General features: G+C 39.5%; 1 protein-coding gene across 1 annotated transcript; it reads right to left on the bottom strand.

The window, feature by feature from the left end:
- Positions 1–17,377: 17,377 nt before the first annotated feature.
- On the bottom strand, positions 17,378–56,273 carry LOC118789630 (transcription elongation regulator 1-like protein). The gene is made up of 13 exons (XM_036546111.1): positions 56,071–56,273; positions 52,347–52,493; positions 51,650–51,830; positions 47,101–47,277; positions 28,799–28,915; positions 27,410–27,498; positions 26,349–26,440; positions 25,893–26,044; positions 20,525–20,597; positions 19,617–19,740; positions 18,861–18,950; positions 18,352–18,470; positions 17,378–17,534 (listed from the first exon to the last, which is right to left on the bottom strand). The coding sequence occupies exons 1-13, from the start codon at positions 56,239–56,241 to the stop codon at positions 17,378–17,380; spliced, it is 1,689 nt and encodes a 562-aa protein (XP_036402004.1). The 5' UTR covers positions 56,242–56,273.
- Between the last annotated feature and the right edge of the window lie 15,816 nt (positions 56,274–72,089).

Here is a 72,089-nt window from a genome sequence, read left to right as displayed (position 1 = left end):
AGCGGAGAAGGAGCAAGGTCATGGGGGACTTGTTTCACAGTCACACAGGCAGAGGAGGTCTGCGCAACTGGAAAAGGCCTCCCCCTCTGCCGCTTCTGAGTGCATGACATGAAGCGTATCACTCTGAGGCGTTTCATGTTGAGGCAGCTGTATGTTCCCTGTTCCACAGCAGTGAGTGTGAAGATGACACCATGTTCAATAACATGGACATTCCCTCAATGTGTATTTTTTACCTAATTTACACCCTGTATTTTTGCAAACTATGTGACATGTGGACTTTGTAACTTGGTTTTGCCTTTGTCGTTTGTGCATTTGTGCTTTTGTTATGTGTCTGCACAGGAATTGGATTTTTTTTTTTAATGACTGGCCAGGCCTCCCATTTAAGACAATGTACAAATGACAGTGGGGTATTTTGAGAGGGGAGAGTGTGAGAATAGTGGGTTTTTTAGAAAGTTTGTACTTTGCTTTGTTACACCATTTCAATCTTTTTGATCCTTCCCTTTCCCCCCTTTTAATTGTTCTGTTTTTAACTTGCCATATTTATTTTTACTGAATCACTTTTCATACATATATTCTCAGTTCCTGTGTGTTTTTAGAAAAAAAAAAAAACACTTGTATGTGAGAAGTAATCTGTGAGTTTCTGCACAGTAAGGAACAGCTTTTCAGCTGGATGAGAGCGACAGAGGTGTCAGATCCAGAGAGGAAGAAGACTAACAGAAACAGACTTAATGAAATGGATAGTGGATGACAAATGTGTCTGTCACCACAAAACGTAAGTGGAAAACAGCCGCGGAGATGACTTCTGTGAGGAAATTTAGGCATTGCGTTGAAAAAAAAGGCAAAACTGATTTCTTTTTTTTTTTTTTTGCTCCCTGTGGCACATTGTGTTGCATAACACCAGCAGACATTCAGTTCAGGACTCTACAAAAACAACATTTACCCCCCGGGTAAACTGCAGTAAAACATGAAATCATAAATGATATAAAACATTCTGTGAAAAATTCATCCAGTGATGAGGTTTATTCAGCTTCTTTGTAGCTGTGAGCGAAGTGTTGCAGATATCAGTAAAGATCTGGAAGAGCAACTCACATTAAGCCTAATTCAGAGCTGGGACTCAACCATTGCGGAGCTGGGACTCCACCATGATTCACTGCGGAGCTGGGACTCCACCATGACTCCATGACACCATGAGCTGAGGACAGTCATGTAGGAGGAGGTAAAAAAAAAGGGAAAGGCCAGTTCACGGCAGTGGAAACAATTCACTCGCATGTCTTCCTTTGGATATACTTCAGACACGCCAATTACTGTTAAAATGTCTCCTGAACTCAGAAGCACCTCCCACTCATTAGAACATCTGAAATATGTCTGAAGGATGAGGAGTGTGATATTTATTAGGAGGACCTTTGGGATTTTCCCTGTGTCAGTTTCCAAAGTTCCCTCTCTTCCGTTATGCCCTTATGAGGGACAATGACCTAGACAGAGCCTTGTACTTTAGCATTAAAAAAAGAACCCAGATCGTTATTTATTTAATGCCATCCAGGATCTGTAATCTGAATTCCGGTGATCGCATCAGACACGCAAGGATTCACTTTATTCGCCCACTGCCGGTATACAGAGAAGATTGTTCCAGCTGTCATTCACTGATCCAGCTCAGAGGCAAACTCTAAACCTTTTGTCCTCCACCTGTCCAATTTGAGATGTTCTCTGCCCTTTTCAGTTCTGTGGGAGAAAGAAAATCAGAGCTCCCCAGATGAATGCACAGACCGCCCCGCTGCAGAAATCTGCAGTAAACGAATGAAACAGACTGCGAAAGCACGGCCTTTTCTGGTCCATCAGACTGGAACCAACCGATCCTGCTCTCCTGCCCATTATAAAAGTATCATTTGATATATGCAGACCATCAAGAATCAATTCTGTAATAGCATAATCTGTAAAGACGTAGAAGGCTGTTTCATGAGGTCAGGTGTGCAACCGTTTGTGGCAGTGGCAGTGTAGCATAGTGGTTAAGGAGCAGGACTCGTAACCAAAAGGTTGCCGGTTCAATCCCTGCTGGGACACTGCTGCTGTACCCCTGGGCAAGGTACTTAACCCACAGTTGCCTCAGTAAATATCCAGCTGTATAAACGGATAACATTGTAAAAACAACTGTAACCTATGTAAGTCGCTTTGGATAAAAGCGTCTGCCAAATGAATAAATGTAAATGTAAATGTTTGGATCCGTGAGAAAATCCCACCAATCACTCTCTCCGCCGACCTTTGGGGCCAGGCCAGGAGAGTGTGTGAATGAATGGAGTCGAGGAAGTGTGTTGGGCATTTATTTTTTCTCAGGAGACTGCCATTAGTTTGAAACAAGCCATGGGTAAGAAGAGAGAACGCAGGCTCTTAAAACGATTTATCTGTACGGATCGAATGTCAGGAGAGATAAATGGAACTTTGATTTCTGCAGAAGCTCCACGTGGAGCAGTTCATATTGCATTGCTGCTCAGAAGCATCACTTAGAGTATCCTCACATGGCTGAACATGCTCTGGATTGCTTCTAAATTTTCATTGTTTGCAAAGTTTCCCTACAAATAACAATATGCATATAAACCTAACAATATAAAAATATAAACAAAGCACAGTTACTAACCGGGTCATTGTTAACCATCTAACAGAAACTTTTATTTTAAATGGGAGGTCTCAAAAATTGAATTCTGTCTTGAAATGTGTGAATTACCTCTTTTACAAATGCAACTGTGTGCATATCATGTAAAGTTTTTATGATATATTTGATTTTACAATATGCATGAACATGCATGAAGTGTAGCATATTCCAAGCATAGAACACAAAAACACAATTCATGAGTCTTGTATCAATTTATGTATTTATTTATTTATCTTGTGTTAAATTAAAGCATACTGCTACATGATATCTATACCGTTTCTAATGACCAAAATGTTCATGTCCAAGTGTGATCATTCTACTGAGTTATGCCATCCACAGCATTGTTTGACTGTTAACCTCAGGGCCACACAAGAGTCAATGTGATAATTTGTACTGTACTCTGCTGTATCTAGTAGTATAGCCTGATTTGTGTTTGCATTTCAACCGCCTGTAAAGCTTTGGCACTTATGTTCTGATGGTTCTGATGGTTATACTGAGATACATTATTAATACGATGTTTACTGACTGTAATTAATTTCAATGAAGAAAAAATATCCATATAACACTGTGACAGGAGCACCGCTTTTTAGTTTAGCTATAAATTTAATAGAAAAATTTAGTATAAGTTGATTTTTTCAGTGTTGCTACAGAGTACTTTGATGAAGATGACAGACTTGATCGACTAGATGATAGACTAGACAGACCAGAAATTACACTAGAGTTGACTTGGTGTACTGAACCCAGCTGCACAAAAGCCCTTTAAATCATGTTCAGAATAAAGATGCATAGTCATAGAGCACTAGTTACAGCCAAAGGCCTCCCCTGATCAAGCAAACCCGAGATGTGTAATGGGCAGGGAGATAAAGCCCAGTGTCAGAGAGATGGACAGGCGCCACAGGGAAAGTAGCACAGTTTGCTCCGCATTTATCTGGGCTTGTCTGAAATGAATTGATCCAGTCTCAGATTTCTCAGAAAAGACTTCACCGAGACCGTTTGACAAAGGGTGTACTGGCCTTGATCGAACCCACAGTATGTTATTCCATCGGCGAGAGCAAAAAAAACACCTGTCTCTGCTTGGGCTGCATGATACCGAATAAGGCCGTAATCAGTGGAACCTATCCTTAACTGTCAGTACTGAAGAGAGAGCTAGTTTCAGCGCCCACCAAGTGCATAAAATTGGGTAGAAGAGGGAAAACATGACAACTGCCGATTAAAACCTAGATTCAATCTGCTGTATGTGTGTTCGGCTCAATTAGACTTGCAGACAAGAAGGTGGATGAGAGGATTTTTCCTCACTGTATTTCTGCAAAGTTTAATTTTCTTTTACATGCTTTCATTTCAAAGATATTCTCTCAGGTCAACAACTTTGAAGTCAGGCACGGAAGTCATTAAAAGTTATTTCCTCTGACATTAACCTTAGAATGTGTCATGAAGAAAGCAGTGGCATCTTTTTTGTGTTTTGTTTGTTTTATTTCCCCATATAATCAAAGGTGGAGGAAGCACACCAAAAGATGTGTTTTGGGAAATCTTCATGCATTGTTACCCTTATACAAACAGCAAAAAAGACTGCTATAATACAAGCTAAGCACTCAGTTTAATAATACCCTGTAATTCATCTGCCCTCTGATCACATGAAATAACATATAAAAATGCACATGCATTTGGACCAGTGGGTTATAAAAAAGAAAAAGTCGCAAACTAAACTGCATTTTCTGATACCTATGTTAAAGGGCATATATGCCATACGGCATATGCATTTACTGCATAATGCCATTTTAGCATATATGCCATAAGGGTTTCAGATGGGGAAAAAAAAGACAAAATAGGAAAGGCAATTGCTTCAGAAGGAAAACTAGAGTAAGCTTTGAAGGAGCTGGATCCCTGACCATTATCAATAATGGTGACTGGACACAGAGAGAAACACATTGTGTTAATCTGATAAATGACGCTAAGCTTTTGTTCTGTGTCGCTTTGAAAATCTTTTGACGGAAGGCCTAACTGATTATAATTGAGCCTGACACTTCTCATTCATAACTTTGCAGTACAAAGCAATGGCAACTCCTATTCAATATTGACATGAAGGTTTAATGGAATTCTCTATAAACCCTGCACTTTCAGGACATGAAAGCAGATATAGCTTTGCTTTTGAAAATGCCTGAAAAAATTGCTGCAAAGCATTTTTCCCCACTTTGAACAGTTACATTTCATAAACGTCTTGTCAACTTCTCAACAAAAAGTCAACATTGTATTTAAAAAACATCAAGTCAGCAATAGTCAGCTCTTCACTGATGGCATTTGTCCAAGTGGGTTTGTGTACTGGATTTTTTTTTCTTTTCTGTGTTCTTATACTTTGTTCTTTTATCTTAGTGATCCCAGGCTGAGGGATCTCACTAAGGTCACCCAGCCAGTGTCAGGGTTTCAGAGACAACTGGCAGGTGTCCTTGTAACTGCCTTTCAGGTCCTGTTGCCTGCTGCTTCCCCAGTCTTCCTCTAGAGGGCCCTTCTTCCTGTCTGTGCCTTGTCTAATTTGGTTAAAAATTTTCACCTGTGTGTAGTTAGTCTAGTCATGGGTTTTGTGTGCTATATAGGCCCTGCCTGTTGCTTTGTACAGTGCTCAGTCTTGAGCCACCCTGCCTTGTGTGCTTTCCTGTGCCCTAAATTTGGTTGTTACTAGTCACTAGAAAAGATTCTTTGCCTTTTTTTTTTTTTTACACACCTGTATTTTGTGTGATCCAACCTCTCACCTTGTGGAGTGGCCCCACGTTATCTACTTTACTAGGGACCCCTCTCATTCACACAAAGAAAACAAGCAACGGTGAAGTCGCTGCTCATCAGAAGAGTGCCCATGGCTTTGTGGTGACTCTTAATGCAATGTGAATGAGAGGATTTATCATGTTCTTGTGAAATGGAGGAGACTGATTCTGGACGGGGGGAAAAAAAAAAACAGCCAAAAAACAAATAATGTAAGCATGTGGAATGGAGTGTTTCAGGTGTGAGTCATTTGTTGTCTTAAATGTTATGCTATGATTATCATTTTCCAAAATCATTATTGGCAAGTGGAATTCTGAATTGAAATGCGATAAGCCACACTCGATGGATCCAGTTATCCTTACATAAACTAAATCTTAATTTTAAAAACAAACATCAACTACCAAACAAAGTTGTATGGATTTTAAACATTTAGAATAAGGGCAACCAGGATATATTTTTTTTTAGTTTATTGCTAATATTTGTTGCTGAACTGCTTTGCTCAAAGCGTGCACTTTAACTTCAGTCAGGGGTAAGTAGGGGAATTTTCTTCCAAGTCGGAAGGTATGGCAGGTGAAGATAAGCACAGCTGGTCTGTTGGCCTTTAATAATGCATTAAAAGAAGTCACAACTGAGCACAGACTGTCAAGTCACCCATACACATACAGTGTGTCTATACACACACACACACACACACACACGCACACACACACACAACCTTATATACAGTACCAGTCAAAAGTGTGGACACAACTGACTAAGATAATGTGAAACATCCATTCAAAGTCAAGTTGATTTGAAGATGCATGTTTAAATGCTTGAAATTTGTTTCTTAGGCATCAGCTTCACTATATGTGTTTGTGTGTCTGTGTACGAATTTCTTTCCAAAAAAAAAATTAAAAGATGTTTGGCTACTTTGAAAAATCTAAAATAAGTTTTCATTTGTTAGTAGTTAGTTTTAATTTGTTTTTGTTTTGGTGACTGTGTAATTCCATTTGTGTTATTTCATAGTTTTGATGTTTTTATCATCATGCTAAAGTGTGGAAAAGTAAAAATTTGTGTGCAAACATCTGATACTGTATATGGGTTTATATACAATATGTGATACACATGCAGACTGACTGTGTTGAGCCATTTCACTAGTATTCTCAATGTGTATATGGACACTAATATTTGTGACCCTTATCTTCATCAGGAACAATATTTCATACATTTCTCTGGCTGAAACCTGAAATATTTCTATTTCTAGTTATTTTCAGTATATTAGGTATTAAATATCTTGCAGTATTACATCAACATGCTGATAAGACTCCCCTTAGATCCGTCAGTGAAATTTCATTTTGAAAGTTCACTGACGGATCTTGTACTCAATACACATATTTATGTACCAAAATGTGAAATGGATTTTGGTATTCTGAGAATTGAGATATCAAAATGAAAAGCAATGCCTTCAGTGATGGCAAGGCGGTCCTGTCTGCATTGTTTCCAAGACCTTGTTGCTGAGTATTATTCTTCATTGCACTTTGGCCCTGGAGAAACTGCTGCTGAAGGAGATGAGATAAAGAGCTCCCCAGAACTCCAATCCCCAGAAATCAGATTTCAACATGCTGGAAATGTTTAATAGCTTTGTCTGCAATTGCAACAAAATGGAAATCCCTTTGTTAATGCATTTGGTAATTTTTCGATTGCTTTAAACATGCACTGTATTAAGAGTCATTATTGAAAGCCATTTTAATTAAGCAAACCCCACAAAGTAACTTTGGAATTAAAAGAAGCAGTCTACCAAAATGAGGTTTTTTAAACCAGAAAATGATGCTTAGAAGTAGGTGAAAGCACTTAAAGAATTTTCTGCAGACTCAAGCAATTCATGGCTTAATCAGTCCTTACCCTAAAATTTACAAACTCAGCATATAAGTATTTAACAACTTATTTCTATAGTTATTGAGTCAGGCCACTAAAATACGATATCGCTCTCGGAACAACATGAAATTCTTCATGCATTCTCATTCCTCCACTATGGAACTTCAGTCCAGGAACTTGAAAATGGACTATCAGCATCACCTCAAATTCGCAGTGTGTTTGTGTAATGCAGCTTTAAGTCCCACCACATGACAACATTACCTAGCGGTGACAATCTTCCGATTGTTAGCTGCAGCGGACTTGTACCGCTGTTTCAGCTTGTTAATTTTTTTTCACAGACTAGTCTCTCCCTGATGATGACTATCAACACATCATTGCATTATACAGCACCAAACCACACCGTCCAGCTGTTTCTCTATTTTGGAATTAGACCAAACAGCTTGCAGAGCAAATGGTAAAAATAATCTGTCTTTGTGGTAGAGTAGCTAAGAAGACTGTTACTCACCCCCCCCCCCCCATCAAAATGATTTGATGGTTCAGTATATTCCTGTATGTAATCAGTGCATATGTTGCATTGCCAACCTAATGCCATGCTTAGCTTCCATGGCCCTGAAAGTGCCAAGGTGCAAGCACCTGCTTTTAACCTGGAACCAGTAAGTGCAGAAGGAACAGGATGTTGTGTTCAAGCAGTAGGTTTGTCCCCTCAGGTGAGAAGGGGCTATTGATAAATAACCATTAAAATTCAATGAAATAAAAAAAATAACCAATAAAATCATAAAGATGATAAATGCATGTATGTCATTCAGAAGGACTGCTACACCAATTTGCCAACATGAATGAACTCAACTGAATGTGATATAGCAGGTCTGTGAAATTAGCTTGTGTAGATAACGGTTTGGAAATACCTCTGCGGTTTTTAAATTCCATTATTTTGAGCAGATAAAGTATTCTTGGGCCCGTTGTGCAGAGTGTGTAGACTTTAAGTTGAATGTGGGTGTGGTCATTGCATTGTGTTACTGCCAAGGTTCTATAAACCTATGGCTCTTTCCTCTTTGGCTTCCTCTTTAGTTTTATTTTATTTTATTTGGCAAGCTGCAAACTGGTAACATATTGTAATCTATACAGTGTATAATCTAAACAGCTAACACGTGAAAGTACAAAAGTCAAATGAATAAAGGCAACAATGAAGTTTCAATAGTAAATAATTATAATTAAGTATTGCATCACAATTGTAGCCAATTGTGTGTCTGTGTTGTAAACATGTTTTTTTAATGGAAGACAGGGACTGTAAAGCAATTCAATTTGACCAGAAATCTCAAATGCCACCCTGAATGACCAGAGGCGCAGACAATGAAAAATGAATGAAGCCATGAAAGTGACATCAGTTCTGCAACTTTAAATGGTCTTCTAAGTTTGGAACAGAGTTTAATATTTAATTCGAAACACTGCAATCCAAACGATTGCGCTGAGATGGAGTCACACCTCTCTGAGCGTCTGTGTGCTGTTGGGCTCTCTGCCAGCAGAGACTTTGGGAGATATGCCAGTGGATGGGATGTGACAAAAGCTATCTTCTGATGAGTCATTACTCCAAAGCCCAGATAAGATGAAATGTTTCAAGCTTTTGGCTGCCTATAGGATCTTGATCACAATCGCATCCAACGGTATTGTCAAAAACATTCTCAAGTTTGTTTTCTCCCCCTACTAAGCTTTGAAGCTGGTATCTCAGTCCACAAACAATAAAACCACAATAACTCATGAAATTTCATACCCAATAGGCCTCTTGAAAAAAACTAAAGCTAACTGATGAAAATGCACATGTAATATAAATATAATATAATATGGCATATATGAAATGATGATTTTAAATACATCAAAAGCAAACGGGCGGTAGACAAAGAAATAAAAGTCCTCCTTGTGTGTTTGCCTGGCTTGAATACAGACTGCACACAAATGAAAACATTCTCTGGAGAGACCAATAGGTAGTTCTTTCCATACTGCTAATCAGAAATGAACAGAAGAACCATGTGTACTCAAACCTAAAAACAACAACAAAATAAACCCCGTATCAAAGTGTGGTGGCCAAGCTTTCGAGAAACTCGGGTATGAAAAGAGAAGATGCAAGATGTTTTTCAATCTTATGACTTTTACTGTTTGAGAAGTTGTCTGAAATAAGCTTCATTCTTTGTGAGCAATATGATTTTGCTCTGCACAATAGTAAGGAGAATTAACTGGCAATGTTGTTACTTTTACGTGTTTTACGTATTTACTTTTTGTGTTACTTTTAAAGATTAAATGAATTATATGTGTTTCCTCTGTTATATCACATTTGTACTTCTGTCTGGGAAAATATCAAAGAAACTTTATATTATATGACATACAGACTGAATGGAAAATTACAGAGCATCTGTAATTGGATACATTTTTCAGTGAACATCTGAGTAGTGTTTGGTTTCCGTCTGAATTTTCTCTAAAACCTTCACCAGAATGTTAGTACAACTCTCAGTGGAGCTGGCTATGGACTTCAGTGGTAAGAGGATTGTCAAACCCATTACTCCCCCTTTCTGGTAATCTGACCAATGGGACTCTTTGCCTATTTGCTTCCACTAGGATAGCTCCATTGAGACAACACTGACAAAACCAGCCACAGTGAAACGCATAGAAAAGAAAATTCAAAAAGAAAACATTTGCTAACAACCCCTTTTCTTAAAAAAAAGGAAAGCAGTGTGCCAAAAACCAACTGTGAATGTAAATTTAACAATTTAAATAAGAGCACAATTGGCAGACTAACTCGTCTCAGTAGTGCCTCTGAAAGCTCTTCCCTGCTGGACATGCTTCAAGATAATGGGACCACCTGTGTGATTGCTGATGACAGTTTACCTGCAGGGTAAATTTACCTGAAGAGTTCTTGGCAAAGTAAACTTAAGAATGAAGTTGTTGGATAGAATAGCTGAGTACTTTGACAACTAAATCATGGTAACATTAGAAATGGCCCTAATTGATTTACTACGACTATGCCTGCATGTCATGGTACAGTAATATCAGAAAACCCCAAACTTACAGGACATGCTACAAACCTCTCAGAAGAACCTGGGAAGAATTTAAAAATTCACAGAAGGGCACACACATTTTGATCATTCAATAGCTGATAATAAGGTCAAACATTTCAAACCTTTTTTAAAAAAATGTACAATTCAACGCCAAGCAGCTTATTTTAGCTTCAAAAGAAATACCAGTGGTCAGAAGAGTCACTGTTGCCAGTTTTAATTTAATTTTATGCTTTGTTATAGATTCACCAGTGGCATCATCTCTAGCCTATGTCAGTTTCAGGAGAACGGGGAAATTACAGTTGATGAATCAAACACTTTGTTGTGTTGTCCACAATAATGTATTTTTACTCATTATGGAATACATACGTCTGTGTGAGGATATATGTGATTTTTAAGTCAATCACTCAAATAAAATACCTGAAAGCACTGGGGAAAAAGGTTTTTTCCAGTTAGACAGATAAAATCATCCATGTAATGAGATTGGACTCACAAAAGTGGTACCTGACTATTACATTTACCTTCAGAGCTCGTACCCTAATCATCAGCAAAGCAAAGGCTTTAATCAATTTCAGTCTATGCCAGCCTGACCCAAAAGAGAGCTTTGCAGACTTTCCATACGACAGAATGGATCATTACCGTAGATATTTCAATTTCACGGTACAAGGAAGTGCTGCACAATACATTCACAAATGACACACACGTGTGTGTTTATTCCCGTCACACTGCCTGGTTCTTTGCGCTGCTGCCATTTTGCTGAAAGAAGTGAACGATACACTATATTTGCCCCAACAGCATTTTTTCATTTTAGAGAATTAATTGAAAAAATACACACACACACACACACACACACACACACACACACACACACACACACAAACACAAAACCTGATTGTGAAGTGTCTGATAAGCCAGAACCACACACAGATTTTGGGTCTTCTTATCACATTGAGAGTCTGATCAATGTTGTCTTTTTTGGCAAAGAAGGCTGGTGCCCGGAAAAAACAGATAACGTGCTGAATTCGGGGAAAGTCCTAACAGCCAATTATTCTGGAATTGCTTATATTGTTGTTAAAATAAAACACTGTCCTCAACCAGTTTCTAAGACTTTCAGCTGAAAAAAATGAAGTAGTTAATGCTCACCAAAACAAACATATTAACTCACCAACAAACTCAGTCTCAAAATGAATGATTCACTTCTCAGGCCTCAAAACAAGATTACATAAAGCATGCAGACAAAAAGGAATGCACATTTTGCACACTACTTTTTGACTCTGGAAATGTTTTGCTCTCTTCTAACACAATGTCTGTCTGGATTTAGAATACTACAGGAACAGCATGTGAAAACTGCCGCTGTCCTCAGCTCCCAGACCCCATGTGGGCATGGAGACAAGGACCCAGGGGGCCAGACCTGTGGAGACTCATTACATTAATCAAGGCCCCTCTGTGGATTCTGCATCAGAGACTGCCACTGGGACTCCTCCTGGAACCTCTGAATTAAACTTTATGTTAACATCTTGGAACACCAGCTTGAAAGAGGCCATCAACCCTTCATATTATCTGCAAGAGGAATACAACAATTTCTTACAATGAGGGTGAAAAAAGCTGACTTCATTTTTGCACTTGGAGAGCCTCTGGTTTTTTGTACTAACCACAGGGAAGGCTGTGTCCAAATCTGGGAAAGAGATGCTGGAAACTCTGAAACTCTCACAGTATTCTCATTTGATCGTGGGTTTAATGGGTTTAATTTTGACTTCTAGCTTGCTCATGAATAATCCCATGTAATGCATATGAAGACTGGTTTGTCTTGCACCAAAGTGTAATAGGAGAAGATTGCTATCTCTTTTTGGAGCCTACTTCTGCACTACTGTACACTTGATGGGAACCTACTTCTAATGCAAAGTTCTTTCTTCTGTCAGCTATCCATCTGTTTTCTGTTCTCCTTTCTATTTTGTCAAAAAAAAAGACCTTGAAATTGGTTATTGATGTTCTTGTTGCTGCCCCAGTTCAGTGACATACATATTCTACAGTTCCTCTGATGGTGGGCAACTGAATCTGGACAGTCTATTTGTTTGGTTTTTTTCTTTGCTCATAGCCTCCAGAGCATGATAGCATTAATTTAATTTCCAACTCGAATATTAATACACATGGTCCTCCGGCATTACTTTGACCAAAGGTGCCACATTTTGCTGCTTAGCATTAGTGTTATCGCTAATGAATATGGGGAAAGTTGCATTTTTAAAACATATACTTTGGGAGAAGGTGCTTGTCTTATATTAAGCCCAATACAGAATTATTACTGTTTGGGTGTTGTAGACCCTGTATAATAATAATATGACTTTATTGTCCACAAATGTGGAAATTTGTCTTTATACAGAATAAGTTTTCTGTATACAGAGTGGGTTTCTGAATGACACTTGATTCAAGTACAGGGGTCTTTGTAATGTGACATTCTGAACAAAAATGCATGAATGTGATTGACCCTGTAGCAAATTGCTCTCAGTCTCTGTGCAAGACATCTGAGGATATATACAGTATGTCTTTCACATAGTGGAGGCTAATGTCTCTAATCTGTCTGCTTTGTGGTAAGTTTGTCCCTTTTCTATCCTATACAAATGTACCCAATGGTATATGATGCCTATCTCCTGCTATTCTTTGATATCCAGCAAGAAGATTAAAAAGAGGAGAGGATACAAACCAGCATGAGTCAGTTTCTAATGCTATACAGTGAGGTCTTCAATCTATGTGAAACGTTAGGGGCTCGGGTGAAGGCAATTAACCTTTTTTTCTCTCGAATAAGCTTTCAAATCTGTTTTTAAAATGAACATATCTTGTTGAAGAAATTCAATTCACTCCAGAATGTCCACCATGTATCATAAATATCCATGCCCATCAAAATGGGAATTTGTCATTTTCACATTGCCCAGGTAGCCTGGAGGGACCTGAAAACATCCCTGAGGCCTTAAAGCTTAATCGCAGTTTTGCAAAAAAAAAAAAAAAAAGGTACAACTAGCACACAAGCATACGTGTTAAAATCACATTGATAGTAATACAATCTGCTGATGTAAACTGTATTAACTGTGTGGACAGTTGTCTTGCCTCTTGTCTCCCTGAGAAATGAATGGGAAAAGACTGCAATAAACACAGCCTGTTGGTCTTGCCGGAGGACATCTGTGATGGGCTGTGTCAGCTTAAATTCTGTACACCCAAAGATATACATCTCTCTGCATTCTCTTAAATTTGCATTTCTCTGAATCACTCATTCCCGAGCTGTCTTTTAAATCAGGTCAGGGTGGTGGAGCTTTGCCGTACAATCTCTAGGCCAGTATCTCTTAAGAAGGCTCATCTTCTGAATTTCTGTCACAAATAAGCAAGGCCGCAAGACAGCCATTTGTTTTATTGAGATTCTTTTTAGCTTCCCAGCAGCTAAACAATCATTTTAGCATTCAGTACTGCTTTGAATCTAACTTCACTGAACTTGATGAGATGCAAGTGTGTGCAAACGTTGTTTGTTGGGAATATACTGTGAGTATTCCCCAGCCGTACATTTCGAGCTTGTTAATTTCAGGCAGCCACTGCGACCTTCTGATCTGTCCTGTCTTCTTCTGAGGACAGAACGCAAGCAGTTGCACCACATCCTGCTACATGCTTTCTGCTTCCAAATCAGTGTGTGGACACAAAATGTCAACAAATGCTGATTTAAGAGAAAAGGTACATTTTGTGAATGTCTGATTTTTGTCAATATATTTAGTTTGTAAATGGACATCTACAATGTCCTATATACCAAATAATGGCTTTGCCTTGTGCTTCAAATCTGTTTTTAAAATGAACATATCTTTTTGGAGTGGAGTTAGGTTCACTATCATCTAACTCCATTGTTGAGAAAAAAACACACTTCAAATATCAAAGAACACAATTTTGCATTCATTAAATTGTTCCCACTGATCTTCTTCCAGCAGTACAATCTCTGCCATGCAGGATATTGCTCCATTCCACCTCAAAAACACATAGGGCATTGTCTTATAATGTCGTGATATGCAGCTTAAGTTAAAATTGAGCAAGGGCCAAGGGTAGTCTCTCAGGAGACGTTGTCTCAATTTTGTTCAACGAAAACTGCAAAATGAACTGAAGGATGCTAAAATGCACGTGCGTCAATTCAGAATCCTTTTCTCTACTAGGCAAGGAAGGATCGTAGCAATCATGGCAATAGGGTTATAACAGAGAAAGAATTGCATTAGTTGCAATGTCAAAGGAACACATATCTTCATCTGTCCTAAACCAGAGCACTCTATAGAGCGGTACTGTCCCTGTCCCGCATTCACGGGTTAGGCCCAGCATACTGTATCAGCTCAGGAGCCTCTCACTCCACCACTATGTTAGCTTTTTATATAAAGAAGTTACACTTAAAAATACAGGTTTTTCCACATACAAATACAAATGAAAACTAGTGTGCTTCTGCCATTGCATTCTGCATTCAGTTTTTCTCTCTACTTACTTTAATGTCAAATGCTAGACCTTGTGTATTTTAATAAATAACCAAAATATGTATGATTACTTTGAGAAAGAATGGGGTAGTTTCTTATTTATTCAAATCCTGGAGAGAGAGGGGCAAATACCCTCTATTTTTTGAGTACTATATATATATATATGCTGAAGCACCATCCCCAAATTTCTACTGAAGTATCAGACTCCAATCAGCTGGTTTCCAAAACATACACATTTCATGAGACAGATATTGTATGTCTGCCCTAATGATAAATGGACAAGACACCGTGCTATATCAAACTACCCTTCGAATGGAGCGAAATATACGACCACACTCTAACAATGCCAGACCTGAATCCACAGTGTGTACCACACAGAACACACGTCACCAACAGTAAAATGTTATATGTAAAATTTTGTCAGGCATCTCACAATCTCAATTGTGTCAGTTTTCTACTCAGGAGGCAAACCAGACACCTGCATTGCCTAACACTGTTGCTTTGTCCAATTACAGAGAACTAGTGAGAAAAAAAGTGTTTTTCTTCATTCTGCCTCATTTTAACTGCACTCAATCCAGGCCCCTAGTGCCATGTCTACACAGCTATCAGGCAAAGGCAGAATTCTTCCCCAAGGAGACGAGACGCTTTCTTTCACTTTCTCTGATAATTGCAAAAAAAATAAAATAAATAAATTATTCCGCTAAATTGGAAAACCAGAGCAAATGACTCCACATTACACCGGCTTAACCTTATCTTTCACCCTGTATCATTAGTGAGTCTTGGAGCAAAATTTCCCAAAGAACAAGATGACTCAGATAAAAATATGGGAACCCTTTCTTGCTTACATTTCCCAGGAAGTAAAAGTAATCCACATTCGACTTTTATACTGTTGTAAATAAGCAGAAATATTTCTTTGTGTGCCAAAAAGAAGTCCCAAAACTTTGAATTTTAATTACAAAATGAGGAAATTTGACCAATAAAATGCCCCCTTTATTTTGAATGCCAGTTCACTAATCATTGCAAATTCAAAACAACAGTACATTTTTCTTTTTTTAGTTCCTTTCAACAAAGTACAAACATTTAAATGATTCTCACATTGACCATGATAGTGATCTGCTAAAGACAATTGTACTTTTTGGCAATAACATTTGGAATGTATCAACACACAATGCCATCATCTAAACTGTTAATATAAAATGCTTTAATACACCATATTCTGAAACTTCAAAGCAAGATGACTGTATATTATATTAAAACAAACACACTGTTTTGCATGAGACAGCTTGTTAGCAATAGCTGCCAACAGAAATGCATACTAATATGCATATGTCCCAGCATGCAATGCTATGGAAGAATTGCCTTGTGGCTAAAAACAATAAAAAAGTTCTGTTTTTTGTTCTTTTATAGCTTAAATTTAGTACTTAATCTTCCTGCAGAAATATACAAAAATCTTAAGTTAAAACTGAAAATGAAATCAGTAATGAATGTAAGCAATTCAGCTTATTTCAAAGGTCTGGGCTGTTGGGAGTCTGTTCAAAGTGTTCAAAGAGTACAAGCATTTCTGAGTTTTTTTTCTCTCTTTGCATTTAGCTGTTCAGTTGTAGTTATCACAGCTGCATTATACAGCATATATTGTTTCTGAACAGTGTAATTTTCAATTTATATACATCAGTCAAAACATACTTTGAATGTTTCTTTAAGTGTGTATAACACCACTCTTGGCTTATTAACTCTGATTAATGATCCTTGCCTACTTTCCCATCTCCCATTATAAGCTTGTGATCTCTCCACAGAGGTCGTAGAGGGTTATATGAATGGATTTTAACAGTAGAGGACCCTGAAAAATATTTCTATTTCAATGTCCTCTTGCAAAATAATGAAAAAACATTTGGGTTATGCCCCTGTGCAGCATAAGGAGAAACTTGCATCAGTGTTTTTGACAAGACTGCATGCTGGGCAATATGCTAATATGCTAAAAAGCATCTGATGAATCAACTGGATGAATATTCATTATGAATATGCAGTCCATGATATGTACTTTCTGTATATCCTGTTCTCATACGGCAATGTTTCATTAATGTTTCAAATCACGAAAGAGTTTTTCCCATACCCTGAGCAACCAGTTTCAACTTCAGATTCCCTAAATTCATGCAAAATCAGCTGCTAGCAATGTGACGGTTTCAGATTCAGAACAGTGTATCTTCAGAGAACTTGGGATTTAGAAATATCAATTACTCTACAAATGCACCGTAAATGAAGAATTCCATCAGCTGTACATACATAATGTAATGTCCTTGTGCAAAGGTGAACATGTATTCACATATCATCACCATAATTAACACATAGTTTATTATTATTTATTTTTTTTTACCACAATCTGAACACCTGAAATACTGCAAAGAGCTTCAATATGAAACATTAAATCTCTGATCACCGATATACCAAATCAGACACTGGGGGGAATAACCCGAAAGACGGAATGGGGCATTCTCTGCTGTGTCCATGAGGAATGAGACAGGGATATGGAGGTTCCAAACACACAGAATCCAGTTCACAAACTCTTTCAAAGAATTGGTGATTTCCAAGTTCAGGCCTTCTCATCTCATTCTCCTCAGACGAAGTCTGTTTTCCTTGTCTCGTTTCTTGAGTGAGCTGATGAACTGGTTGAAGAAGTGCTCCTGATCCTTCTTCTTCTGCACCTGTCTGAACCTCTGGTCCCTTCCATATCTCTCACAGAACTCCTTGAATGTTGACCTGTAATAAAAAAGAAATCCAGCAACCCCTTCAACTAAACGTATGCCAGCTAATTTGGTAGAACTGAGCACATACATTACATACACATATTTTCATATACATCTGTGAAGTCAGAGAAATCTTTCATATTTTACTCACATTCGTAATTAGCAAACAGTACTACAGTAAACTTGAAAATACTTTGTGGAACCAGTGCACCAGTTACACTCAGAAGCCACCAGCCGAATCTTCATTCAAATCATCACTGTCACGTTTGTATGAATTACATCCACAATAGCCTTTTGCATATGTTTTGGGACTGCCACATTATTTCTTAATACATTATAAATACACTTTCATCCTAAGTATTTAACATGCAGTCCTGCATAGTGATGACTTGAACGCAACTTGCTAGTTTACACTTACTAAAAAGCTAATATTACACTTTTGGATTAAACCTAATCTTTCAATTAACATATACTTGCTCTGTACTATTCAAAAACAATTAACCTACAATGCCCCACAGCTAGAATTAATTGGGGCCAGGGGTCTACAGTGGATAGCATGGTTGTCTGCTTTGGATAATAAGATCATCATCCATTATTGTTTGTTGCTGAAAAAAATCATAAATCCCTAGAACAACAAAATATTATTGTTTATCATCCTGTTTCCTGTCATATATGAAGTTTAATACACAGCTATACGCATTCCCCCTGTTTCGTGGATTCATATGTTTTTCATATACTTGCACTTTTTCATATACTTGCACTACACTTTTACATTATTGTTATTAGTTTACATTCATTGTTATTACTAGCATTATTCTTTATGTTTTCACCTTGATGTAATCCGGGACTCCTCAAGAAGTTTCCGAAATTCCTCTTTGGCCTGTTGTAATTTGTTCTTTTTCTCCTTATATTCTTCTTTTACCCTCATCTTGACAAACTGATCAAAAATCTGAAATTAAGGACAAAGACAGAGAGTGCACTGTAAGTTGCAGATGCACTGAAGACTATCCAGGGTGTGTCTGACGGAGTGTCCAGGAGCATTTACCCAGCGTTGTAAAACTAGGCTGGTTCATGGCATTTACTTGTTATGGGCTTACCGTGTCCAAACATTTTTAAATAGATTTTTCTTCTTTTTCCCATGACAGTACAATTAACGTCAAACTTCAACAAAATGTAAAAATCATGATATCATAGTAATTTTGAGAGCATATCCATTGACACTGTTTAAACAGATGAATGGGAAATGTTTCCTCAATACTACTACCCTCTTCTACAGATATGCAAATGATTCACTACACCTTGATAAATTCTTAACAAACACTGTTCCACAGTGATCTACCTGTTTTCTCTCTTCTGAATTCAGTAGCAGATATCGAGGGTCAAACACAATTTTGTGTAACTCCTTTTCCCATGTTGAAAAGGCTGACACCTATAAGAAAAAAAAGGATTTAAAAATAAATTCTGTTGATTACATCACAGTATTCTAGGGCCAGCCCAACTATGAAAGCCTACCGTAATAACTATTAATAAGTAAAAAGTTCCTTTCCGAGATAAAAATTCTAAAAATCCACACACATTTCATGATTCATTGATTAATTATCTAAGCTTCTTGAAACTGCTATTAATAACATTCAAGTGAGTCAAGCCAACCCGTTCTTAATTTACCTACAGCAGTACATCTGTTCTTTCTTATTTGTGTCAGGGATTTAAACCCAAACTTTTCCACCCACGGGTGGTAAATTAGCGTATTTTCACAGTTATAAACTGGTCATGAAAAAGTCTTAGTTCACAAAACTTAATTAGAAAATATATTTCTTCATTTTTAATAAAAAAATATCTAACAAAATGTCTACAGGTTATATTTTTGTTGTATTTCTTCAAAAAGAAGTGAAAATGACATTGAGATAAATGTAATGTGAATCGTAAACATCTAGTCGGTTTCTGTGCCCATTCTCCCAGTGTTGCACACTCTGATGTGTTTTAGACAGGGACAGGATTCTAGAATTTTCATTCATCGACAGTAACGGAAGCAATGTGAAATGGGGTTAAGTGTGTAGGAACCCAACTTGTCAAATGGAGTCAAAGTTCATGTTACCCCTCTTTCAAGAAGCATGTCCCTGAAGTGAGAGACGCGCACTTCAAGGGGTGGAGTGGTGTGTTGAGCCGATATTTTGGCACACAGTTCTTCCTCTTCCTTCTCCCGGACAGAATCTTCCATTCTCATGCACGATACAAACACAACAGGCATTGACAGTAATAAATTGTCAAGGACAATAAACCATTCAATAAGCTGAAGTGAATTATGAAGCAGCTGAGTAACGCTGAATTTAATTTTGTGCAATTTTTGACCGCTACAATTCCATTTTCTCGAACCGCTTTGACATCTTGTGAAAACAGCAACTTGAGAAAAACACAAACGGGTGAAATCTGCTGTTTTATCATATATTTTATATATTATATTATATTTTCACAGCTTGTGAATCAAGCTGTGACTACAGATGGTGAGAAGTAACAAAATTGCCAAGATTTTTAGAGCGTGACAACGGTTAGAGTTAATTATCCTGTCTTCCAAATTGCCAAAATGCAAAAAAAAGAGAAAAATTAAACTTACAGTGAGGGATTAAGAAAACTTGACATGCAAAGCTTTATTAAATTGCAGCTGAATAATAAAAAATTCTCCAAAATATTGTATGGGTATGCTATTTTTTTGTTTCACCTTGACAATTCCGATGGCTCATGCAAAATTAATTAATGGCACATTCATTCCAGAATTGCTTTGCAAAGGACTTTGTTGTTAAGTATACGTAGCATTTTTTTAAATAATTAACTGAGGAATTTCTTGCAATGAAATATGCATGCTTAACTGTCAGAACAGAACTAAAGGAAGGTTATAACTCCTCTCTCCTCCTCACACACACACACACACACACACACACACTCAGAGTAGAGCTCTGTGGGAACAAATAACTGGCCACCAGCAGAGCGTTCCTGGTCTCCACCTACTTGTTGCGTTTAGTTTTTGCACTGTGCCCCTCGCTCTCATCATCAGTTGAGGTGGACTGGGAGCCCTCCTTTGCTGAAAAGGAATAAGAACACAGGAGCATTAATGAAAAGAACAGGCCACTGGGGCCCACAAGGCTCCTCATGCTGTCTGTGTTCTAGAATGTTCACGTCTTCCATCCCGCCATGTCCAGCCGCTTTCTTTGATGTTTGAATAGGTGGCACCTAATTTGATAATTATGCCAAGCATCAACCCACCATGCCGAATGATATTCAAAAAAAAAAATCTGTGGCGTATTCAATTTACAACTCAAGTGTTTAGCCATACCAATAACTAGCCATTCAGAGATTGCAGGTCTAACAAAAAGAGATACCACCCTAACTGTATTATTATTATTATTATTATTATTATTATTATTATTATTATTCAGACCTCATAATGGCTAAATGCTTTGAGGTACATTGAATCAGCTTTTCTATGAATTGTCTCAACTGGACTGGCCTGATTGCCTAAGTATGCCTGTTTTGGTCATATTCCAGGTAACAGACTTGCAGCTGTCGATGGTAATGCATTTAATATTAATGCAGTATTTATTTTTGGAATTCTCTGGCTGAATCGCATTCCACTTCACTGGACACTGGACCGCTTCCCCATTGACGTCCGTTTTCAGGCTCAAAGCAAAGCCAAAACTGGGGAGGTCGACAGATCACTTGGACTGGCTATTCATGAATGCTCCAATAAAACTGCAAACCAAATGGGAAACTTCTGATAATGGCTCTGCGCAGCTGCACATAACTGTCAAGGACAAGTAGAACTTCGTATAAAAAAAGTATGTGCCATTTTTTCGCTTTCTTGTTTCACTACCGAGTGCTTCATTGAAAGAAATAATTTGGCATTCTGTTACAGCATCTAAAGTACTGCATGCCAGTTATGCTTTTCAAAGGTTCTAATGATGTGCTGTACAATATTAATCACCACTTGAACTGCCTGCAAGTGAAAGCTGTAATGAATATGTGCACAAAACAGGCACGTCTGGTAAAAGTATAAAACACTTTGAGGGCTACAGTATTCTGGTCTTTGTATAAGGCCCCTCTACATAAATCACTTCACTTTTACATGCACTGTACATACTTGGCAGAGACCCCCAGACAGTGTAGAACACATAGTTTACTGTAGCATTATAAAATGGATAGCTCCGCCCCTTTGTGCTTATTGGTCAATTTGCGTTGTAACTGTGACAGCAGTGCCTGATATACTGGAATATAATGGAATTTTTGTACATTATCATTTAATATCACTGCGCATTGAGTGCTTTTCACTTTTATTGAAAGTCATTGCTGGATGAACCTAAGGCTAATGTTAGCAAGCTACATAAAGTAAGAGGAGAAGCCAAATTTAAGTTCTACTTTGAGTCATGCCTGACAACACACCCCAACTGTGCCAATATTCACTCATTAACATGAGTTGCCATGTCCTAGCGCTTTATTATGCAACAGGGTATATACACCAATATTTTAGCCAATGAGTAGCACAGCAGTGTAGTGGTAAGGAGCAGGGAAGCAGTGTGGTGTAGCGGTAAGGAGCAGGGCAGCAGTGTGGGGTAGCGGTAAGGAGCAGGGCAGCAGTGTGGGGTAGCGGTAAGGAGCAGGGCAGCAGTGTGGGGTAGCGGTAAGGAGCAGGGCAGCAGTGTGGGGTAGCGGTAAGGAGCAGGGCAGCAGTGTGGTGTAGCGGTAAGGAGCAGGGCAGCAGTGTGAGGTAGTGGTAAGGAGCAGGGCAGCAGTGTGAGGTAGTGGTAAGGAGCAGGGCAGCAGTGTGGTGTAGCGGTAAGGAGCAGGGCAGCAGTGTGAGGTAGTGGTAAGGAGCAAGGCAGCAGTGTGGTGTAGCGGTAAGGAGCAGGGCAGCAGTGTGGTGTAGCGGTAAGGAGCAGGGCAACAGTGTGGTGTAGCGGTAAGGAGCAGGGCAGCAGTGTGGTGTAGCGGTAAGGAGCAGGGCAGCAGTGTGGTGTAGCGGTAAGGAGCAGGGCAACAGTGTGGTGTAGCGGTAAGGAGCAGGGCAGCAGTGTGGTGTAGTGGTAAGGAGCAGGGCAGCAGTGTGGTGTAGTGGTGGGCTGGGCTGAGTTTGTAACCTGAAAGTTGCAGTCTCAATTCCCAGTTGGATCCTTGCTGTTTGTTACCTCAGGCAAGGTGCTTAACCGAAATTGCCTCAGTAAATCTGCATAAATTGATAAACGTAAAAATGAAAGCTACGCGAGCCACTTTGGATAAGATCACCTGCTGAGCTGACCCGCTGTCGTGTAGCATTTTGCGCTATTTTGCAAAGTGATTCTGTTGAAATGCCTGGTACAACAGCAGTGCACCAGTCTGAGATTCAAACCTGCAGTCTTATGGTTCCAGTCTTAGGGAGCTCAGTGTCTGAACCACTTGGTCACACATGTCACACATTTGCTGGATGGTAGTGTTGCCAAATGTCACTATGTAATGGCAACTTCAGCATATAAGACAGAAAGTCTGCCGTAGCTGATGTGGTCAGACTCATGCCAACATTGTGTAGTGAGAAACAATTTGACTAATAAGGTTCTCTACTGTTTGACAGAATGGTAGCTGATCATTGTGTCACTAGCCAAATAAATCTGTTTGGTTCTCAATGTCAGGGTCTTAAACACTGCATCACACATTTTATGTCAATGCCATGTATGTCCTCCCAAATTTGTCAGGATAATAGTGTTGTGTAGTGTAGTGTTGACAGATTTTACTCTGAGTAAGTGCTGTTTCTAACTCATGAGAGAGGCAGAAGCCTGTACATAGCAACTGCTCGTGAGGGTATAATTGTGTCATTTAGCCAAATCAATCTCTTTAACGCTCACTGCCACACAGAGGTGATGAGTTGCACCGTGTGCCACGAGTCATTAATGTGATTCAGCGGAGGGCTGTCCTGCATGTGGGGTTTTATTATTTCAGACTGGCACCACAGATGCAGGCAGTTTCTCAACACAGAGCTTTTTGTTTTCTGTCTGGAGCATCAGGAGAAAATGGTGCACTTTAGGAATACGGATGTCAGAACAGCATTGAGAATCATCACTCTTGTGGCTTTTACTTGCAGGGTTTTATGCCCCAGAATGATGTCCTATTCTCTTGCAGACACACATCATATCTATTTGCCCATCAGCAAATACATAGAGAACAGCATTTGGCTGCAAAATGAGCTATAAGATACTGGAAGATTGGTAATCATATAAATGAAAAAGAGCATCTTCTAAAGTGTTATGTGTTCATTGTCCAAAATAGGGATTTGCACGCATGCACTCTTCTTGGGAACAGGTTGAACAGAAACATTATTTTGGTTCAACCTGTGTGAGGTGAAGGTACCCACAAATGGGTAGCAATACAGGAAGTACATTCAGCAATCACAGAGAGGGGTGATGCTGTCATGTCTGAAGCATCTGGTGCAGAGTTGACTCACAGCGTAATCCGTAGAATGCTAAGGTAAATATTAAGAAATATGATGTTACAATGTCAAAGCAAGTGCATGTTATTTGAAAAGTGTATGCATACAGATGAACCCAGTCGAGACTATTTTGCTTAATTTCACAAACCTCTCAATCTTTATTTTTGTCTAGACCTACCTACCACTTCCAGATGGTTGTGATGTTAAATAGACTATTAAATTTCACTGGGGAAACTTGTTCATTGTTACCTTCACAGTAGTCAGTTTTTTTTTTCTCTTTAGGCGTATGGGATGAAAATAATTATTTTACCCAGACGTGCAATACTTAGCTATCAAAATATTGTGAACAGCATTTTGGAAAGTAACATGCCAGCTAAGCACTGGTTAGCAAGCTTGTGCACTCAACTCAAAGCTTTAAACAATGCACATCTTTTTCGGGTAAGTACATGAATAATTCCTTTTGAAAACAGCAACAGCTAGTGCTATGCTGTTGTGTAGGTCACTATCAGCTTCTCCCTTTGTTCTTTTAGGATCACTGGCAGTGTTTCAGTGGTCCTGGAGTCAAGTCTTGACAGTTTATGTGGAAACTGTGCTTAAACAGGCTCAAAAGAAATTGTGTAATTCACATTTAACTCAGAGAGAATTACCATCATAAATTCTACAAACTGAAAGAAGACAAAGCCACTAAATGCAAATCTGGATGCCTAGCCTACTTAATATCATATATTTGTTGTATTAAGTGGGTTACACTGTACTTTAATGTGTCATGGCCTGGTCAGGCATGGTGTGTTCACAATTGACCAGGTGACAAGGACAACTACATATAGGTGTAAAGGGACTTTACAGTAGGTATACAGAGTTCTTTTGTGCATTAATTGCACAGAACTGGAGACGGCATAGTGGTATCTCCCTATTTTAAAGTGTCAAAGCACTCTTCATATTGTGAAGAGATGTCTTTCAGATCTATTGCAAAGTGTTGTCCTCCACACCAAATCTGAGGCCTTGGATGTCTGAAGGACACGATTGTTGAAACTATGCTCACTCATGTCTGAGAAGAAAAACCTGGAACACTGCTATGGGATTTTTCAAGAGCCTTTCCACAGAAAAAAAAACTGTTTTAATTGACTTAACAGCCATAATCAATGTCAGAGAAGGGACAAAAGACTCAATGACATTGTGCTTCGAATAATAATAATGAGTGTAACACTGTTATATAATTATATTAAAAACATTTGACAAAGCATTCAAGGAAATCTAATAAAGTGTATACCCCAGGAGAGTAACCATAATTCACCTCTGGGTTCAATCAAGATTTGTCCTTAAGTTTGACTTACAACTGCATGCAAGTGTTACCATTTTTTTCCAGAAACACAGATGAATGAAGAAAGTAATTTTTCCAACTGTCCAATTGTTTTGAAAAGAATAGCATTTACACTTAGTCTTATGTTCAAATAAACTGAATTTAGGGTTCGATGTTTAAAACAGTCACTCAAAACAGACTCAACTGATCATATATATTATCTCTGGGAGCACAGAGCAGTTCAGAAAATGGGATATAACAACCATAAGAAATATTTAATAACTTCACATTTTTGACATGATCATTTTGATGCTAGATGAGGTCTGATCAACTAAATGATTGCTTTCACAGGATGTATTGTTGGTGCAATCTATATAAACCTATTTCAACTTATTTTAAACCTGTTTCTGGTAAGGAATTCTTTACCATAGTTCTTGCCCTATGAGATTGGAGTTTTTATATTAGAGTTTGCTTTAAATAAGTACATTTCTATGTATATAAATGGTATGACACAGCATGGTAAAACATTACTGGATCATAACAGTTTAAATTAAATGTAACCTATTTGAAATGTAATTAAGTTACAACAATATTCCTTGACCTTTGATTGTAAAGACATGTCTTACTTGATGCTTCCTTTTTGCGCTTGTGTGGAGGATCTTCAATAATCCTATTGAGATCTCCACGGCCCTTCAAATCCACAGGCTTCTCCCAAACAGACAGCTGCATTGTGGGATTGAAGAAGAAAACCCTGTCGTCCCCGGTCCATACTACACACCTGTGAATGTGAGAAAGGCATCATCTTTTAAGAAGCAACCAAGGTGCTCCGGGCACACTGCTTCAGTTTGCAAAGAGGATTGGTTAAATCTGTATGTTTACAGCAACAGACTTTCCTAACACTCTCAGCAGTGTCACTTTTTACAGCAGAAGGAATCAGTGTGGCTGTAGCTACCATGCCCTTGAGTGGGGATTATTGCACTGCTTTGGTAAACACATCCAGCAGCACCGATGGATAAAACCTAAGCCACCCCTGGATAAGCCTGATGAAAGGAATGTAAAAATCATTATCAGACGGCATTTACCAGGGCGATCCTGGGACTGGCGTGGAAGCCACTGGACGCTCCTCTTTCTGGATGCCTTCCACCTCCATGGAGATATCAACTGGCCGATCCTTCTGCAAAACAGAGGAATACTCGTTTCTGCTCATCCACCATGGGTTCAGAGATACATATCGACATATTGTCATCAGGACTTGTCTTGTTAAGTGTTTACTTCTCATCAGATGCATGTCCCTTAGTGGCAAGCTGAAAAATTAATTTATTTAAAGTGATTTTTTTATTATTATTATATTTAATTAACAGTCATTAACTTTCTTGTAATGAAGTATACTGAAGAATGAACAACCAATGTTAACTTATTGAAATTTAATATTAATAAAGCTGGATCACTAAGATTACATTTGTCGTCAAGATTGTTTTAGTTTTTGTATTCGCTTACTATCTTGTAAGCTTGATTAAAGATCACTGAAAGAGGTCTGCAGCTGTATAGTAGTGATGATCAAAAACACAGAAAAAATAATTCCCTAAATTAAAGACCACAGACTAAGGCACTTGCTATATGAATGCTAAACAGCCAGAGTTATGTGTTTGCACAGAAGGAATTGGCATACAGGCCATTTCTAAAAGTTACAAAACAAATGTTAGTGAAGTTAAAGACTCTCTTCTTCTCCTTCTTCATTATTATTGTTGTTTCCAAATATATCAAATTATCTAGCTAAGTGGGAACACATCATATTGTCATAAAGACAGTCTTATAACTTGGTTTCTAATTGTACAGCACAGGCAGTGGATTTTTGTCAAAATTATGGATCAGTGATATTCAGCAATGTTATTTCCCCACTGAGTATTCTCCTCATTTGACAGAAATGAATATATTTCAACTGAAGTGTAATCATCCCTGCAAAAATGCCAACAACGCTACAATAATGATAATGTCTGCTAATTTCTGTATCTAATCTGTCTGCATGTACATTATTGTTGCCTGATGAGGTGGATATTACAGCACATTCACACATACATTAGATACATTTTAAAACACAATTACTTCTGTAAATATAAGTAAAGCACACATCAGTTATACTAACCCCCTTTTTCTGCCCGGCTGAGTTAGGCTTCTGATCTCCCCGGTTCAGTGTCCCAGCACGTGAAGCTCTCTTCATCTCTAAACTCTTATCTGTGAGAACGGAGACAGGGCACCTTATTGTCTGCTTGACATCGATCTTCAGGTTCATTTTCTTTTGACCCCACCACACAATCTATCAATTCTATTTTGGAGAAAAAAACATCCACTGAATTTTAGTGCAAAATCGAATGAAGAATGATTTGACAGTTTATGAGGGTGAACACATTAAACATGTCATATAGAAGCTCAGGGTGAAGTGCGGTCTGGTACTAAGAGAATGGGGTTAACAGCCAGATGGTCATAGGTTCAATTCCCATGTGAGGCACTGCTTTGGCACCCTTGAGCCAAATACCCTTATATTGTGCACTGTGGGTCGGTCCTGCTATGCTTTTTCATTTATTTTGCCAACATGAACTCATTAAGGTCTGAGTCAAAACTGATCCTGAAATTACTCATGAACTCATTAAAGTCTGAGTCCAAACAGATCATGAAATTATTTATGAAGTTATTAAAGTCTGAGTCCAAACAGAGCATGCCACATATTGTAGGTAGAATGGCTGAATGCAGCAAATTTGCCTTCAAAAAAGGGGATACAACTTGGCTTGCTGTGGGTGCACGGCGCCAATTTCTCGCAAAAGTGGGAGAGATGGTGCTGCCTGCCCACCGCAAAAAGATAAGACTAAGACTAACATCTGCCAAAAAATTATTCATTAATCACATTAGCTACAAAATACTGTTTAAGTGCTGAGGTGAGAGGTGCACTGTAGAGCAGCACACGTGTCCTCTCCTGCAGGTCCACCTGAGCTGTCTTTACATGTAATTTGATCACCAAAATATTACTGATAGACCTTTGAGTCTTAAACTTTTGCAGTGTGCTAGGAGCACTATCTCTCCAATTTTTGCATGTATTGCTGACATAGATGTTACACAGGACTAAAGATACCATACATGCACATTAGTAATTTTCCATTCTGTAGATTCTGGGGCGGCAGTGTAGCATAGTGGTTAAGGAGTAGGACTTGTAACTGAAAGGTTGCCAGTTCGATTCCCCACTGGGGCACTGCTGCTGTACCCTTGGGCAAGGTACTTAACCCACAATTGCCTCAGTAAATATCCAGCTGTATAAATGAATAACATTGTAAAGAGCTGTAACCTCTGTAAGTCGCTCTGAGTAAGAGTGTCTGCTAAACAATGTAATGTAATGTAATGTAGAGTGCCATAAATGTGAAGTATGAACACCTACTGTAATATAAAGATATGAAGTGAAACTAGATGGTATCTGCACTCTCACCAGGGGGTTGTCAGACACTACTCATGCACTGTGGAAAGGATGCTGAAATACATTCCTAACCTGGTGCTGTTTGACCTATCCAGTCGGTGGCCATGAACGTCATGGCGGGTGGACACAGCGACGTTACCGTGGCAACTTGCCTTGCCGTCACCGGGACCGCCTGCCTGGACCGGGACCCTGTGTGCCAAAGAACAGGGCTTTGTTTAGGAAAAGGTTATGTGTAAGAAGAGCTGTACTGTGTCAAATGAGCCTCAGGAACAATGGATGACCATATCTGCCATCCTTCCTTTAAATTGTGCTCAGGTGTGTCCTTAGACACAAGTCATTAATAGCACTAAACTTGGAACTGGTCTCTGAGTGCATTGATCTGGTGCATAGAGGAGCAGTTTCAATAGAGCCGTCTGCATCTCTTCCTCAGGTCTTCAGTCTCCAGGCATAATTGGCCTTAGACATAACTGGGTGCTGTTACTTCACCAATGATTACTTCTGCCATCGACTCAGTGGTGCACTTTATCGTTTATTCAAAAGCTAAGCCCGATCTTTTCAGAGCCTGATCTCAAGCAGCCCTGAAAGGTGCTGCACATGTCCTTTTGTAGGAGTTCATTGCAGTGCTATGACTTGACATAATGAATGTATGATAAGCATGTAATTACCGCCCCCGAATTTGCAGTAATAGTCACTTTAAGAATGAAAAGTCCATCGTCAACACAATGAAACAAATGTACAGATAAAATAAATGTCTAGAAAGGTGTCCCTGCCTCATATCCATAGATATAATTTCTCATTCACAGCATCAGTGTCTACTGACATATTAAAGTCCTAGTGATATCAAGCAATATGAAGTAATATTGTCTGTTGTACAGTAGAAGTTAATAAGAAAAATCACTTAGTGCAAGTGCAGCAGGGAAACTGTTGTAGACACAGTACTGGTGGAAAACCATTTTCTTAAACTAAGTTCGATCCACACACTCTTTGACCATTGTAAATACAACAACCAACAAAATGCCAACAAAAGTGGTATTTTTGCATTCAGACTCAAATAATTTGATAATTATAGCAGCTCACTTTTACTGTGCAGATTCCAACTTCTATAGCCTGGGCAGATCACCTCTGTTCACAAAAGAAAACAACAGAAGTTCCAGAAGTTAAAATCAATGCATGCAGTGAAACTCAAAATAAATAAATCCTTCTAACAACTCCAAGGTGCAGTTTCAATTAGAATAAATATCAAAGTTCAGAAGTGTGCTGTAAACAAATGTATCACGAGGTTTTATTATGTTTTGAAGAAATCATGCAGTTTGCTGTTAATTAAGCACATTGCAGGTACAGACATGTCTTCTCACTACTATAAATGTGTGATCTCAGCTTCCAACACAAATTCAGAAGCGGCGAAAATCATCCTGAGTTGCCCACGAGAAGCTGCTCAAAACTTTTCTCTTCCGTGAGAATTTAAAAAAAGGAGAATTAATGATGCTTCTGCTAATAGATGGGATAACAGTGTCTAATGGAGCATCGTCAACTGTTTCAAACATTGGAATTAAGGGGCCTAGAACTATGAGGTGGAATAAGGATGCTATATTTCTCTGAGAGCTATATTTCTCTTCCTTTCATACTACACTCACATTGAGTTATTTGACGACCAGACCTGTAACCTGTAAGCATTCTTCAGGAGCGTTTTACATTACATACAGACTGAGTCTATCATTCAACACATTAAAAACATCCAATAAACAGTCATGAGAATTATATAAATATGACATAATGGCCACACAGAGCAATGGTACTGATTTACAGTGTGTTTGAAATAGCACTTTATAGCACTTCTGTTATGACACATTCTAAATGTCACATTAATGAAAGCATCATAAAGCACTCTGCACTGACACAACTGCAAGTGACTAATGTGTCTGAAACAGACACTATAAAATACAGTTCCTCTTCTGGTTCTTTGTAGAGACCATACAGGGAAATTAATCAATGTCTTTGATCAACCAACATTCATGTCATGGGCAATGAAAACAGTGTCATTCACAAAATAGGATTTAATTTGATTGAGTTGCTAAGTTCAGAGTTCAGCCTCATGAGATACACCCTAAAAAAATCCACTAGCTCCATGGAAGTGACTGCCCAGAAAAGCTCCTCAGTAGAGTGTAATCCAATGAGCGCCAGTACCATCTGAACAACACAAAGCACTGAACCAGATCAGAGTTTCTCAGCTATCCCTTTCTTAGATGTGCGCCATGCAGGCAATTAACACTTAATCTGCCTTCATTATTGCGCTGCCGGTGTCCCACTAGTCACGCTGTGTTGTTAAACTCCTCACCCAATCAATAGTAATTATTACACCAATATGTGAAATTTATCTTCAGGAAGCCACAACCCATCTACGTCTCCTTTAAAGCAGTACTTTAAATACCAATCTGCTGCAACAAATGGTTAGGAAATAAACCCCATTTCACAACAGAATAAAGGACATGATATTAGTTTTGTGCCCCAGCAGCAATAATTGCCTTGTGTAAATATATCTGCTTAACTGCTGGAAAAGAGACTTTTTGAAGCATGAAATGGAAAAATGCCAGAACGACCAGGATCACACCTCTCTTCAGGGTATAACTCACATGATGGCTTCTTGTGAACTTGATTTTTTATTATTATTTTAAAATAAAATGTTAAAACCTTCTTCTACATACAATTTGGCAGCCAATTTAAGCTTAAAGAGTTAAGCAATATCTATTCTAATAGTAAATACTAATTATATAATAATCTGTCATTTTTTACCATTACCTGAGATCCTTCACTAGGATCAATTTAGTTTAAGACATCACTCATCTGAATTAAGAACACAACAGCATAATTCTTATGTATACCTTGTCTCACAGTGTATTGCTTTTTGCTTTTTCCACATATTAAGTACAACAATAGTTACCCTGGTGTGTACACCTAAGGAATGATCTCAGGTGAAAAGGCATGTGTTTTATCAAAAGAATTCACAGAATTCACTTTTCATTCAATTTTACTGAATTAATTTTGATCCTGGATGAAATAAAGACTTCATTCTTTATTAAACAAAACCACATTTTTACCTCTGTGTGTAAAGCAAAAACATTGCCACAACACACAACCTATAATTATTTAAACAAAATAATAAATCCATCCCCGGTGGCATTGTTTTGATGGTGTGTGATAAAGAGCAGCATTGTTTTTAGTTGTTCAATATGCTGACTGTCTGAGGGAGGCTAAGACAGACATCTTCATTAACAACAGGCTTAAGGGCCAAAGAATGACAATGGCAGGTTTACTACAATGTGATTCTCATGAATGATTTATAATTGGTTTCTGTAAAAACATGAACATCCCTTTATGATTGGAGGTAAAATCTGTCAGATTTTACCTTCAAGCATAAATAAGCACTTTGCAGTTGAATGCAAACTGATTATTTCCTGTAATATGCACCACTGATGCATAATATTCCTTTTTTAAAAACTGGATTGTCTCATTTTTAATCAATACACAATATTTGACAAATCATAAACATGTTATATTTTAGCATCCTTCCTGGATGCTAGGCCTAGCTACTCAACTGTATGAGTATACATACAGTGTGGCTGAATTAGTTTTAAAAGTGGTGGAAATTTTCTACAAGGAGCAAGTTAATACATTGGGTACAACTCTAGGTCAATTCTAGTTACACAAGTCATAAAATCTATTAAATTATTAAACTTAATAAAATGACATTTTGCTTCACCACAGCAAGGAATAATTCTCTCTAAAGGCTACTATAAGTGGAATACGTGCATGATTTGAATGAATGCTAACTTACAAAATGTGATTAAAAGGAAAAAAGACAACTAATGGGCATTTTTCTGCACATATTTATCCTAGGTTTAACACCAGAACACATCTGTAAAGTCTGGTTGAAGGTGCCAATTATTTTGGCTGGAGATAAACTAAAAGAAAGATTCAAAACAAGTTGAATGAGACAGTCACTGCCTGAAGCACAACAGAGAAGTAAGTAATGACTCCAGATAATTTGTCTTTTTGTTTTTTTTTTTTGTTTTTTTTTTTGCCTATGAGATTACCCTGTACAGAGATGGGTTCAGGGTATTTCTGGGCTCAGCTCCCCTTGGTCAATACCATTGAGGAAATTCTATGAAGCTGCACATTTACAATATACATTTACAATCCCTAGTGAACAGTCAGAAATATCATTCTGTTCCAAACTATTTTACTATTACTAGCCAATAACTGACAGCTGCATTTCCCTTAATATGAATTTCAATGGACTTAAAACTGGATATTAATCTCCCAATTGGCTGGGGCTGATCTCTGAAGCACAGACACTGGCTGGATCGAAGCCTGGCTGTGTCAATAGCGGACAACGACCAGGAGTCCACAGCAGCAAGACACAATTGGCTGGGGTGAGTAATGTCACCATGGTCACACCAGAGCGTTTTCAATACACCATTTATCAAAGTTCTTTACCATGTCATTTTCATGAGTTCTAAAATGAAATGTATTCAGTGTAATGTCTAGATCTTAATCTTTGTTTTCTGCTGGGATTTGTATCTGTGATGTGAGATATTGTTTTGTGCACTAGTTTTGCTTATCATTTCTGTACTGTGTCCCATCAGTAGGCCACACAAATTCACCGCAGAGTGCTGTAGGGAAATTACCTCATACCAAAGTGTACAAAAACCATTTTAATGCTAGCTTCTGATACATCACTGCCTGACCAAGAACTTGAAAACTGAACAAAACTTCATTGAAGTACTGCCACTGAACAAGAGCTCGAACATATTTTCTTGTATCATTCTGCCTGCCAATATTTTTTTTAAATTATTTTAAAATTTGAATGAAAAAACAGATGCCTGTACAGCATTAAAGTCAAATAAAACATCTCTCCATAAATCTCCAATACTCATTAGAGGGAAATCAATACCCCATGCATTTTTTAGTATTCTTCATGGGGAAAACCTGACCATGCAAAACCCCCCTCTTTAATACAGGTTTTATCTGTCCTTTAGCAGTAGAAATGGCGAAAAAATCACTGAAGCATTATCAATTGAGTACATGTTTATTCTTTACTGCCAGTTCAATGAAACAGTCCTGCTGAATATAACCACTGTGCTTTGATGTTAAATTTGGGTCACATTATAGGCAAGTTTTAGAGTTTTGCACATTACCCTTTTTCCTTAATCGGTCCATAATCGGTATGAATAACAGTAAGCAAAGGATTTTAAATGAAGAAGGAGAAAAAATGCAAAAAATGTTTTACTCAAAATGAAATGCAAGGGCAAGGTTGGATTCAGTCGGAGCCCTACATTTTTGCAGCAAGTGTCCCTATCCCTATATGTTAGCTATATTTCAGCACAAAGGGGAGCGCGATCACAACTAGATAACACTGTTCCAGACTGATACTAAGTAAACCAAACATTGTGTAATCGGCTTCCCATGTTCATTCAAATGAAACAAAGACACAGGTATTGGAAATGTCATTTGGTCGTTACTAGCCTTGTTCAAAATTCAAAATGTTCGGATCATTAAATAAGCTGTTTGTTCTTTGCATATACAATGTCCTGAAATGAACATTATGTCCAGCAATAAAGTAAACTTAATATGGGTTGAGAAGAAATACATTCAAAGCAAATGGTAAATCAAATAAATTCTTGTAACAATATTGGACAGAAACAGTCTGGCTTAATCATCTGTTTTTCAGAGACAGTTGCAAAAACTTCAGCGTTGCGTGCACTGGGTCAACCTATATAATCTGTGAAAAAATACCAAAGACTAAAATGTCTGTGCAATTATGTCCCATTAATATGACTTTATTCATTTGCATTTCATTTTGCCTGGCTGAAAATGGTTTAGGACCATGTGAAAAAAGCAAACATTTGCATCCTTTAGTTTCATAATATGTAAACAGATTATTTCAAACTGTCTACTTCCACAATAATAGCACAATCATTTACATAGTAATTGCATTGCAGAATCATTGTCTGAAAGCAAAGTGCATCCATTTTCAAAACTGAGGAAGGAGGCAAGAATGTGAAAGAAAGTGCAAAATCACCTGATGCAAAAAAATGATGCTGTCAGAACATGAAAAATCCCTGACAAAGACAGCTGTTGTTGTGCCACATAGAATACAGTCCAGTCGATTTCCCGATGCAAATAATGCAGAAATAATTTTAACATTCAACTTGCAAAAGCAAAACATATAGATAAAAATACAATAATTTGGCATGTTCTTTGTCCATCTAACTATGAGAGGTGCTAGATAGAGAGAAGTAACATCACCCAAATTCAAAAACAGATCAAGTATGGGGTGTATTAGTCTACAGAGCAGGCTTCAGCTAAACATTGTAATATCATCTTTATTTCCTCAACAGATAGCAAACAAGCAAGCAGGGGAAAAAATGGTAGTTTCAGATCTAACTGTGAATGAATAAAGACCTCTACCCATCACCAACTCCATATGAAACACGTGTGAAAGATGAAAAGACTGATGCTAATCAGATGATTTGCATTGTTAAAACTGTGAATGCAGTTTGAAAGCTCACATGTTGTTAGGAAATAAGACCTGAGTATTTACATTTACAGGCTGCGATAGCTGTTATGCATTACTGAAGAAGAATAACACATGTGGACATCAGACCATAGCATTCCTATAATAAGTAAATATAGGTTTCCCCACAGAGAAATGGGTTCACTGCCTTGGAAGTGTGCACACCCACAGACCTGCACACTGAGAGACAACATACTCAGCTGTAGATTTCCAGCGAAGCTCCCCTGGAGAGCGACAGACCTGCTCTGCATCTCGTCACCAGCAGCACCAGCATCTTGTCTCATCTGGGCTTTAGCGTCAGCAGATCCTGGGCTGAAGTGAATAAAATGTTCGCGTCCACTTGGACAGGAGAGTGTGGCATTACACGTGGGATTATTCCGTGATCTTTACTTTGTTGCAGCGCCCCTGTAACTAACGGCACACGGTACCTCTCACAGACACCACCTGCCAGTGGAATGTACTTTCCAGCAGAGTTGCACAGGTTTCGTCTTCATTCCAAAATTTGGTTGTTATTCCTTAAGTGGAGCCATCAATTTGATAGGCACCTGAATCATCTGTTCCTTCAAGTGAAAATCAGATGACAGCAGAAAAGTGTTTCTAATTTCCCAGGCACCCACACACACACACACACAAAATGTTCTTTGGCATATAAAGGTGTGCTAACATCTGTTTCTGTTACCTGTGTCTAACAGAACAGACAGCTTCTGGCGGGCAAGCTGGTGATGAGGCAGAGAGGGGCAGCTCCTGTCTTTCTCCACAATGCTCCTGACTGTTTCTCCAAAGCCTGGGAGGCTTTCAGGACCTTGGACAGCAGCAATCTCACATCCACACACAAACGCCGGGAGGTGGTTTATAATCAACTCGGGTATGTCTTGGTGCCTTCAGCAGGGATGTTATAAAGCCTTGTGAGACCTCCGCTGATAGGCCTCTGTACATCCTGGCTCTCCAAAACCCTCCAGCACACCTGGAGAGGCCTATCCTTAGCTACCATGGTTAAAAATGTATCTGTGATCCAGATTTGAGGTAAAGCACTAAAACATCATGTTTAAAATCAATATTCAAATTCTAAAAATGAACAGATCCTGTTGGAGCTGAACAGCTATCAGTAGTGATGTCAGAATCCTCAGGAACCCCAAAATAGGCAGATATATTACATCATATCAATGACTCACAGATTTGTACCTATCATATTGCTTTGCTGCATGTCACTTTTTAAATGTACCCCTATGTTGGAATGACCAATTTAATATACTAGGCTCATCTAAATGCAGCAATCACTGGATCTCACTGCTGAGAACAGGTGGATGCGAAGGTTCTAGCTGACGTACCAACCCGTATTTGCAGTTTGTTCACCACTATGGGATCCGAGTCAGTATCAGACAATGACACGGCCAGTTTCAAACCTGGGCTGTAAGTCTCAGCCTGTGCTTGGAGTAAGACATTTTACCACCTGAGCCACTCAAGGGCCTCACAGTATTAAAAACCCCTAACAGCAGCAGAATCGGGTTCTGGAGCCAGAAGGGGATTCCAGTAATTTACATTTTACAGATGCCTAATGTAAAGTAGTTATTCCCGAATCAAAGTTCTGCAAGACTGATTTTGCAAGACTGATCTGTGCAATTTTAATTCCAACCCTGCTGCTTACACGTTTCCCTTTCAAACTCCTGAATATTTAATTTATGCTAGATGTCAAGCGGTTGACAATGCATCTCAATGGAACACTCAATTTGTTGCAATTAAAAATTGATCTAGGATTCAAACACATCTGGGAGGTAATCACAAGCAATACTCTTCTCCAGGTGCCTTCAAAAGACTCCTTAGCTCAGGTTATGGATAGCCTGTTAAAAACCCTGACTCCCATTGAACGCACTGGAAAACATGTTCACAATGTGTTAAATAATTCAACAGGAATGGGTCCCGTGTGACTTGCCATAAACTTTGAAGATGAGAGCAGTTTTCATGTATCTGGCACAGTGAAACTCAAACAGGTCTGCGCTATTAAAAAGACCATCAAGAAAATATACTTCTGTGGAAATATACCCAAAGAGAATATATTGCCTGATTTTAGCCCACTGAGAGATGAAAAATTCATAATCCCAATGTATGTTTGTACTAGATAAAAGGATAACATCCTCAATTTAAAAAAAAAAAAACTTTGTTTCCTCTATTTCATGGTATCGGAGTGCAGAGCAATGTGGGCTGTTAGATGAAACTCAATAAATATAAGACTTTTGTCCTTATGTAGTCCAACACATGTATATGCTGTAGTGTTTTATTATATGTTTATTGCAAACATAAAAGGAGCATTGTAGTATTCATTTGTGTACTGCATTTGTTATTTTATCCTACACACCAAAAATTCAGAACTTTCTACAGTTGTACCATTTCTACTAACACTAACCTCTGTGATTTCACATAACTTTAAATGGATGGGATATACTGAATCTCTATTTATCTATGTCTGAATTTTTCCATACACTAAACAATTAGTGTGGGCAGAATGTGTAGAGTATTGGGGTATAAAATAAACACACAGTCTTTGACCTCGCCAATGTAATATCAATACACATATAGATAGTGTACCCTCAATGTTTTTTTCTTCAAAGTTTCCTTTGCAGACTTATCTTAAAGCCATTGATTGCGTTTCCATTGGTATCAGTGTATCAACAAGGGAAAGGTAGCATTCTGAGCATGTAGCACTGCCCTACTGATTTCTGACCACCACAGTGCCAGATATTCTCAAATTGTTTTTCTCTGCACCCTAGAGACTTTGAAATAAAGCCAGCAATAACTCAGAGCAGACACCCTCTGAAATATGTTGGGACGCTCTCACTATATACTGACCTTTCCCTCACCTGAACAACTCATTCAGTCTGCGTGATGATCTGTTCGACCTTTCCGAGAAGCGGGTGAGTGAAAGATAAATGGTTTTCAATGAAGCCGTATCAGTGCTGGCCAAGGAAGATGCCCGCCGTTGTTGTACTTTACCTCATAAGTTTTGCAATCCTATTAAAATTCATCAGGGGAACTCCACAGGTTAAACTATTTAAAAAAACAACCAGGTTTCCTCTGGTTCATCTATTTAATAACCACTGGAACTCTAAAGGTTCATCTATTCATGGCCAGAACTCCTTAGCTGAGCTAGGAAGGAGTGTAGTTTCCCTGTTAATTACCAGTGTCTGGGTTATTAAGATCAATTGAATAAAACATATTGCATCTGAGCTTGAGTGGCCAGAATAATAGTCACTTTTTTTGTCCTTTGTCTTTTTATTCTGTGAGTGATGTGCAATTAAATTCTGTAATATCTACTGCTCCAAAGCAGTAATCCATCTCCTCAGACTCACTTTCCAGCTGACAGCAGTGTAACACAAAGGGCTCGAGACAAAGAGTATGCACAAAGAATGATTGGCTACTTATCTATAAAACAAAAATGGCTTCCACTGAGACTGAACTTTTTCTGCTGTCATAATTGCAGGCTGTGTACTTTAAGCCATGACAGGAAAATAATAGTGTGGCTGTAACTAATATCTCTATGAGCAAGCATTCTGTAAACCCATGATTTCGCATTTACATATTTACACAAATTATAACTAATTATCAAACAGTCTTGTTTCACGAACCACGACACTTCAGGTATAGAGGCACACTCAGCAAATGGAAACCACCTTCACTACAATAAAGTGTGCAGATTCTGAACATCTATCAAATGTTTTTGGGGCAACTTGATTAATTGATTGTGCATAACTGGTTATGATATGCTCCAGTTACTTTGACTGCTGGAAGACTACTGCATCACCATTAGTCAGAGAGGCAATTGGGCGTAAGTGATGAGGTGATTAAATCTGCTCACTGCTAAAGGCATTGTTCTCTTTGTGAGCAAAGCATATTGGCTAATTTCAAGTTAAACCACCTCATCACCTGCATCGATTCACCTAACTAATGTGGGGATATAGGCTTTTTAACACTTTTTACCCTGTAAACCTGTACCTTTGTAGAAACATAAACTCATAGACAGAAAGAGTGATATGTTTCTTTGTATTGCTCTTTTTTTCCTTTATGTAAATGGTATCGCCAGCTGCTTATTAAGGCTTGGCTCACCCTGACACCTCTACAGTCCTGCAGAAGTGCTGAAGCAAGGCTTGACCAATCCTCCAACACGCTCACATAGTCAACTGCTATTTTTCAAAACTACATTGCCAGAATGTCCCACAGCGCACCCTGGTGGAGTGAGCAACAAGTAGAGATCCAGTCGTAATCCACTGACATCTAACCAGCAGTTTGCGGTCACCTCACAATTCGCAGAGTTCCGCCATACCCTGGAAGAACAAAGCAAACTTTCCCTGCCACCGTGGGCTCCCAGCTGCTGCTGTGTGGATGACACAGACGGGTTCCAATTCTCAGCATCCACTTGAGAGAAGTGCCTTGCCAATAGGGCCACTTGGGAACCCTTCAGAATATATATTTATTTTTTCATGGGTTAAATTTTTGTTTTGTTACTGCAAAAAAAGGTGTTATTCAATAAAATCCCCTCTCATCCACTTTGACAGAAGACCAGAAGAGCAGCATGCAAGAGTGGGTGACCTTTTTAAACTCCACTCTGATCAGTCTTTGAAAGGAAACTTTCTAATATTATATATGGTAGAAAGAAATGAGACAGAGAGAGTGAATAAGCAGGCCTGATATGCTTTCTTAGAATAGCATAGCATCCCAGGGTGCTTTCCTCTCCGAGCAATGGCTCAGAGGCCTCCCAGCAGATCAATGCAGTAATGAAGTCAAGAGTGGTTTAGATCCGTAATAAACCAGAATATGTTTACATGGACAGAGCTGACTGCCACGCATAAACTATTTATTAAATCAGTTCAAAATATTGACTTACCAACTTTTTGGGTAGGATTTTTAGATTACCGCTGGGATGCATAAAAAATGTACAAAATATTTGCCATTTAATTTCATTTCGTAAAAGGATGTTTTTATACAAGTAATGCACCCAAATTTTTTTCTTTGATTAGGCAGTGCTTTTCCCTTTTGCAGTTAGATTGTCGCAAAGTTGTACACAGCAAGTCGTATAAAAGCTTTATTTTACTGAATTCCACAGACTCCTCGTCCAACATTTAACAATGGCACCGAATGCTTTCCAGGTTAGTGAGTATGAATTCACAAGTTCCATCAGAAAACCTTGTGAAAAAAAAAAAAACAATTTCAAGGATTCTGAACATTTGGGTTCAACAAATGTTTGTGTTGTTTGCACTGCTCTTTGGGGGGCCAGGCCAGTACAGACTCATCCAAAATGAACATATCTGTGAGTGGGAAAACAAGGAAAGGGTCAGCTACTGACAGACCATATTTTCGTCAAAGTACACTCCAATACTAATTACGTGTAATGTCACTGCCACCCAGTGAACCACAATCAACCGGAATCTGAGTACAGTAGCAGCAGCCAAAACTGACATGGCCTGTCAAAACTGCACATAAAATGATCCAGATTCAGAGCAGCTGAATCATCTATTTGTCTCTATCAGCTTTCATGTTTCCTTTATTTAGAGTTAGAGTCTACTTGATAAATATTAAGTGAAGTTTTGGTAGAACTACTCTGTCTGATGCATTAAAATGTGGGGGCATGTGGAGGCAGTGTGGGGCAGCTGCCCTTTGATGCTGCTGGTGAGGAATACCTGAGGAAATTCAACCAAAAAGTGAAAAGTAATTCTGAGCAGCTTCCAACCGACACAGACCGAGGCAGGTGCACTTAAACTTAACCAGTGAGAACACTGCATAAGTTATCTCGACCTTTATAGCCCTCTGCTCACAGCATACACAGAGTTTGTTTGTTAGAAACCCATGCACACAGGGAAGAGAGAAAGCTGCAAGATTATATTTCAGTTGTGCTGAATCTAAAATGTTTCACAGTCACATTTCAGTGGGTTCTGTCGCATACAGAATAAACCACTGACCTCCCAGACTGTGAATCAGTCTAAGCGGTACACACACACTATCATATACATCTATTATAGCCTTCTACTGCGGCGAAGGTACAGGGCACTTAAGAAAGTCCCTTTGCTGTAGTCTTTGACTGTTAAAAAGGTATAGGGTGATTTATAAAGTCCCTCTGTTGCAGTCTTCTACTGTGATAATGATATAGTTTGCTTTAGAAAGTCCCTCTGTTCAATTCTACTGTGATGAAAGTACAGAGTGCCTTAGAACATTTGTCTGTTGTAGTCTACTGCTATGGCCAAGATGAAGGTGTATGGTGCTTTAGGGAATGTCTCTTTATTCAAGATGGCTGCGGCCAAGGGAGAAGAGACTTTCACTCACCTCAAACTAAGTTTTCAGACTTCAACGCCAAAGAACTGCAGCACGCACCTGGATGCAGGAATGCAAGAGCTAAATACTGCCCCCTGTAGGCTGTTTTTTTAAGTATGAGCCAAACAAAACATGCAAATGGCTTTAGTTTCTGCGGCTGCAATTTCCTGCAAATCCATTACAGAACTGGTCTTGCGGGTTAAATAAATCCAAATAAAATAAATTAATGAGTTACAAGCGAACACTGCCTGCAGCGTGTTTGATTTGGTTCTCGGAAAAGCCCAGGAAATTGGCAGTGCATTTCAAAGCTTTCCGACACACGTTGTGAACGATAATTTAATTTTCTTCTTTTGTCTGAAGCATCTGCTGTCAAACAGCATGGCTGAAGAATTGATTCCGTATTTCAGCGGACGGCTTCTTCAGAAAGCCTGTAGGTGTTCTATTAAAAACAAACACAGCTATTTGAATACCAACAGAGCGAAGCCATAAAACGGTCTAGTTCCTTCTGGCAGATCTTTCAGTTTAAGTTGGAGCAGCAAGGCATATTTTTGCACCATTCTTCACCTGACTGTCAAACACTGTGCAGACAGACAGGCAGGCCTCCATTCATTTAAGAACTCTATTATTCTGCAGTGCCCTTTTATAGGAATGTTAGAAACTATACTCAACCTGGCCATCTAACCTGGTCTTACATATGCTAGACATATGCCCTAATATACCGATATGTCTGACGCAATGAGACCTCTTTCAGCTTTGGAGGAACTACAGTGTGGCCGTCACCGCTTGGAACACCTTCTTAGTCCACTGTCATGCATGTACAGAGCATCCTGAAGCTCATCAGATGAGTGGAAGTTTGTCTGTTGCCTCCTGAGAGATTCAAAACAAATCAAGCGGACAATGGCAGCGATAAACCAGCAAGAACACAAAGATCTTGAACTTACATGTAGAACTAACACGCAGAGCAAAAAACTGACACGACAGTAAGAATCACCGTAAGAAACACTGTACAATCTAATTTATGCAAAGCTAACCGCTGGCTATACAGCATTACCCACAAGAAAAGGCAAGTGCAGAGTAAGGTGAAGTGGCTTAAATGAGCAATGATTACATTTCTGGTTACACCAAAACAAGAAAGAGAAAAAGATATATTTTTTAACTGAGTTTAGTGCCCATCAAACTTCGTGAGAGGTGCCAACCCACTAACTGCCCACTTTTTCCCTGACCAGAGTTTTAGCCATGAGATCTGGTACAAAGTGGGCTCAAATTAAACATGCAGCGTGTTTGTAACAGCACCAGAACACATTCTCAGCAAAGCTATGCAGCCCTCCGTCTGTCAGTAACCATATTAGTATTTAAAAAGCATTACTTTATTTATGAGAATCTGCCACCACGAGGTCCACTCAAGCCGGCTCCACAGCCACCTGTGATAGACAGCAGCTGGTAACTGGCTTACTGGTAAATGAATTGAGCTGTCCAAATTCTGCTCAGGACACTTCTGCTACAGCCACCGAGTGAGACACTGTGCCTGGTTGTCACTATGCTGCACTAAGGGCTACCATATCTTTAGAAACAAAATGAATAAATTACATTACATTATTGTCACTCAGCAGACGGTCTTATCCAGAGTGACTCATGTAGGTTACAATTTTCACATGTGATCCATACAGCTGGATATTTACTGAGGCAATTCTGCTGCTGTACCTTGCCCAAGGTGCAGCAGCAGTGCCCCAGCGGAGAATCAAACCAGCAACCTTTTGGTTACAAGCCCTGCTCCTTACTCCTATGTCACACTGGTGCACTGCGATCAGTTAAAACGATGAAGAATGAGGATGAAGACTGCATATGAATACACGCATGCACCCCGCGCTTCCGCAGGTATGCCATTTCTGAACGCATTCCTCCACCTTCCACCTGACCTTTGAAAGGAAGCTTTCGGCTGCGCTGAGACCAATTAGTCCCGCATAACTGACAAGGCTGACAAGGCTGGCACAAACACAGGAACAGATTGTGCAAAGTCCCTGAACTAATTAGTGGTAAGGGCTCTCTAGAGGGGGGGGAGAAACAGAACTTAAGTCAAAAAGTGATTAATGATAAGCAGACATGGCTCTGGAGTTAAAAGGATGCCCCTCCTCCCTGTCCAGTTGCAGAACAAAGATCAGACATTAATTAAACATTGACACCAGGTATGGACTGGAGGAGGATTGGGAGCTTGAAATAACAGAGGCTAAAAACTTTATAAAGCTCTAAACTGAGTTGGTTTTTGGCTGTTTTTGCGTGATTCACTGATATGCTGATTTAAATATGGATCAATCATCTGAGGCAGACACTTTTTTATTCTTGATTAAATTTATTGAGATTTCCCTTATGTTTGTGTACTTCAGAATCAGAAAAGAAACATTAAGAATGATCCCCAGTCTTATTCAAAATGAAGAACTCAACAAAAGTGGAAATGGCAGCAAGATAATACCGTTAAATTAAAAATGATCTGTTGAAAAGGAAGCAGCTGTTGATGCGTGATCCTTTTTAGTTGGTTGAGTTCATTCGTAATGTCAATTCAAAATCATGCATGATTCTGGTATGTTTTCAAAATGTTTTTTTGTTTTGTAAAAAAGCCATTGGAATGGCACATAGTATATAAATCATGGCAGCCATGACAAGATATCAAGGCAAGAGTTATCAGACGAGACAAATGCTGTCCCGTTCAATCATGTTACATTATCTATTTATTGTGACTCAGAATAAAAATGTCTGAGGTCATAGATAATATGTTTAATATTAACATCAAAATTGTCAGATTAAGTTTGAAACATTCAAGATTTCAAAATAAAAACTTTCTAGATTTAAGACGAACATTTTGACATTTAAATGTCAATAAATATTTCTTTTCTAAAATATGCTAAACTATTTCTTCCCTACATGTTCTGTCCAAATGGATCCACGTATCTTTCATTCCTGACCCTCGTGTTCTGGGCATCTAATAAATGTCCTCAACATTTACAAGAAAATAACAGTCAATACCTTTTATCTCCCACGTCTGTTTTTCTGTGTATTTCTGTTTAGCAAACATGAGCGCAGAATATATACAAATACACATACAATAAGCAATCTTTCCGAGACTGTTTTCTTCAGTCCAGGACAGTGAAAATAATTTGGTCAGTTAGATTATCTGGCCAAAAATTGGGATTGGATACAATCTGCATGTAGTTAGATAATTACTTTGGATAAAGCTAAGGTAGTAGCCTCACCTTCTAGTGCCTGGTTTCTTAAAGCAGTTTCTTAAACCTCTTTACCTGTCAGCTACAGGTGAAAGTGCATTCAACCACAGCCAACATTTGCTGTCACCTTTTGAACACCTTTTAACTCATTTTGTCTTTGGTCTGTAGGATGGTGCGTTGCTAGGAGACCCGATGGTCTTTTTGGGCAAAGAGCATGCTGCCCTGAGAGATGCACTGAGATGCAAATGTACAGGTGTCTGTTAAAATGACACTCTTTTTTGTCTGGGGAAATTCCATTGCTACTGGCCATGTGCCAGTCGGTGACTATTTCTTTTTTTACTCATTAACAGTCAGTAAAAGACGTTTGAATAATATTTTTCCCCTATAATACTGGAAATGTATTCATTTGTGTTGTTTTGGTTCTGCTCTTGGGAACATGTAATTTGTGTTATTTGTGGGTTTTGGTTTCTGTTTCCTCAAATGGTTCTGCTCCCTGTGTCTCCTAATGTATCAGCAACTTTGTCTTTTATTCAGTCTTAATTATTCTGTTCCTGTGCCCATCACAGCCTGAGGCTCGGCCTCTTACACAGTCTGTGTGTGACTTCTCCCTGTAGCCAGAGCTAATGTCTTTCTCTCAGTCAATGCAATGAACCACAGTCGTTAAGTGCAATAACACAAATCCTCAGCCTCGCCCCCTGGAGAACATCTGGTCTACAGCGTGCACTGTTCAGAAGACAGATGGGGTGCGGTGGAGAAAGACACACGATTCAATCTGTCCCCAAGGTGCTCTGTAAATAATCTTACGTGATTTTTCATATCAGCACGGATGACAGGATGAGAATTATTACAGGTTAAAGTGCCAGATTTTCACCTCTGATTTGACGGTGAATCTCAATGTTGAGAGATGACAGCTTCTCAGTCTTAAAACCCACCAACCATACATACTCCAGCATTACAATATACAGCCTCATGCAAGCAACTGGATGCTGTGAATGTCTGTCTTCACCTGGAGTTGGATAATAAATAATTAAGTGAGGAGTTTATTTTGGTAAATTGTATTAATAAAACCATTACTTACAAGACAAAAACATGTACTATACATGTATTATAACATATCATTGTTATAATAATTTCACAAATAATTATTTTGTTCTAATTTGTGACCTTATTAATCCCTCCTGCTTTGGTGTATCTGGATTCATACTTTAATCGGTTTTACCTTTGATCTGAAGGCCACCATTGTCTCTGTACTGAGAGACATATAATTAGATTGCAGCTCTACCATCCATATCACCGCTGCATATTATCTATAATGTTTGTAATTTCCACCCCATCTCAGTCTGATCTTTGTCCACAAATGAATTGCGACTTCGGATGCATTAACTGGGGTTCAGAGAGTGGACGAAAATAAGCGCCTCTCAAAACAACACAGAGGAATAAGCGTGGGGGAAAAAAATGAAAGGAAAAATTGAAATGCTTTTAAGTTTCAGTCAAAGTGAAAGACTGGAAGACATCAACAGAGGTGATGTGGAAGTGCACCAGTGGAGGTCAGGTTGAGCAGAGGGTTTTACATTGTTACTATAAACTGGTTTGTGGTGCCACTCTGCCTCAACCTTCTGTGCTGCCCTGGATGTGCCTGTTCCAAAATCCTGGACCCCACTGCTCTTATATTGCCTACTGTTGAACTGCCAAGTCTATTGGAAGGCTGAGCCACAGTCCCAGGAATATCTCTTTGAAATACAAACAGAAAATAGTTCATCAATATGCATGAAAGATGCCGCTGTCTGGCTGCCTTCAGTAAATGACTACCGCACACAATCCATTTTCTGAATTCCATCATTACAGATTCCTTAGCTTTCTGTTCATGAAGAAAAATGCTGTATATCTCCACTGAAGGATAAGAAAGAACGCTCCAAAATCAAAGGAGAGACTGGCAATACCTTCTTAGCACTTCCATCAGGTGTAATTAGTTTTGTAGTTCTGAAACAGCTGAAAACTGGGGAAAACTTAGCTTGTTAATGTCGCCTCATTAGCATAACAAAAGTTCTCGTAATTAGAATTCACACATCGTGCTCAAACCCATGACTTCACATCCAGATGCAGAGTCAATATGTTTTATTTATAAGCACCATCAACAAAAGAGAGAGAGAAAGAAAGAAAGAAAGAAAAAAAACACAAATATGCAAATGCTGTTGCCATAAATGGATTTCCACATCCAGCGCCATAAGTTGCCGCACGCCGAAGCGTCAGTGCCGTTTTGTTTCCAACACACGCCTCTGTGCTCTTACCTGACCCAGGTGGAGGGCGCGTTGGAGTCTTGACTGGAGAGAGTGCGAGAAGGTGGAGAGGGCGTGTGGAGGAGGGCGGAGGTCCGTAAGAGGCCTCTGTCTCCACCCCTATCATGGCCGTCGCTGCCAGGGCAATCCTCTTGTTGCTGCCCACTCGCTTGATAGCCACTGGACAGCCTGGCAGAGGTGAGAGGACAGAGTTACCGAGTACCGCCTCCTGTGCATGGATGTTACACAGGTACGGAGCAGAGGTCAGGGAACTGCCCCTGTAACCATAAGGTTTCAGTTCACAGTCTTATTATATTTACTGAAACAACTTAAAGCACAGTTGTATAAGTAAATATAAGTATTGAAAAAAATATATATGTTACGCAATTCACTTTGGAAAAGAGTGGGTGACAAGCAAATGTATAATGCATGTAATAGGGCACAGTAAGGAAAATGAACATCAGTGTAAGTTAAAAAAAGACACGAAAGATATTATTGAAGCACCCAAAGATGTAGCTCTTGTGCACTCTATAGCCTAGTATAGTATAAGTATACAGTACAGTATAGTCTGTGATGGGATGGGTACACTGTTACAGACTGAAGACTCAGCTCTTCAGACTGTACTTCATTTCCCTTACCCTCATGAAATATTTTGTTTCTTTTTCTTCTGTCACTTTGGAAGTTACTCTGGATAAGAACGTCTGCATTTATTGCTGCTAATGACAGAATTGTGCAACATTTTGTATGTGCAGTCTTTCTCACAATTGTTTCATATTCATCAGTAACTATTATGTTAATGTCATCCCACAGAAAACTAATTTTAATGTTCCTGAATGCAAATCAACTCAAACAGCACAACACACCATTTGCATGTGTTGAGACCAGGTGAATGGAAAAGACCAGCGAGTCTAAGCCATCCAACCTGTGGAAAGCCGGCACACACACACAGAAACAGAAAGAGATTTCCCTCTGTCAGCCACCGGAGGACTTAACTGAAGAGACAACCGTTTCTGCACAACCTGCCATTATAACAGAGCCATGAAATATTTAATGAGGTAGCAGAGGGAGTAGATTTGGCTGGGATTACGAGAACTGCAGACAGACTTTAACAAAAAGGTACGGGGAGATAAGGAGAAGGACTGGAGGAGCAGACACGACAGTCATTCTTTGAGAGGCAGGTGACAGGGTTGGTGGGCACTGACACACTGACACTTTGATTTGGATACAGGAGAAGCTCCAGCTGCCATTGTGATCCCTCACTGCAGTGGAACTGAATTTTATATGTGTTTATAATAAAGGCATCTCCAAAACAGAGGCAGGACTTGAGCCTGCAACCTCATGCTGGATCGTCCAATGTCTTACACAGTGGTGCACCAGACAGATGTCCACGTACCTGGTTAAAATTCAGTGGATTGTGCCATGTGTTACATGTCTATCACCATGGAAGTTGTGGGGTTTCTCATTGGTTTCTCATTGCAGTGGAGTAAAAATGTCTGCACAAAACAATATGCAGATTAGGTATGCCGCAGTAACGAGGAAATCTATTTGTCTAATACTCAGCCCCAGTGAATGTATCAATATTAACAAAGGTTCTGTCATACAAACTCATGTTGAATGAAGGTTTTCATAAACTAAAGGCCATTGACATATGAAAACCTTAAACACTAGGTCTCTCCTTAATCCCAACATGGGTTAAAGGTCATGGATAATATGAGGTTCTATGAAGCAAAGACGAAGGGCAGCACTCTTTCAGCCATTCGTAGATTTAGCAGCATATGAACCAAACTTAAATATGGATGAACCCATGCTAAAATGTGCAGAAAACACGTATATCAGAAGTATTTCTGTATCAGTCCTTCAAATTGTCTTCATCCATAACCCTCATAAGCAGCGGTTGTCTGATCACTGTAAATGTCATGATTCATCACAAAGTTAACATCTGGGTTTTCACCAGGCCACCTTAAACTAGTTGCACAATAACACCCCCCTCCAATTGTTGCCCTGTGTATACATCAAATGAAGTCATCTGAGCCATTCCCAGATTTTCATGTCAAAGAAATAATGATGCCTGATTTTCATGTGTATAACTCTATAATCACTAAGCACAAAGGCTCACCCGCTGTCATCTAAAATCCCTGTTTCTCTGATCACTGTTGGCCATTGCAATAACAAGCATAAATATCCTCTGATGGTGGCGTTCAGATGCACTGGAGTCCTGCCTGATGTGGTTTACTACTGCAGCCAGTGCAGAGAAACACCAAGCTCCAACACAGAAGTATGCATCTTTTTTCTCAGTGAATTTTTCTCAGTGTAACATTATTATTATTATTATTATTAGTAGTAGTAGTAGTAGTAGTAGTGGTATCCTAATAAAAAAAAAAAGCGAAGCTTAGGTTAGATCCCTACATCAAGAGTACAGTAGAATCGCAGTGGCCCATGTTGGAATTAAACCTCCAAACTTCAGGTGATGACCCCAGAACCACTACCCCACCTGTTAGCAGCTGTAGTGGTGAAGGGCAGCTTTTACTTGGGCTGCAGAAAGCATTCACATTCAGTTTCTCTCCTCGTATGCACTGTTGATTGCACCATTCTTCTGTGGCTTGTTTCTGGATTGATATTAAAGTGATGTATATTGCTCCCCTCTGACTCTAAATTACTCCCTCGTTTCATCTGGATAAAATACACTGCACATCTTGAGCTGGTCTGGCTGCACTGCTCACTGCTGCACAGAAACGCACCTATAGATCTACAGATCCTGAGATGAGTGCAGTGACCTTTCCTTTCTGTGAGTCTGTTTGCCTTGCCTTTTACAGAGGCACTTCAGTTTACACTCAGAGAAAATTTAGCCTCCTAAGGCCGGACCTTCCATGGATTAATTGGTTGCCTCATAAATCTCACTGACCCACAGTACGCTTAGTAGGTCCACACTTTGATACCTTCTGATATTGACTGATTTTACAGGATATCGATCAAATAATTTTATCATTCAACTGGACACACTTGTTGATATTTGTATAATGGTCTAGTGTAAACGCTCATTTTAACTGGTACCCATTCTTGAAAAGAACATCTGTAGTAGCTGGGTCTGAGTGGGAATATGCTTATGTTTCTAAGCTGGGACCTATTAAATTAGGACATCTGAGACATCCAACATAGAATGATGGCAGTGTCTACGCTCTAACTGTATGCAAAAAACCCATAGTCTATATCTATCAGAAGCAGCATGAGGAGATCCAGGACTGGGAATTAGATTCAGTAACTGAAAAAATTAAAGCTACTCCAACTGTTATGTAAACTGCTGATGTTATGTTATAAAACTGTCTGTAAAACCATGAGCACAGTGGGGAGAATTTATAAATGTAACAAAGAAGCCATGGCTGTATTTCAATCTCTCCTGCTTTTTCATCACGCTCTATTCGAGCTGTACAGCACAGAACAGTGGCCTTGGACTGCATAAATTAGACCAAACACTCTGTGGGCCATTCACAGTGGAATATACATCAAACGGCAGATGGCATGGCTATTGTTATTATCATTGCACCTTAACTGTTCAGTGGCAGTAACACTAAAAGGAAAACAGTTCTGTCTTCTGTGGTTTTGAGATGCAGATGTGTAATATGACTTCCTTAATGCTAATTATAAATTGTGGAAAAAAAAAAGTGAGGGAAAAAAAAACATGCCATACGTATACATGATTTCAAGTATTTTCCCCAGTTGTCTCGTAACCTGGAGATGTGTGATCACAATGGCAAAGGTAATTAGGCAGAAAAGCTGAGGGAGTTCAGAGCACAACAAGCCTGTCCAAGGCAGGGGCTTCTCCTTCTGCAAATTAAATGTGCATGTAGCCAATGAAGCATGTCTTTTACCCAAGATGCAATGCAAAGCAGTGCAGTGCAATCCATTAACACACACTGCGATCCTACCTCTCAGCATTCACTGCAATAATGTAATAACGCCCTCATCTGCCACTTTCTACAGGGAAATCTTTTTTGCTGAATTATTATTTTCTCCTCTTGCCATAATTGACTCCCCTAGTGTAATGGTGCATTCCCTCATCTCTCATTGTTTACTGTTATTTTGAAAGAAGCTCTCCCTGTACTATTCTCAGAGCCGACACTGTGCCAGGCTTCCAGTAGGTATAAAACATCAGCTCTGAAAGGGTTACAGCGCTGTGCCAAAAATACCACTGCACCCCAGATACTCACCACTGTACCCTAAATCTTTTCCCCACCACCAACTTCTGTCCTCTGCCGTGGAAAGTGCTAACACTGTCAGGACGAAAACCGCAACCTCTGCACTGTTGGCATTTTTTTTTTCTGACTGCTCTGACATCAAATTACAAAGAAAGAACTGCCCCAAGAGTACGTGCTGACTGAGCCACATTGCCGTGTGGCGTGGTCCAAGTCAGGCCCTTTGTGTCCTTAAACAGTGGAGTTTACATTCAGGGTAAAAGAACTCGGTCAATACAAAATTGGAGGAAAACCAGAGAAGAACAGCTTGTGATGTAACTGATGGGCCAGGCCGGTAAAGCAGCGAGTGTGTAATATATTGTAGCACTGACCTGCTATACGCTGTGGAGACGCACAGAGAGCATGCATATTCCTGCAGGCTGCCGTTGGCCTCAATATGTTCACCGCCACTTGATTTGTCATCAGCAGTGGTTTTCCATGCCACTGGAATATTCCCATTTCCTCAGGGCCAATCCAGGCGGAGTCCAGGGCGAGTGTGTTATTCAGGTAAATCTGTAACGCATTAGAACACTGTCAGAATTTCTCCTCACAAAGAGAGGGTTTTTTTTTTTCTCCCAGCCTGTTTCATGGTCATTATCCCTCATGTAAATAGCTAAGTTAATGGCACACATTGACACTAAATAATTCAACGCTTTGTTGTGCTGAAGCTTCATCAGTAGTAGTACTTCTTGGTACTTCACCCTCCTAGTTACTATGAGTAACTACAAGAGACAGCAGTGTGCTTAGTGGTAAGGAGCAGGGCTTGCACCCAAAAGGTTGCTAGTTCAATTCCCCTCTAGGGCACTGCTGTTGCACCCTTGGGCAAGATTCTTAACCTACGATTGGGTCAGTAAATATCCACCTGCATAAATGGTTAAAATTGTAACCTACTGTTTGTGAGTTGCTCTGGATAAAAGCATCAGTTAAATGACAATAATGAAATTATGTAATGTAACTTAATGCGGCTAACACAGCGCAGAACCGGTGTCTGAAGACTGTTTCTACCATTTCACTGCTTTCACTTGTTACCTGGTAGTCTGGAATCCTTTTCTCGACCCATGCCTTCCTGAACGGAGCAGGCAGGAGTGAGCTGAAAGCATGGGGGAACACAGGGACCAAATCCAGGCCTCCTGATGGCTGAAGAGTCCTGTCAGAGACTTGAGATGGCAACTCCCACTGAAACACAGAGAAATTACCTAGTAATGATTTCACATCAAGCCATCAGGAAGCAAGCTGGAGGGGTGTCAGGGACCAGATCACCAGATTGCTCCTCTACAGATCTTCTCCTTTTCTCACTCCAACACCAGGATGGGTCCTGGAAGCTGCCGGAACCACCTGCAGTGGACCCACTGTGGTGGAAACCTGCAGCTGTCAGAGATTCAGAATAGCTCTCTGTCTTCCAGCATCACCGTAATGCCAGCTATCCCAAATCACTACAAACCTCAAGCTTCACTTTTGGTATCTTCTCCTCAAAACCACTGACTGAGGCTTGATGTAGAGTTATATTGCTCTAATAGAGTTTTTATTGGTGCCATGTGTGCTGTATATAGGTGGGATGTAAGGTTATATGGCCTATATGAATCATTCTTAGGCAATCTGCTGTGATATTAGGTAACACTGCTTTTATGGTCACTTTTAAGCACTACAGTATGTGTCTGCTATGAACTGTTATGCACACAAACCTACCTCAGTACTGTTTTTAGCTCAACTGTTACTATCCACATTGCAGTCCAGTACTTAACAGATTTTCAACGTGCACACTTCCAGTCCAACTGCAGAAACTTAATCTGAGATATAAATGTGTGTATATATATTAATATCTGTCTGTCTATGTGTGAATATGTATGTGTGAATATGAAATGTGTGTATATATATTAATATGTCTGTCTATGTGTGAATATATATATATATTCACACATAGACAGACAGATATTTTGCTTAACAGCCACATTGTTTCTGTGAGACAGGCAATCCCTTAGAACAGACATAAGTCCTTAATTATATTGTTTATTGACAGCCCTCTTATTTTACTTTCAAACTGTTTCCTATGAGTGGGTCCTGGCTCACAGACATCAATATAAACCCCACAGACAAGGATCGCTGTGTGATATCCTCCGCATACCAATTAGACTGTTCCATTAAGCTAGCGTTAGATGTTATTTCACAGTCTTGAAAATGCTTTGTATAGGAAAATCCTTCTTCTAAACAATGAGTTCCGAGTCCTTGAATCCCTTCGGCCCTTCTCTGAATGATGGCGAATTATCCCAGACGTCAATACGCCTTAACCCCAGCGATCAAGCCCCCCCACTCTTTGTTCTCTTTAGATTTGGTGTCACGCCGTATTCCAGTGTGTTACAAGGATTATACGCAAAATCTGTGCTTATCTATATTACAGAAAGCACCTCTAGGGACCCGGTGGAAGTCTGGAGTCTCCCTGCACAGGTACAGGGAAATGTATGCATGTAGAGAGAATAGGTATTACCATCTACACACAGCACTTCCTGACACTCTTGTCTGTGCTTAGAGGATACTCCTTTTGAGGGTGACTTACACGGCTGACGTTTTAACATACAAAAATATTTTCTGCTTTTGTAAATTTTACCCATGCAAATCAGGCTAAGCACATCAATCAAGCATACCATGGCTGTGCCTCATCACAGATTCAAATCTGCACCCTCTTCGTCTGAATCCTTGCTTCCAAACCATTATATTACACTGCCACTTCCAGAAAACACTGCTTCTAAACGTGGAGGACAGGTAAGGTTTTTTTTTTGCAAATATTACCACCATTTCACACTTAAGAACATTAATGTTAAAATTGCAATTGTACATGAATATGCAGTCATCGCTCACAGCCATACTCACATCAGGCAAGAAGTTGTTACTGCAGTTCTCCTAATGTTCGTCTGTAATGATATCATATGATACAGGGCCCCTTCTAAACTGGGTAGCATGGGGGCTGCTATGTATTCATCAGAGACATATTTCTGAGTTTACAAAAACCTCATTCCTTAAATAGTACCATGATCCTGGCTTGTTCCTCTCAAATCGACCATCACATATAAGCGTTATCACATTTCAAAACCAATGGCTATCAATAATTTAGAAGCAATTACTGTAATTTTTATTACTCTAATTTTTAATCTACTTTTTACGAGCCTATTTATGATCATACTTTTTTAAAAAAAAAAGCCTTAAAGCTTCACAGCTGTAAACAAGGCCAGTACTCTGATCTTCACTAAATATCTCATTAGTTTTACTAATGAGGGCCAGAGCTATCTGCAAATTTAACTTAGCCATGCACTACCTCAGTTGGAGTCAGAATAAATGAACCTACTGCACCAATAAGCCCTCCTCGTTTCTACACACGCACACACACACACACACACACACACACTGCCACCACCCCCCTGCAGAGGAACTCTACTCCCTCGCCACCATACACCCCCCCCACCCCCACCCACACCCCGTTTCAACTTCCTCTTTCAGTGTACTCCTGCATGACTCAACAGGCCTAAGTGCGATGCCTCATATATCAAATATCCGATCCATGAACAAACGCAACAGCATCACGGGCACAGACGTTCATTCTCACTCACACAGCTGGTGCACACACACACCTGAGGGGTTTGTGGAGGTGTGCTTTATTAGATCAGAGCTGATTTAAGGCCGTGTGTATGTATATGACGCATTTGAGATATTTACTCACCATTGTGGCTTATGATATGAGTTCATCAGGTTCATTCGTTTTCTGTCTGCCGGGACACTGATTCGTTCATGTGAGACTGCTGGTAATGTCATTTTAATGTGAAAGGCTTTAAGGTATCTTGTCTGCCTGCTATGTTACTATGGTTTGAACATGGACAGACAAAGGTCCTAATAACAGTGCTTATGAGTTGAATATGTTGATTTGAACAAACCACACATAACAGTGTCTAAGTAGGGAGCAAAAATATTACATTTTATTTACCATAAATTGCCATTATTAGTAATTGGCCAATTCGGTAAACTGAGAGACACAAAAGTCCATTCCTGCTGAAAATAAATAAATAAATAAGTAGAAATGTCAAAACTCTACTGACTGTCTTGATGCAGACAGTGAATGGTAACTAATAAAGGCTGCAGATGAGAATAATCATAATATTGGTGTTCAGTGTCGAAGGGCTGTGAGTGTGACCAGGGTGTGTACATCTACAGTACTGGTCATTAAAGGTGAACCCACATTATCTTTAAAGTCAATACAATCTGAACTAATTACAGGACATGACGTTAAACACCTGAAGTGTACTGTAAGTATTTAAAGAAACCAAAACTTGGGAATGTCTACATGAGTCTTGGTTACATAGTAATTTTAAACCATGATGTCATAAATTAGAGTAAGTTGTCATTTTAAATTTTAAATTCTATGTTAAATATTTGGATGTAGTGAAACACCTGTTGCTCATCTTTCATCACATGAATAGACTACGATGCCATCCTAGCACAAGGTTATTTTGCAAGCCAACCAAGCATGAGACATAGAGTACAAAGCGGCTCACATCATACAGACAAGTATCAAGTTCTCCCTGAGGACAAATGGCTTTTTATACATTACAGCCCTGATTACTCCATGTAGTAAGCACTAAACTACTCTTTAGACCCTGCAACACTGTATCATGAGAACAATCTGGCGAATAGTTTTTTCCCTGTATACATGTGCTTGATGTATTAACATTGAAAATCATCTTGAGAGCAGACAATGGCCGTCTCGTACCTGACAGACTGCCGGCTCTGGTTTGAAAGGTATCCGTATGATGGGCAAACACGGCTCGCAGGTGAGCTGCCACCCGGACGCCGCCAGCAGGACTGGAGGCGGGTGGGAGGAGACTAAGAAAGGAGGGGGTGTGGCTCCCATCAGGCGGAGCCCAGAAGGGGGCGGGATCATCCCGACCCAGGGAGGAGCCTCTCCGCTCAAGAGCCAGGGATGAGGAAGACCCTTTAATCTCGAGATGGGGATCATTCTGCATCCTACACCTGACAGCCTCTGTGGGTATCCTGGAGGGGACATCACCAGACAAGGCGAAAACACATCAATGTGTGCCGTTACACAGCAATATGTTCTGTACTATGCAGCTGCATACATACAACATATGTTTAGAACATTTTTTATGGATCCCGTCATATACATATTCATATGTCGTATGCATATTGAACCTCTGTCCTGTAATTTTCATTTCCATTTTCCTACAATCAGCAAAGCCTTCCACCAAAATAGAGAAGGTGAGATGATAATAATTATGTCACTTTCAACTACCTTTGTGAATGTAAAATAATGTTAATCAGAATCTTTCTTAATAGACGTTTCCGCCTTTTACGATTACCTTCATCGGATATATTTCAAAGCGAAACTGGTGATAAAACTAATGAAATGAAAAAAAATGAAAACTAATGATATCAAATACACATTTACAAATGGGCGCCACTTAATAATGATGAACGTCTTTAGCCGTCTGTTGATGTCTGTTTTAAAACGTCGTGATCGCGTGTTTACAGGGACCATGCACAGAACACATAATATTGATATATTAACACATACTTTTCAGGAGCCAAGTAGTACCCATTTAAAAACATAACTAACGATACATATTTAGCAATAAGATACACAAACGACTTTCTCCTAAATGAAATACACAAACAAGCCTTTTTTACTCCCTCCCTCAGACATACACCTGACAGCTTTCGGAGAAATAAACGAAGCTTAAAAAGCGTTGAAAATAACTTCGTAAGGACAGTCAGCATGTCACTGCGTCTTCCTAAACGAGATTAAAGTTTCCTCAAAGTTGTTCTTATATGTCGGGTAAAACATAAAGCTCAAACTCACCTCAGATGCGCTTGGCGAACTGCATCAGCGCAAACGAATTCTTCCCGCACCTGGCTTTTTGCATTTGCTTTGCCGAGGAATTAAAACATTTCAACGTCGTTTAAATCGAGTATCCACGAAGACTCCTTTTGACTTTGACGCGCTCTCAGTTTCCAGAATGGCTTAACAATTTCAGCTGCTCCAGCCGAAAAAATACGGGCTTTGCGTTCTCCAAATACATCCTCAGAGGGTTTGTTGCGGAGTCAAGGGACACTGCGTTGTTCACTGTCACTGATATTTTGTTAATAACCCAGCGATATCTCCCTCCCAGTGCCAGCCCTTCTCCACCCTTCTACTGAGCTCCACCTCGCTCTTAAAACTGCTTTCCGTTCCTTGTTAAAATAGACTGTACATGTGCAGAGAATCCCTAGCCGTTTTGGCTGTATTTCCAACTGGATCGTGCGTTCACTAGATTGTCATGTGGGGAAAAGAGTATAAATCGCGGTAAAATTACACTAGAACAACACGGCAAAGCAGGCGTGCAAATGCTGCTCGGCAGCACCACGCGAAACCGTGCGCTGCTGCTCGGAAATGAACATGAGACACCGAATTCGTGTCAGCCCACAGTGGCACCGAAACCCTAATGAGTGCTGATGCGCCCGCAACTCCAGAGTCAAACTGCACCGAGCATAACAATTGCTCATAAAACAAACGACTGGAAATGCGCTACCAGGTTATGTGAGTGGTCATGGCACTAACGCAAGCTCATTGGCAGCAGCGATTTGTTGGTAATTGTTAAAATTCACGTGACATATGGGTGAAAACTGGTAAATCGCAATCAACGCCAGATCACTTCTGTGATATATGAGTTTAATCAAACACACTCACATGCACACACACACACACAATCATAATAGTACAGTGGAGTCTGTACATATTTGAAGGACCATACTGGACCATTTCCTCACATGGGATTATGGTCACAAAAGACATAAGGGGAGATAAAACGACAGTCATATAATGCTGACTGCACTTCAGATAAGTAGTGTACATAAACTCACTGCCTTCAGTCTAGATGCACAACAGTGAACACTTTTTGTTTTCACTCAAATGAGACAAGACCAAATGAGACAAGACCAATAATCCATCTGTCAAGTCCTGCTTGTATTTGGGAGGCTGTTGTTATTGGCAGATAGGACCATTGCTTCTTCTTTTTCAAATAAACGCATATAAATGCCAATCATATTTCTTTATTCACATACGGCACACGAATATAAATGTGAGTGCAGTGTATGCCTACAGTATATACTTATCAATTTACATTAAGCTGTAATAGGACAATGGAATCTACGGCACCTATCTTGGCCCCATCTTCCTGTAAGATGTGTGTGTGTGTGTGTGTGTGTGTGTGTGTGTATTTTGATGTCTGGGAGCTGATGTCAGCTGAAGATGCAAAAACTCTGACTGTCAAATCCTCATTTTATCCCCCCGCTCTCCTCTGGATCTGACTGACAAAAAGAAATGAAACAGTGTCCTTTGTAAAAAAAAAACAAAAAACCTCTAAAACAGATTCCTCCCCTTCATGGTGTAGCCCAACAAGAAAGGGTAGGTGCAATACATCTCTGTCCTCTATCTTCAGATTTAACAAGTCTATTATAGCGTGCAGTGACTTCTCTCCCCAGGCATGATAATTTGTTCTCTGTGTTCAAAAATGGATATGCATTTCTCTTCCTGGGAGAAGAATCACGGGGTCCTATTTAGAGGACACAGGAAGAGCAATAATCAAATGCACAATGCTGGTGCAGTGTCTTTGGTCTTCCAGACAGGTCAAAATGATACTTGTACCAAGCTGGCGATTGTCTGCTACTGTTACTGGCTGTGATTTGCCTTTCTTAACTCTGTGCTGAGCATATATATGTGGAATACCAGTCAAAAGTTTGGACACACCTGATTAAGATAATGAGAAACATGCACTCAAAAACATTTTGATCTAATGCTTGAAATGCTTGAAATTTGTTCTTTAGAAAAATATGCATCATGGTGTTGATACCTATGTATGAATTTCTTTAGAAAAAAAAATAATTAAAAAAATACTTTTTGGCTATTTTGAAAAAGCTAATATACAAGTTTTGATTTGTTTATAACATTTTTTTTTGTCACTGCATACTTTCATTTGTGTTATTTCATAGTTTTGATGTCTTTACTTAATTGGGATTTCCCCATTTATAAGCATATAATTATAGCATTTGCAGAGAGAACATCTTTGAGCAGGACCATTTACACACTGCAGGTTGCATGTTGTCCATGTTTACAGCTGGATACTCTGTTGAAGGTCAATTCAGGTTATGACCTCTGCTTCATCTACAGTACCTATCCCCCAACCAGCACCCTAACCTGCCACCCTGTGGTAAGAAGTCAAAATCCTTACCTACTGCACCACACAGCCTTTGTTTTGGTGTCTCTGATTGTCTTCCTGTATTACTCCCACATTTTTTCACATCTTAACACATTCACATATCCTCTACAAATTAGGAGAGAAAAGAACCGGCCCATCATCTGTTGTTTGGACCTTAGCTGTGATTTCAATTATGTAATTAGCCGGAGACCAGCGAGGAAACTCAACAGCTCTATTTACATGTTCCATCTTGTTAGGCAAATATTTGCAAAGAAAATGTTGCAGACTCTCCAGAGATAATACTGGTTTCATACATAAAACAGACCTTGGTTTCGCCACACATTGTCAATAAAACTACGCTCCTGCATAATCCTTTTCATAATGATACAGCTTTTAGTGTTGGTAATGGGCAGCTCAGTAAACATAAAATTAAGCTTAAGCTTACATTCTATTTGAACAGTACGTGAATGAATCACTTCTACCAGCTCGCAATTTTATGCACTTACATTAATGGATTCATATGTGAATTGTTGTGTAAATACATGCATTATATCCAGCAACTGACAAGAAACTTGTTAATTATCCCTAACGTAAAGTGGTACCGTAAGATGTGCTGACATCATATCTACCGAGAACAATGTTTCCACAAGACTGCACATCTTACAGAAAATAAAATCATCCAGCCTGACTTTGCTACTTTTCCTCAGATATGAAAGCATTTCAGTCTTTCAGTAAGCTTTGAGTTCCCCAGTCCCTACATAAGGCAATGTCTTGAAAAATCTTCCTTTCTGAATTCTAGACCGGTGAAGAGAAGAAAGCAAATTTATAGTTGTACCCACCCTTGTAATTGTAAATTTATATCCGTTTTTTGTTTGACTACATGACAAATCATTGTCTGACTGGATAAAACAACTTGTCTTCCCTTATTTTCAACACTAGAGATGTTAAAATGGCGTTAAAACCTGCTGGACTGAAGTCCTCCAAGTCCACATCCCTGCCATAGCCCATTACCCCTTCAATTACCCATGCTGCCTGCCAGACTTCAGCCGCCACTGACTGGCAGGATGAATACTGGCACAGTAAAGCAACCTTCTACAGGGTGGCAGGATGTCAGATGTGATCAGGTTACACCAACCGGGTTACACCTTCATTTTAAACTCCATTGATCTGCATCAAAACATCTAGTTGTTTTTTTTTTTTGTTTGTTTTTTTCCTTGCAACTGTAAGGTAATTAGCATTTTATTTCTCCTACAGTTGGTGGCATATACCCTGTTCTAAAACTGCTGATGGACAAGAAATTATGTGCGTGCCAAAAAAAAAAAAAAAAAAAGGATCTAACGAGGTACAACAGCAAAATCCGCTTGGTCCCTCTTAAGCTAGGGTCTTTAAGGAAAAAGAGGAACATTCAGTCCCAGCGCTCTGTGTTCCATTCTCTCCACCTATCAGGACAGCCCCAGTTATATTTGCTGTAGCAAGTTTTCTCGGGAGTATGAATTTGCCGGGTGAATGCAGCAGTGGTAATCGATAATGATCGTTGTGAGCATTTGTGCTCTGTTGCAGCTCCCGGCGCTGGGTTTTTCATTCCAAGCCTGTAATGAATTTGGCAGGTCCGGATTACACAAGGGCAGTCAGTACTCCAATGTCAGCTTTGAGCCCTCCATTGCTGGACTCAATTTGATTGTGAAACACACGCACACAAGAAAAAAGTTGTTGATATTTGGAATTGCACTTTACCAGATGGTGTGCAAGCATGCGGCCTGTTGCACAGTGATTATCTGATATATATATATATATATATATATATATATATATAAAGGGAGAGAGAGAAGAAATGAAGAAAGAAAGAACAAGAGAACTACAGTAAACATTAAAATTAAACATGAAAATTAAAGCTACTATTATTTAATATTATTTTTGTCACTATACATGCTTAAAATGTATAATGTCACCATACAAGCTCAATAGAAGCAACTGAAGATGGCCAGAATGAAGTTCTGTCAATCAAATCACTCAGACATTTTTAGATTAGGGCCAGCTGAAAAATAAATTTAAATGAGCAATGAGGCATAAAATATGGGAAGCAAATAATAAAAAAAAACTTTCAGACATTGTACTTAATGCCATGCCTGTCTGCACTTTTTTTTAATGCAATACTGTTTTGTCTCATCTCAGGAAGGAAGTCAGCTGGTCTACTTCACAGGTAACCTAGGCAATGCAACAAAAATTTAATAATTTATATGCATGTTGATGGGGAAACACAATTAAAACATCATAATCTGGAAAACGTCTTATTTACTTTTCTTTCATAATAAGCGGTGTTAGTATTGATTTGTTGTCACAACACGTTTTTTCATCGGGGGAAAAGCATTATTTTACATTTGACATTCAAAGTTAGAGGACTGTCAAGCCCGTGGTGTTAATTGACAAAAAATAATATTCTGGGAGGTCTTAGAGGTGTTGCATTCACATTTCACGCTCATTAGACAAGGCTGCAAAAAATATGGAGAGCTGTCAATCATATTACTTAATTTCACAGCTCAGCTTCTTCTGCACAGGAATTTTTCTGCATCAGAGACATCGATATGCTGGTGAAACGGATCAGACTTGGGTGGCAAGCCATTAGCCCCGGGGCAGTTCCACAGCTGAATCTTAACTGCCTATGTTTGTGCACACTTTTAAATGCTTTATAAATAGCTAATGGCAAATATGGGACTCGGAAATAGACTCCCCCCAAGCGGAGGCAACAGGGCTGAACTTCTCATATTTGGCTGCAAGTGGAGGCAGTAGCCCTAGACACTGCAGTGTCAGTCAGTGACTGAGTAAGAGAATATTCCCACATACCAACAGCATTCAAATGCGCATCCATTTGTGCTCAGAATGCCTATACTGGGACTAATTTGAAACCCCAGATAGCTTTCTCCAGAGTAGGGTGGATTTGCAAGTAAATTCTGTAGGAAACACACTCTGGACAAGTGGCAGTTTGCCCCTCAGATTCTGAATTCATTCATTCTCCAATACCAACGTGTTACTATTCTTACTGACGGAGAACCCAGCTACAATGTTTTTTTTTTGTAAGAAAAAAATAGTTATTGCTTGAATTTCTGCAGATATCCTGTGTGGGTCTCATCTTTGTGAAAGGGGACTTGATTTGTATTCCCCTAATCCATTCAAAGATTTGTGCTTTCATTTTTCATATTAATATTTTAAATATTGAGTAATTTGTAATATTTATATTGAGCTTTTATGTTTGTCGTCATTTATCCATGTTTGGTGCAAACCTGTCAATGCAAAACTGCTGGCAAATCATCAGATTGACCTTAAGTGAGATTTTAATTGATGGGCACCGCATGCCATTGAGAGCAGGTGGCATTGATTGGTTCATTGTTACACACCTGACTCCAATATGTTATCCACACTATAAAAGCAGGTGTGAGAGGGCAAAGAGGATCAGTTTTAAAGGAGCTGCAGAGTAGGGCTGTGGTGCAGGGCAGCAAGCTGTCTGTCTGTGTAAAATAGCTGCCAGTTTTGTAAAACCATGGGAATTTTAGGCATTTTATTGAAGTGAAATAGCAAAAGGCTAGAAATAAGATACTAAATGTGAAGGGTTCTAACTCCTTCAATCATTGAGTGTGCAGCTGCTTTTAGTTTAAAGGCATGTTACAAATAAAATATATAATTATTTATTTCTACCTTAGGGCAAAAAGGCCAGTGAAACAATGTAGTCACAGCCAGTATGAATCAGTTCTTGTCCTCTGGTAGAAACACTTGGCTCCCATTCCTCTGGTTTCAGTGAGGGGTGAACGTATGAAGGAGGTGATGGAAGTGGTACTGTTTTCGGTGCTACCGGAGAAATAAAGTGCCCGAGACTGCCTGACGAGCACAAGCAGCCACTGCCTCACGTGGCCGTTACGCAATACTTTAACGAATGTGGCAGTCTTGCAGGAGCGACGGCCAACGCGGCACCGCGAGCCTTTTCATCTTGCCATTCCCTCATCCACGCTACTTCAGTCCGGCAGCTGGGGTCGAATGTCGGACCGTTCAGACAAGTATGTCTGAACACGGCCTGTGGTGCGGAGCCGTGCTCTGCGGGTGGGAGGACCCTACCGCCGCTGCACTAAATGCCTTTTTTTCCAGAAAACGGGCTGAGTGACGTGCACAGCGATCTCAATGAGCGTCTGTTTAGAACACTGATGTAAAACGGAAATAATAACGCACGCTACCCACTTTGAATGCACCAGCGCCATACCGCTACCTCGACCGCGATGTTTACAGTTTACAATTTGGAACAATTTCCATGCCCACACATTAGGCAGGCGCGCTCTAATGCAATGTGAAGCCAAAGATGCGCGCCGAGGTTTGATATGAATATTTAACATCATCTGCTGTTTGATATCGTATGATGCTGACGTGTGATGATGTAATCCTACTGCAATCCAGAATAATCTGGCAGTGCTGAACAGTAGGCGGGGTCTTTCCATCATTATAATATATAATATATATATATATATATTTTTTTTTTTTTAATTGACCACTCCTTCTTAGACAATTTTCTGTTCACTACCTGGTAGACCAACTACAAAGGTTACCTCATTTAGACAAATGACAAATTAAATAGTGACTAGCCTAACTGGCTTGCTATGAGATAACGTTGTCTGTAACTCCATTGCCTCTAAGCATGATGTATCTTTTTCTGAGCCATGATTTTTGGCATTTAAGATGTGGTAATGAAACATAATGCAATCAAGAAACTTAGATGAATATAACATCATTGCAGACTGCTAACACCGCGACAAAAACATTGTCTTTATTATTTTAGCTATTGGTGTTTGGATTAATATCAATTTAGAAAATGAATGAATGCAGGACACTGGTTTGGATTTACCAAAATGTCCTCAACAGGACCAGCCTCCTTTACATTGGCAAGCCTCTGATATAGTGCTGAAAACTGCGGTGCTCTTATTAATGGTGAAATGTTCCCATCTGTGAGAACTTGTGAGTGAGAGATGAAGGTGTCTCACATTGTACTCTTGGGGGATGTGGTTTTAAAAATATGACTGAGCCATTCCGCTCAGATGTGCTCTTTCTGGGAGTCTCTTTGTTTGACCAAACAGCCTCCAAACCTCCAACAGATCACTTCCATCTCTTCTCCTGCAATTCAGATTTTTCCCATACTCGGTGCTTACATTTCACTTCATTATGGAATAAACTGATGATGTACTGTGCCGTTCAGCAGATTGCTTTGAGGAAAAGCATTTAATTTCTATGCATCCATTCTCTTCCCCGTTCATAGCATCTCCACTTGATGCATCCATATTTTCAACTATGGCCTTATTATGAAAATTATCTGTGCTCTCTGACTATGCTCCCTTACTACTAATGTTAAATACGAGCTTAATGTAGAGGCATGCATATTATTTATGGTTATCACTTTGCAAGCCAGCTTGAAAACTAAAAAATAATAAAATCGTGCTAATGGTTCTCTACATCATTCCATACATGCTTTTGATGGATTTGTGCCTTTATTGATTGCTGCTTCTATATAGGTAGAACTACCTCACCATTTGAATTCTAGCTAAGCGCATAGGTATGTTGGCATCAATGAAACAATGCCTAATTAGCATTAATGTGTAGTTTTACAGTAAAAAAAAGTTTAACATAAGATCAAATCCCCCAGTTTCAAGAAATCAAGCGGTTAAAAATTGGTCAGGACATGCAGACGAGTTCAGGATGGTTTAGGAGGTCTGTGCTTACCTACGTTGGGTTGGGAAAACACCATTCATTACAATATTACACTGGAGTAAGCAAAATCACAGTTATAAAATGAATTTTATTGTGTCTCCCTGCCAATGTTGTAATTCATATCGCAGTAACACAACTCAGAAAGCAGAAAAGAAGTGTGTTTCTTTGGTGCGCTGTTTGTGCATAGAAGACATGTGTCAGCCAAACATTGCGGCTTGACATTCCACACATCACAATAAACACATCTGCTTCTGTTGAGCCCTCTGCGCAGCTCTCAGGATGAAATCTGAAAGTGAGCCGAGAGAAACCTCTCCCCACCTGCTGTGTACGCAAGATAAAATCCCCCAGTTACAGGTATAGCTGGAACCGGGATAATGTCACAAAAACTCCCCTAAAGTAGGTGTGCGTCTTTGGATAAATTCCTCCCACATCCATCTGTTTCCCGAGTTTGTGAGAAATGTATAAGTGCTGTACGAGTTTTAAATCCAAATGCCAAATGTTAACAATGATGGGCACTGGGGAGTCATTCTCCAATAGATAGCTTTGCCCTAGCGTTAGACTCTTTTGGGGTGGGTTTTTAAAGGACCCTGAACAGGCAGCAATGCATTAAAGAAATGATAATATGACGCTGAACTCCTGTTCAGGCACATCTCCCCTGTCTCAGGTGGTAGTACAGATCAACACTCACACTGTGAAGTCAAAAGAGTCAAACATGCCAGAACTGTGGTGCATCACAAATGAGACCAGTTCCAGTTAGTAAACAGTAAGATCACTGCCCTCGCAACAAGATAAAACTGCACCAGTACATTTCTATACTTTCAGAAGTACATCCACTTCTGGGTATACAAGCGGAGATATTCAGTAGTCTTTGGGGGTAGGAGTGTTTTAAGAGCCAGCAGACTATACGTTTCAGCCTATGACACATAGTGGTAAAGCATTTGGTCTTTTATATGGTTACAAAAAAAGCCCTGAGCACCACATACAGAAGTGGAAAAGGAAAGGGAAGGAAAAGGACTGTAGGAATCAGGTTCTTTACTGTAATTTTGAAAGGACAGCAGCAGCCCAGTAATTCTTATACTTGGGAAGCCATACATCATAAACTAGCACAATGATGGGCAAGCCCACTATGGCTGGTGATTTGACAAGACACGCACAAAAAAGAACAGCAGGTAAATTGTGCCAGAGCTGTTTTACCTTGACGGAATAGAACACCTGTATATAAATAAATAACAAGTAAAATGTACCAAGACAGCCTTCTACAACACAGTGGCTAGGAGGATGAGCTGGCAGCAGTTCAGAAAGGTTTCAGTGACCCAAATTCACAGCTGCTGCGTCCATACAGGTCTCTCCCAGAGAGCTACCAGAAGCTCTGCTTTTATACAGAGCCTAATGAAGGCAGCAAGCCACACCTGAGCTGATTACTAATGCACTCCAGGTCCATGTGCCTGTTTGGTGTCTGTGCTGTCGGAGGTCCTGAAGGCCTCCCAGGATGGGGGGAGGCACCAGGCTCAACTGTCCGCAGAGAAAAGGATGGGAACCACCTTCTCTGCTCTCACAAAACCCCTCTCTCAGCATCACAGATGGGAACCCCGTTGCCTCATGTCAGCCACTGAAGTGTTTTATATTTCAGTTGTATTCCAAAAATTCCTCTAGTCATACTATAGAAGTAAGACAATTCTTCCCACTGTTGACGTAAGAAATTGTTTCATTTTATTTCAAATGTGATTATTCTTAATATGATTTTGATGACTGTGGTTTTTAATGTCAGTATCATATGATCTTGTGGTTTTGCTATAATCCAATTTATCTATTTCTTTATATGGAATGTAGTTATTTATTTATATAACACCTAGATATCTTAGATCTTTTCATGTTTATCACCTTATTGCAGTGTCTTTTCTAGGTGCTCCACTTTGTGGAAAACCATGTGTTTCATTGCATGAGTCCTTGTTCTGCTTGTTGAGTGTGTTAGATTAGAACTCTGTGTGAATTCTTCTGTCTGTAAGCCATGTTTTGGCCAATCCCTCAGAGAAGTTTTGCAGCGTGCTACGGAACCTGCTGTTAATATGCAGTTGCTTCACTGTGCTTAAATTTCTTTAATGTGAATTGGGTAAGAAGTGTGACCATCAGGCAGTGTTCAGCTAAATAATTTTGTAATTTTATTATGATTTTTTTTTTTTTTTTTGATGGAAGAAAATAATTTTGGCTTTGCTGTGAGAAATAACATGTGTCATCATCAAATAAGCACTAACTTGGCAGTAGATGCATTCCTCAGTATATGGGTCCTCTGCTGCTAATACTTGTAATGTTTAACAGTAATATGATTTAACAGTAATATGAGCACATTAGCTATCTTTTCATCAGCAGCAACAACAATGAAAAGAGACTTTATGAACCCTGTGAATTGAGCTACCAAGTACTGACAATCAATGATTCATATGAACCAATGAAAAGACATTGCTCTCCTTGCAAAACATTATGATTGGGTCAAATCCACAAGGCTTTGATTAACCTGTGATGCATGCACCCATTGTGGTGTTGATGAAGACTCATTTTTCCATTACTAAACAGCAGAAATGGTTTGCTTTGTCTATAAGTCAGTCTATCTGTGTGGATCTCTCTCCACCTTCAGTGAAAACCCAATAACAAGCACACCTGGGACACATAATCCATCGCTTGTGAGGCTTTGGAGGTATTTTAAAATAAGTGCTGCAAACTCCTGCAGAGAAAGAGCTGGCTTCACAGACAGACAGTGACTGAGACAGGAAGGGGAAAACAACACAAATTGCCATCTGTTTCTGTCTGATCTTGACTGGAAAAAAACATCATAACCCTCAGAAGAAGTGGGACCATTAACTGTGTGTTTATATATATAATTTACAGGACCAGTCAAAACCATGAAATAACAAAAACGGAATGGAATTATGTAGTGACCAAAACAGTGTGAACAAATCAAAACAAAACAAAAAAAAATCTTATATCTTATGTCTTCAGAAGAAAATTTAGATTTTTTTTTTTTCCGAAAGAAATTCACACATAGGTATCAACTTCACTATTTCTATTTGTCTAAGAAACCAATTTCGAGTTAACCAATGAGTTATAAGAGACAGTGTACACATTTAAGTGGAATTTTCCTTCTCTCTAGGCCAAACATGGTCCATTGAGTAATTCTTCATTTGCAAGGTGGCCATTTGAGACATATATTAGCAATGCTATTACCTCTTTGCTGTTTGTTAGCACAGATTCTGGGGGATCTGTCACCCCAACTGTTTTTCCAGTTCAGATGTAGAGATGTGTGCCACCTACATGCGTCTTGTGAGATTCGTTCACCAGAATCAAACTCTTTTTCATGAAAAATCGCACGGCCTCCGACACGTGCCACATTCCGATTTTACATCAAAGCAGCTTGTGTCATCTTTTCACTCGGTGCTGAAAGGGCTTTTGATCAGCTCAAATGGGAATACGTCATTGTGTGGCTTGGATTTCATCTAAATGGTTGACATCCTGTAATCCAATGGAATACACAGGGTCTAACTCTTCTGCCTTTCTTTCCAGAGGTACGTACCTCTGTTCTCTTTAGAGTCAATGCGTTCCTGTTCCACAGCCTTTCTCATCCCGTTGTGCTGAATTCCATGTCAGTGAGAGACAAGATTGCATGTACATGATGTTCTGCTCTTTCTTATGTATGGCCAGCATTTAACATCAAGTCTTCTTTTACATTGTGGAATGAATTTACAGAAGGAATAGTCATTATCAATATTCCAAACATTCTACAGAATGTTTATTTGGGAATATTTTTCTTAGGGCTCTGTCCTGGTCCTGTCATTTTCTCACCTACTTTTCACAAAATCTCCAGGATCAGTCATTTCCTCCCACGGCTTCCTCCGATCACTTTTATGCAGATGTCAAACGACTCTTTCTGTCATTTCTACCTACTGGCAAGCGTATTGCCTGAATATTGTATCTGACTGGATGATTAGCAAAACATCTCAAGGTCAATCTCTCTAAATCCAAACTCTTCTACATGCCAGCTAAGTCATTACCACTATACACCTTCTCCTTTTCCCTTGACAACATGATTGGTGGGGTGGTGCCAACTACTAAACTTTCCTTCACAGACCATAAAGCAACCCTGGCATGGAACAGCAGATTCCTGCCCCATAACATCAGTGAAATCCACCCATTATTGGACTAGACTAGAACTACTACAACTCTTTTCTGGCCGCATGCCAGAAAAGTGCCAGCAGACTTCTCCAGCTCCTGCAGCTGCTTGACTGATCCACAAACAACCAAAATTCTGTAATGCCACACTTCTCCTTGTCTCACTACCCTACTCCCCATCTTCACTACCCATTTCAGCTTGCATACAATTCAAAACTCTGCATCTAGCCCACTGAGCAGTCGCAAACTGCACCTGAATACCTCATGATCGCTTTGCGGTCCCCTGCTGGAAGGGTTGTGCCTCTTGTTCATGTTTCAACTCTACCTTTGCCCCCAGGTGGTGGAAGGAGCTCTGCATAACTGCCAGTGGACAGTAGGATCACTGCCCCTTTTTCTGGCACAGACTCAACACTCACCTCTTCGGACTACACTACACCTGGACTCTGACCTCTGACCCTCTCCTTCTTAACCGTGTAATATACGACAGTAGTGATAACACAGATCGCAATTTATGCACAGAGGGTAAAATCCAGGTGGCAGTAAGCAGCATAAGCTGAGTAGTAACCATGTTTTAGAAATACAGATATGGTGGTAGGAGCTGGTAGTTTAAGTCTGCATGCCCTATGAGAAGACTTACTCCCATGTGGCAATGATTCCCACAATTGCACTACATTTCAAGAATGCGCTAATGATTCCATATCTGTGCAGCTAATTGCCTTACCCTGTTGAATCAGCTTCTTGTAAGTCGCTCTGCATACAAGCACCTGCCAAATTATTAAATTTAAATGAAAAAAAAAAAACATTCATCCCATTTTTAGCCACTATGGTTTTCAAGAATTACAGCCAGAGGCTGAATTGATTGGATCTTCAATCCTTGTACTTATACAAGGTCACATCTTTTTCATTAAGATATATATGTATTTCTTATGATCAGTTTAAAGAATCAGATTGCCCCTTGCTCCCCTGTTGGCTACTAGATGCTCTCAAAAATATTTAGGAAGCAAAATTTCTAAAAATTTAGTTTTCAGATTTGCAGAGACACAAAATAAGCCTGACCTTTTGGTGTTACCATTTCCTAAATGTGTCTTTCAACCATTATGTTTTATTTGGCCTAATCCAGAGTTATGAGCATCAAGGTGATATCTGGAAGTGCGTTTTTTGCCCCAGGTCTTACATATAGCTTAAAGGTTACTTATGCAACAAACCATTATGGACCCGGTCTCGCTACGGACAGCTTCTTCACCCCAGTCCTTCAGACGGGGCCTGAAGACGCACCTCTTCAGACTCTACCTGGACTGACCCAGCACACAATTGCTAAATAAATAAATGTAAATGTAAATGTAAAACAATTATAACAGGAGTGCTTTTTCGTTCACTTGCTGGTCTGAAAAAGATGCATGTGAAAACATGTATTCACGCATGTCCGACATACATGAAATACTCATTTCCTATGAATGAATTGAATTGTGCCTATTGAGAGGCTCTGTACAGGCAAGCAAAGCTGCAGTGGTGACTGCAGAGCCAGATGCTGGTGCAGTATAGATTGCCTTACAAAGCATTACACAGCACTGTCCTGCATCACTTCAGTGGTCCTCCGCAGAAAATGAATGCTTATAAGCCTGGCCTGCATGCTCACTGCATATGTGATATTCCAGACTTAATTGTAAAAGGCCACAGAAATCGGCATGAGAGGAAAATGAATAAAAGCCATTAGAGAGAGGGAGTGATAGAAATTGATCAGATGGGACTTTATTGTTGTAAATCTGCTGGTGCAGCCATTACAGTGGTTTTTTTTTTTTTTTTTGATCTGTAAGAGCTGAGCAGGGTGTAGCTGGGTGAGAGGGGAATCTCTGGGATATTACTGAAAAATGTGCAGTCACATACACGGCAGATCCTTGTTAAAGGGGAAATGTGAAAACGCTTGTCTCGTCTGACCCTCTTTTTTTTTGTTGATTGTTTCTAGTTTTTTTTCCCCCTCTGACAGGAGCACTTTATATTTCGTCACAAGAAGCTCTCAGTAATTTTTCACCACATTTGTGCACAAATGCAGAGGGATGTGGTGTAGCGTGCTGTTGGCTCTTAATGCAAGCAGACAGGTATGTTAAAAACTTTGGACATTTCACAATCATGGACACTTTGCAGTCATACTTTAGTCTGTGCCCCAACACAAGGTCTCAGTGCTGCAAGTAAATGGAAGCTTTGCCTCAGGCAGCATTGTGACATGACTATTATGGAAATGAATTCATCAAGTTGCAAGTTTGAATCCCAAGTGAGGCACAGCTGTTGTTTATATGTTTTCCCTTTATATGTCTTCCAAGGTGGCAGTGCAGCATCGCAGGCTTGTAACCTATGCAAGTAGTTCTGGATAAGAGTGTGTGCTAAATGACAATAATGTTATGACTTGCAGCTGTAAACATGTGTGAGAGAAAAAAAGAGCCCTCACCTGTCCCCTAAACCTGATTGTTTTCATTAATTGTTTAAATGTGTTTGTATAAGGATCCTTGTCTTTCCAACTGCTGCTTTTTCAATAACTGAGCTCATTTCAAACCAACTGTATTGCAAAATAGGTTCATTGTTAATCAGTTCATTGTAATTGTCATTGTCTGTGAGTCAGCATTGGTTAATAAGTCTCACCTGC

The sequence above is a fragment of the Megalops cyprinoides genome, chromosome 15 (genome assembly GCF_013368585.1).
Source record: "Megalops cyprinoides isolate fMegCyp1 chromosome 15, fMegCyp1.pri, whole genome shotgun sequence".
NCBI classification, from domain to species: Eukaryota; Metazoa; Chordata; class Actinopteri; order Elopiformes; family Megalopidae; genus Megalops; species Megalops cyprinoides.
Note: the sequence above shows the minus strand (reverse complement) of the source record. Positions and strands in the feature narration are given on the sequence as shown.

What these genes read in the sequence shown, in the direction of transcription:
- LOC118789630 (XM_036546111.1), bottom strand. Translation starts at nt 56,241, where the DNA reads ATGATCCCGCCCCCTTCTGGGCTCCGCCTGATGGGAGCCACACCCCCT. An exon ending in CAGAGCCGGCAGTCTGTCAG is followed by an intron (nt 52,494 to 56,070) that starts GTACGAGACGGC and finishes TCTGTGTTTCAG; the next exon opens with TGGGAGTTGCCATCTCAAGT. An exon ending in GTCTCCACAGCGTATAGCAG is followed by an intron (nt 47,278 to 51,649) that starts GTCAGTGCTACA and finishes CACCTCTGCCAG; the next exon opens with GCTGTCCAGTGGCTATCAAG.